The following is a 72,089-nucleotide window of genomic DNA, read 5'->3' on the forward strand; positions in this document are numbered from 1 at the left end:
CAGACAGACAGACAGACAGACAGACAGACAGACAGACAGACAGACAGACAGACAGACAGACAGACAGACAGACAGACAGACAGACAGACAGACAGACAGACAGACAGACAGACAGACAGACAGACAGACAGACAGACAGACAGACAGACAGACAGACAGACAGACAGACAGACAGACAGACAGACAGACAGACAGACAGACAGACAGACAGACAGACAGACAGACAGACAGACAGACAGACAGACAGACAGACAGACAGACAGACAGACAGACAGACAGACAGACAGACAGACAGACAGACAGACAGACAGACAGACAGACAGACAGACAGACAGACAGACAGACAGACAGACAGACAGACAGACAGACAGACAGACAGACAGACAGACAGACAGACAGACAGACAGACAGACAGACAGACAGACAGACAGACAGACAGACAGACAGACAGACAGACAGACAGACAGACAGACAGACAGACAGACAGACAGACAGACAGCGTCGTTTAGAGTGGCCAGGGCTGCATTGAAACGGGAGATAAAACAAAGTAAACGCAACTGCTTCAAGGAGCTGTGCCGAGAAGTAGAAGTTGTGTCCGAATGAGCTGAAGGTTATCGTGGAGGGACTTTTTCCGAGGCACGCCCCCACGATGTGGCCAACAATACCGTACGGTCCAGAAGAGAGGGCTAGCGCTGATGGTCTGCAAGTCTCAATCGATGAAATAGTAGCAGTGGCAAGACAGCTAAAAATGAAGAAGGCCCCTGGTCCTGATGGGATTCCTAAGGCAGCAATACAAGCGTTCCCGGATTTGTTTTGTTCAGGACCGTGCTGCAGAAATGCTTAGAAGATGGTAGCTCCCGGACCGATGGAAGATCCAGAAGCTAGTGCTGTTGCCGAAACCAGGGAAGCCTGCGGGGGATCCAGCGTCATACAGACCGATATGTCTACTGGATATATGCGGAAAACTGCTGGAGAGAATAATCCTGAATAGGCTTACGAGGTATATAGAAGGTGAACACGGTCTGTAAAACATGCAGTTTGGGTTCCGGAAAGGGAAGTCCACGGTGGATGCAATTCGTCCAAACAGAAGCGAAGAGGAGATCGTTTTTGTGCCGTTGTAACGATCGACGTAAAAAACGCCTTTAACAGCGCCAGTTGGGAGGGCATTGCCGAATCGTTGCATAGAATGCATGTCCCGGGATATCTAAGCAGAATACTGAGGAGTTACTTCAGGAATCGGACGCTTGTTTACGAGACCGCCGAGGGGCGCAAGACGATAAATATTACGTCTGGAGTCCCACAAGGCTCCATCCTAGGCCCAACGCTCTGGAACAGGATGTATAACGGTGTACTGTCTCTGAAGCTGCCTAGAGGCGCGGTGATTGTCGGCTTTGCAGATGACATCGTGCTATCGGTGACAGGCGAGTCACTGGAGGAGCTAGGAATGCTGGTGACAGAGGCGATTAGAACTATCGAGAACTGGATGCAGCTACAAATCGCCCACCATAAAACGGAGGTTCTGCTGGTTAGCAACTGTAAGGCTGTGCAACATGCAGTCGTCACCGTCGGAGAGCACATTATTACTTCAACGCGCGCGGTCAAGCATCTGAAAGTAATGATAGACGACCGGTTGAACTTCAACTGCCACGTCGACTATGCTTGCGAGAAGGCGGCGAAGGCTATCAATGCGATAGCCAGAATCATGCCAAATTGTTACGGGCCGAGTAAGCGGAGACTGCTGGCTAGTGTGCCATCATCGATACTGCGGTATGGAGGTCCAGCCTGGATCGCAGCACTACGATCGAAGCGGAATCGCGTGAAGCTGAATAGTACCTTCCGACTCATGGCTGTAAGAGTTGCCAGTGCATATAGAACAATATCGTCGGAGGCAGTATGTGTTATCGCTGGAATGATCCCCATCAGCATCATGCTCGTGGAAGATAACGACTGCTACGGACGAAGAAACATCAGAGGAGCGCGGAAGCTGGCGAGAGAAGAGTCGCTGAGCAAATGGCAGCAAGGGCCGATAATGGTAGATGGACGCACCGACTCATACCGATTCTGTCAACCTGGTTGAACAGGAAACATGGAGACGTCGGGTTCCACTTGACGCAGTTTCTCTCGGGTCACGGTTGCTTCAGGCAATACCTGCACCGGTTCGGGCACGCTGCGACACCATTCTGCCCGGAATGCAGAGAGACGGTAGAGACACCACAGTATGTGGTTTTTGAATGTCCTCGATTTGCCGCGATACGAAGGGAGATGCCGCCCCTGACGGTGGAGAACATAGTACGCCAAATGTGTCGGGAGGAGAGCGTGTGGAATGCCGACACCGGCGATGTAGCACAGATTATGTTGCAACTGCAACGACAGTGGAGAAACGACCAGCGAACTAGCGAAATCCCGATTAGCAGACAATCTTAACAGACGCATCGGTGGAGTGACGAGCGTGACGGAGCAAACCAGGCTTGGACAGAAACACTACGAGGGCGACCGTGAGAGGATAGATGCTATGTTGGTCGCTATCCCAGGATCGGTTCGCGTCTTGATAAATGAAGTGGTAGTGTGGTGGCGAAATCGACGGAGCAGTGCTGAGCCCAACAAGAAACCCTGCGAGTGTGGTCGTGAGGAGATGGAAGTCATGACGGTCGCCATCTTTGAATCGGTACACGTCTCGACAAGTGCAAGAAAAGTGGACGGTGAAGGAGAATGTAGTAGCAACAAGAATGGCAGAACCCTGCGAGGGTGAATGTGAAGGAGTGGACGTTATGACGGTCATCTCCGGATCGGGGTGTATAGGCACAGCCTCCCCCCGAAGTAATACTTAACGGTAGTTCCAGGGGGGTTAAGGCCAGACGCCCGTGAGGTTTTTAGTGGGTTAGAGTCCCACACTGTGCCACGTGATGTAGCAATATATCATTAGTGTGCCTGGCATTGAGCGTTTCCTCACGTAAAAAAAAAAAATAAAAAAAAAACAGACAGACAATTAAGACAATTAAGAGGCTAGTGCAACGATTCTACTATCTCTACCTAGGAGCACCGCTCAGCCGAGATACGAACATATGACGATTGGTTAGACCAGCATCGTACCTCATCAGTATTTGTGGCTCGAGCAGCATGTTCTTCACAATCGTGTCTTAAGGCTTCAGCATCGTACCTTAATGCTCGGTCAAATGGGAGAGCAAGTTTAGTTCTAATTTAAAGTAAAACTTAAAGTTCAATTTGTACTTCGATTTTAGGTCCAATATCATGTCCAATTCAAAGTTTCAACTCCGACTGGAAATCCAATTTCAAGTCTGTTTTAAAATGCAATTTCAAACCTAATTTTATGTTCAATTTTGTGTCCCATCCCATTTTAAGACCAGTTTCAAGTCAAATTTAATTCCAATTTTGCCTCTGATTTCAAGTTCAATTCCAAGTCCAATTTCAATCAATGTACCGTACTGATTCAAACTTAGAACAGTCTCAAACTTCGAACACTTTAGAATAAAATGCTCGTTAGTATCGATAATTTGATAAAATATTATGCTTGTTATACACCACCGTGTTCGTTTGAATGTCCTCTATCCGGTGAGGTATGACCAGCATGCTGGCACTGTTCATCATTCTCGCTCATGCCTTTGCCTCGATAAAATTTATTGTAAAAAAGTCTGCATGATGGAGTTCAGAAGTTCAGAGTTCTTAAATAACTTATTTGGTTGTAATTTTTGCGATAAGTAAATCAATTGCGTGAGAAATATCTGCCATCTTAAGATTACCCTTAATTTTTAGACCAAAACATGCTTTTGAAAGGTCGGTGCCCCACCTTCTATTTAAGACTTCAATGACGAAAACTGAATCGTCCAGAGCTGCGTGTTCTACTAGTATAAAATAGAAGTTTGAAGAATTCAATACAGACATGATATTACTTTTGTTGTTGAAATTTATAGATTTTCTAAAATTTGCCACCAGGGGCATGTCCAACGCGGATGTTTAGCACGATTCTTATAGCACAAATTGTTTAGTTCGATTCATTACAGTTTATCTTTGAAGCTGATTGTTCAATTGTTTCATAAGAACTGTTTAGTTAGCTAATTCTCATTAGAGGAAAGTACTGACTAACACCCCTGGAAGCGAATCAGCTTTTATTTCGAATAATTTATAACAATTGAGCTAAAGCAATAATTTCATTTTAGAGTCCAGTGCAGTCCATTAGTACCCTGATATACCTGTCATGTCACACTGCATGGTTATGTAGGTAGGGCCGGATTTTTCTTCTTCAAAACGTCGAGTAAATCACAGATTCGAAGTTCGGTTTCGGGCCTCACGCGGGAGAAAATCATGATCTTTCACCGCGCAACCGACTGCCACGGGGACGACGGACAGACCCTCGAGTGGTCTTCCAATATTGTGCCCGTATGCAAACGATTTGAATGCTAAAAGGTGACCAGTGCCCGTTCTCAATGCTGTTACTGTTGTTGTTGTCGTTGTTGCGGTTGATCTGACTTGGCTTGAGCCAAGACGACACGGGATCTCGCATGCCTCGGATATGGCCTGGCGCACCGGCCAGCAGAGCGTACGCCTCGAACGAAGCGAACAGCGCACAGAAAGATTAAGGTCGTGACCTGCGCGATGAGTGCGCTACCGGACGGGCATTATTTTACATGAAAATATTGTCAAACATGTCAACCGCTGTATTTATTTATTTACATAATTATGTACGTTATCGCGCTGCCAGTTTGGATACTTGAGCTGGAGTGGAAGCGAGCGTTCGTCCGGAAAGCGGGCAAGTGCAAGGCGACGCGACGCGACGACGGCTTGAGTTGAGCTTTACTTTGGACTTTCGGTTCCCCATGTGGTCAAACGGCAAGGTATGCCCCCAGCTTACTTTCCGCTCTAGTCCGATCCATAATAAAACGTTCGGCTTACAGTTTTCCTTCCAATAGTACTGTGCTTAAGTGACGCAGTAAATAATAATTATCTTCAGATGATATTTATTTTCAACAGAACAAACCTATTTTATTTGCACAGATGTCTGTGTTTACGAATCAATAACATTGTAATTACTATAATGTACTGCTAGTACTTCTATAAAAAGCTTATATTTTCCCAATTTTAGTATCAGTTGCATAAGTAAAGAAGTAGAAGCACGTCCCAAAATGTTGTTTTTGAAGTTTATTTTTTGTACTCTTTTGGTTTATTTGATTGCGGTAGGTTGCATCCCAGATAACACAAAATCGTAATAGAAAGTTCACATTAAATCGTTTTCATGTCAATTTCACAATGGAATTGTAAAATGATTAGAGTATGTCAAATCGAAGTGAACAATAAGTTGTTTTGCAGTCGTGCGTGTCTTCAGATACAATTTATGACTGTGAATTATAAATCAGTACAGACGATTGCAATATTTGTTTATATCTTAATCATATATTCAGGAGTATTTAGTTGCGAGTTATAAAAACTACGTAAAATAGAATTATTAATAATTGTCAAAATTTTCGCACGTATATCGCCTCCACTTTGGTACATATATGTTCTTATATGGCGTGAAATATAACTTTTTCGTTCAGATATGATTTCGTATATCTCAGTTGCAATCGAGATATATAAACCAAATGGTTTACTGGGATATGGTTATGAAATAATTGTTTTGATTCACGTTTTCGTTCTCGAATACTCGTTCATAGATAAACACAACAACGGCTCGGAGACAGAGACAATTAAGACCAGATATCCAAGCTTTAGTAGATGCTATTACACAGAAGAAGTTACAGGATATCGCTGCAAAATACAATGTCACTTTACCTTCTAGCACAAATAGCTCCGCGTCAGCATCAAATTCAACAGCAACCAATAGTACTGGGTCTGGTTAATCTTATTCAATTGTAAATTGAATACTGTTTCAGATACATAATAATACCTTGTATACCTTCTGTTTTACATACGTATAATTTGATCTAATCTAATAAAGTAGTATCACGGTTATCTTCTAATCCTTGTTTGCACTAATTTACTATAAATTCTCATACTCTCTTTGTGATTTGTGAAACTATGGAACATCCAAAATAAAGAAAGGTCGAATTGAGTATTCGGTTTCAGAATTCATCATAGTCCGAAAGTACTTCCGGAAAACCATTTTCACATACCCGAAAGAGACATCACTACTACTTAGAGTTACTTGAAGTGAAACTCCATCAAGACGGTGTTTAAAAATGGCATCCCAGGAGGTGATTATTTTTTTAATTTCACGCGCCAGCACGGTTTGTCTCTGACAAAGCCACAATCCTTTGAAGTGCCTATAGATGTCTGTGAAGCCTGGAAACAGGCTTTTGCCGTGCTCTGCAAAAAATCTCAATTCTCGGCTGGTAAAGCGCAGAAGGCAGAAGACGAATCGATTTGCTCTCTCTCAGTCGAATGTTACCTTCTCCGACGCGACAAGCTTTGTATTGCTTTTGTAGTGCTTTGCTGCTTTGCTCTCCCAGGGAGTGAGCGTCTGTATGGTTTCATCTTTCTTTTTCTGCCGGAACGCTACCACATGCATGCTCTCACGGTCACGGAGCAAATCGTTCTAGTCCATATAATTGCCTAACGCATAGGGCCCTATTCTGTAAGTCACGTCGAGTGTCACTTTGCTCGACTAGCCAACTTTTGGTATTAAGTAAGTCACACGCGACCCGGTTTTGTCGAGTAACTAGACTGAGTCCACCGCTAAAAAGCTAGTGACTAAAAGGTTAGCAAGTGACGCCTGAGCTAGCTTTATTTTGGTCGTGCAATGAACCGCTATGCTGCCCGTTCTTCTTGCACTCGACACTCGACAATGACTGAGTCGAGCCGAGTTGCTCGACGTGACTTACAGAATAGGGCCCATATTCTTTTTGGGACACGGAGCGAATAGTCTCGTGTCTCCAGTGTGCGAAGAACATAATTAGCTCTGCTTGTCGTTGTGTTCTTTCAGCGCAAGATGAGTGGTCGGAAGAGATAACAATATTCAGGCATCGTTCGAAGGAAGAAGAAACGGTTGAACAGAAAACGAAAGCACTTGATCAGGGATGAAAAATCAGGGATTTTGATCAAATCTGTGAGTTGTCGCTACACGCACAGATCACGATCCGTACAGATCATGACAAACAGTGAATCTTGAGCATTGATCGCAAAATTTTGTTCTCTAAACAGTCTCAGCAGTCGATCACAGTGTTACATCTCACCTAGCTGCAAGAAAAAAGGTCACTCATGTTGTTTGTATTGTGATTCATACGATGCACACAACCAATGTCTGTCAAATTTTCCACGCTATCATGCAACGAGCAAGATCTGATATGAGATTTATCATAATTTGTACGGATCGCGATTCGCGACAAACTATTTGTCGCTTACAAGTAGTATTGTCAATGCATCACTGCTTACACTATTGGTAATTTATGATGGCTGGCAGTGCTTTTGAAATAAGAATTGTGTTTGTATTTGAAATTCCATGTAATTTTTACAATTTCACAGTAAAAAAAATTGAAAAAATTACAAAAATATTAATGAACTTTTCTTTCAGTGTATCAAACATGGCGCCGCAGATTTTTTCATCAATAGATTACGAAATCGATTGTGAGAATTATATATTTTTCGATTTTTATTGTAAAATAAATAATAACTTGAAAGATTATATATTCTAAACTTTTAGCGAGCATGCGAGTACTATAGTATATCAGTGTCCATTTGCAAATTCGCAATGTTTCTTAATGCTCTAATAACCATTTGAATGTAGTGCGAGTTGATTTTTGGTGCAACAGTACCCGCCCAGTTAGTTTTCAGGTACGACACGGGTCTAACAAGCCAGTCGTCTTATGTTCGAATCTCGGTTGGGCGGTGCTGCTAGAGTCATTGGGATCGTTGTACTAGCCCCGTAATAGTCCTGTGCGCTAGTAACCGGCTTCGAAGTCTAAGTCACCGCAAGTATCTAAAATTTTAATAATCGATTTATTTAAAACAACTATTATTATTTATTATTTTTTATCGATAATCATTAGACTAAGCTAATAAATAACGCCAGCAGATTTGAAAATAATTATAATATAGTTGTATTATAGAGAACTTTGAAGACGAACTTTGGAAAAATCGTTTCATATAGCCCCGGTGTACGTTACTCAAGGTTGTTGTTGTCATTTTATCTTAGGGGAATGTTGTTGCCATTCTTCATCTGAAACGAATGAATGTTTTTAATATTTTGGTGATCATCAAAAATTTTGACTTTACCTATACCTTTACCTTACTAAAATACCTTTCAGTTCACAAAAATCATTAAAATTAGTTCAGTGGCTCAAGAGTTAAGAATTTTTGAAGAAAGATGGTTTATCAAAAGCGCGTGGCAGAATACAGCATACACCGGGCAACATTACAGTAGATCAATAATGTTGTGGTCAAAGTGATAAGCCCATACAAAAAAAATATCAAAATTATTACATATTCTGCCGTTAAAATCAACTAGAAATCATGTTTTGTTACCGAGCCCAAATGGCACTAATAATGTATCAGACCTTGCTTCCATTTTGTTTTCATTTTAATTGAAAGAAAATGTGTTGACATTTTCTATTTATGATGCAAATAAACCTACAAAATAACCTATTTTCATATAATTTTTTTTCTAGTAAAATGGTTAGTTCATATTATATGATGATAGCAATATGATATTGTACCATCCAAAGTGCGATATCGCTCATAAAAGTGCTATTTTGCATTAAATCGTTTTGGTATCTTCTGCGCACTTTTTCGTTATCTTCCAAGTAATAAGTGCGCCGAAGATACCGAAACGATTTAGCACTTTGGATGGTACAATTTTCCTTGCAATTGACAATAATATATGATAGTAAAATGAATTCAGCTTTCCCGTTAATATTGTATAACAGCAAGATTAATATTCCGTTTGATATTTTTGATAGCAAAAGTAGTACTCAATTTCATTTCGCGGCGTGGAATTTTTGCAATCAATTTTGATATTTTAACCACTAAGTGACCAAAATGAAATCACGCCGAGTAACCGAAATCAGTTACATCAAGGTATCAAATTTTGTTTTCAATTTGCTCTAAAACTTTGCTCGAGTACCCACCTAAAATTTCTTGAAAAGGACCAAAGCAAAGCGAAGCAAAGCCTGGGTGCTAATTCCGTTATCGAAATTTGACCTTCTGTTTTTATACGACAGGCTTCGCAACCAGCTGTTACAATACAGGACAGTGCGGGGTCAGTGCTACGATCCTATTGACTCTAACAACCTCTCCCAGCCGAGATTTGAACATACGACGCTTATTAGACCAGCGTCTTACCTCGAGGTCAACTGGGATCAAGTACACAAAATTTGAACAAATCCGGAGCAAATTTAAATGTCGATATGTCTTGTTGCTTGGACTTGCAGCACACTTAAAAAGTTCGGTAAAATTTTACCGAACTCTGGGTAGCCGAACATTCGGCAAACATTACGGTGGTGCCGATCGACGTTTACAGATGTTTATCCCCCAGCATACTTTCGGCCCTACTCCGATCCATTATAATAAACACGTATGGCTTACAGTTTTCATTCCAATAGTACTGTGCTTGATTTCGTATACGAGAAGCACTAATAATTAGTAATTTAGATTACATGATGATTTTATGCAAGTTTGCAGAATTCATATTCAGTATTAATGTCATTATTTATTTTCAACAGAACAGATCTGTTTTATAAGCACAGATGTTTCTGTTTACGAATCAATAAGATTATAATTACTATAATATACCACTAGTGATCCTATAAAAGGCCTATATTTTGCCAATTTCAGTATCAGTTGCATAAGTGAAGAAGTAGAAGCGCGTCCCAAAATGTTGTTTTTGAAGTTTATTTTCTGTACTCTTCTGGTTTGTTTAATTGCGGTAAGTTGTATACGGTTATGGAATAATTATGGTAATTCACGTTAATTCGTTCTCTAATACTCGTTCATAGATAAACACAACAACGGCTCGGAGACAGAGACAATTAAGACCAGATATTCAAGCTTTAGTAAATGCTATTACACAGAAGAAGTTGCAGGATATCGCCGCTAAAAATAGTGTCACTTTACCTCCTAGCACCACGGAGGCAACAAGTAGCACCGCGGCAGAATCAAGTTCAACTGCCACATCTAGTACTTCATCTGGTTAATCTTCTTCAATTGTAAATTGAATACTGTTTCAGATATATAACAATACCTTGTATACCTTCTGATTTACATATGCATGATTTGATCCAAATAAAGGTATTATCTTGGCAATCTTCTAATCATGGTTTGCACTAATTTACTGTTACTTTCTTATACTATCTTTGTGATTTGTAAAACTATGAATATCCAAAATCATAAAAGGATTCTGATTCATAACTTTAAAGATCTATACTTTTGGTAAATAACATACACGGTTTAAAAAATTAAGCAACGTACTAGTATTTTGATAAGGGGCCATTCATATACCACGTGAATCCAGCTAACATTTTCGTACGTATATCAAAATGAAAAGTGAGAAATATGTACTGATATATATCTTGAAAAATCGTATTGGATACACGAAACCAGCATATGCGCACTAGTTTGGAGGTAATATACGTACTACAGATTATTCGTAAACAACTCACATTCATAAGTATTTGTTAACTAGGGTGCGATTTAATAAGCTTTGTGTACGATTTCGAGTTTGTTATAGACATTTAAGATGATTTTTATATATTGATATACGATATGTGGTTTGCAGGGGGTGGGGATATAAAAATGTCCACGGTTGTCTACGGAAGGGGGTGTGGGAAATGGAAAATGTCCACGTGGACAAGTTTTTTTTTCACACAAAAAATGGAAATTAGAAAGAGAAATATTGAATTAATTTACATTGTACCATGAACCATTGATCATCAGTGTTTATTTTCAAGTTCGAATAAAGTTTCATCTTCTGAGGCATATGTTGACGTAAACACATGCACCGAGCATTACGAGAACGCATATCTGGCATAATTCTTGTTCAATTAAACCTTAGTGGGTATTCACCAGTCACGTGAATAATTTACCATTTACGTAAGTGGTGCTTGCATCGAATGTGGATTGCATTTTGCCTCAAAATGAAGCTCACCAATACATGGACAACGTAATGCCGAAACGATTTGCCCTCAAAAAATTTTACGAACCACGTCGAAAAGATCTTGTGCAGGTGTTAAAGTCAACGGCCAAAGTGAGGTGTTCTGGTTGGACAGGGGGACTCTTGACGGATATCCATCGTCAAGCGAAAGTCGAGCTGAAATAATATTTCGCAGTGAACAAGAGCACTGTTTGTCAGAAGGATTAGACTGGATGCCTAATACAGCATCCTTTTACATAAGCTCTGTCACTAATTTTTAAATTACTGAATAAATCAAGTTGAAAACAGAATTTAGGACCATGTTTTTATGTTTGTTGATTTTTTATAAAAAATAGTTCATGTGGACAAATAAAGGAGGGGGGTGGTGGTTGAGTTAATGTCCGCGGTTGTCCACGGAGGAGGACGGAGGGGTCGAAAATTGCTATTTTTCTATCCACGTGGTATCTGGATGGCCCCTAATATAAATTACTTTACTTTTCCAAAAAAGTATTGCTCAAGGTTTTTGTTGCCATTTCACCTTGGTCTTGGGCGAATGTTGCTCCCATTCTTAATCTGAAACGAATTAATGTTTTTAATATTTTGTTGATCGTTGAAAACGTGCGGTTAACATATTACCTATATCTCACTAAAATACATTTAAGTACGTCAAAATCATTAGAATCAGTTCAGTGGTTCAAGAGTTATGAATTTTTAAAGAAAGAAAGGTTGGAAGAAGTGCGTGATTTTTGGAATCGCAATTCCTGAGAAACTAAAAACTCTGTTGCATATATTGATGACGCCGTCGATTATTTTCAGCGAGCAATCTTGAACGTGATAACTGAATTTGTACCCGACGCCCACCCACCGTTAAAGCCTCCTTGGTCGAATAATCACCTACGCAGACTAAAATGGCTAAGGGCTAGAGCTCTACGAAGATACTTTCGGAATCGTTTTCATCTTACAAAAGAGGAATTCAACCATGCGAGGGCTCTGTAGCCGCAAGGTTACCAAGTCAGCTTTGACAAGCGAATGGTCATGGGTTCGAATCTTAGTAGAATCAGGCCATTCGATGTCAAAGTGACTTTTAGCATGGGTTTATTCTCAGGCCCCTCATCACCCTTCCTTCGTGCTGAGTTCTATATTATCCCGATATGGCCTATTGACAATGCAAAAATACACTGGTTTTGCCACGCCAGGGATGACTATAATTGGGGACTGCGCGCTGTCATGTGGAACGAGGTGGGTAAAGTAGAGTAAAGCATTGAAGGAAGGGTACCCAATTACACACAAGCACGCATAAAAAATTCAATAAGCATATCGCTCAATCAATAGAGATTATAGCAAAAATAAATGCAGTGCCGGTTATACAGCAAACGCCCGGGAGATATCACAATAGATCAAACGTTACTGGACGCAGTGATGAGTCCATACAGGAAAAAAAATGCGAGTAAGAAGAAAGAAGATGGTCTGCCAGTGTTTGTTCACCTTGGGGAACAAGTTGCCAACTCTGAACTTGAGAAGCACAATCTTTTCGTCCAACACTTTAACACAACAAACAACAAACGCTCAACAAACGCTCTGCCTCACCCGATCAAGTCAACGTTGCCATCAACGACTGTTCTAGTGATGCTTTTGTATTCCGTCCATTTCACATTAGAGAACAAAGCATCATGTCTACACTCTAAAAGTTGAAGTGGTCCCGATGGTATTCCAGTGTCAATTAAGAAGTTGTGCTCGGAGGTGTTACTTGCTTCACTTTCGAAACTATTTAACAGGTCACTGCAAGAGGGTAAATTTCCTGAACTGTGGAGATCCTCATTTATGGTCCCTGTTCACAAGAAAGGTCATAAGAGAATGTTCGGAATTACAGTGGTATTACCTCTTTTTGCTGCTGTCAAAAGTTTTTGAGATCATTATCATTAAGGTACTTTTCTGCTCATGCAAGAATTACATTTCAACTGCTTAGCATGGATTCTGTTCCATGCGGTCTGTTGCGACAAATTTGACCGAATTCGCATCCCTATGCATTCGCACAATGGACAACGGTGGACAAGTTGATGCTGTCTACACTGATCTCAAGGCAGCATTTGATCGAGTGGATCACGAAATTCTGTTAAACAAACTAGAAAAACTTGTAGTTTACAGATCCTTAATCACCTCGTTCAGATCCATTTTGATAAACCGATCGCTTTGCGTTAAAATCGTAGCTTCTTGCTCTGAACTGTTTACGAACTTTTGGGCGTCCCTCAGGGGAGTAATCTTGGATCTCTTTTGTTCTCACTTTTTATCAACGAACTTTCTCTCCTACTGCCAAGTGGATGCCATCTGTTTTACGCCGACGACTTCAAAATATGTAACGGTACTAATGATTACGACTACCTACAACTATGTGTAGATCATGTGTAGAGGTGGTGCTCCCGGCATTTTTTGACGCTTAGCATCAACAAATGCAATATGATCGCAGACCTTTCACGCAGACGGAAACCGATCATGTTGGCCTATTCAAATGCTGTACACAGGCTTGAGCGGATTTACCAAATTGGAGATTTAGGAGTTAAGAGAGTGCAAACAAGTTTGTTCGTTACGCACTTCTTTGGCTGCCATGGCGTGATGCTACTAACCTCCCTTCCTACACTGTCCTGATCGCTGCCGGTTACTTGGAATTGATACCCTATAGTGGAGAAGATTCATTGCTCAAGCTCTCTTTGCTGCTAAGGTCATCACTTCGGTCTTCGGAAGTCGATTCGCCTGAATTACTCCGGCAGCTTTGCTTTTATACTCCAGAGAGAGTTATACGTCAACGCAACTTTTTACACCTCGCTCAAGTAGCACACTTTTGTCATTTCTGGTCGCTGCAACCTATTTATGACTGAAATTTGTCATTATTCGGTTACCACAACTAGTTTATAACTACTGTGCTAGTAGGGCGCAGCTCACAGTGGACAATACGGACAAAATGAGCCAATCCGTGCCAACGCGAACTGTAGTATGAATCGGTGTTCCGTTATGTATGTTTTCGTTACAGTAATAGATGTACAAGTGACTGAGAAACAAATGGGCCCCGGGTACGATCGGGCAATCAACTAGTAAATAATGATAATAAAAGAAACATCAAGAAGGTAAAAAGGAGGCAAAAGGGAGACAAAAAGGAAGCAAAAACAAGACAGGAAGACGGAAATCAGGCGGTAAAAAGAAAGCAAAAAAGGTAAAATGCAAAAATAACGAATCGGAAATCGGATATTAGAAATACAAAATCATAAATTCAATATTCAAATATTTTAAATTTTCTAAAATAGGGTCAGTCCCGGAATAGTGGTTAGCATTCACGTCTCTCACGCCGAGGACCCGGGTTCAAATCCCAACTACTATACCCAATACTACTGGTGGTCGAATTCATACGATGTGTTTAGACTGTTCTAATTTATAGTGCCCCGGTCTGTTTGTAACTTATTTGGAAAACCGTCCAACATAAGTAAATACTGTAATTTTTTTTTCTCCTGTTGATCCCTGGTACTGTGGCAAGCAGAGCGGCCAGCATCGCACGGGTCTCCGTGCCTTTTCGAGGTGGTACATGAATATTTCTGCATTTGCAATTATTCGCGGATTGTGTGCAGCCCCGGCCTGCCGGCCGACCGACCGACCGGCAAGCAAAATACGGAGCATGGAAGAGCGATTGCTTTTAGCATAAAATTTATAGACTTTTACGTCGCGGGGCACATGAAATGCTGCACCCATCCGGCGATATGACTATCTGCCTGGGCGCTAACGGAGCAAGAACATGGCAGGGCTTGTGAAAATGATGTTTTATCACGATTTCAATTTCATGGAAACAAATTGATAATTGTACAACATTGACAAATTGAGCGATACAATCGATTCCGTAATGAGCGCAGAATAAACGGTGCAGTGCAATTCGTTGGACACCCTTTTTTGCTGCGAAGCTTTTTTGCCTAGAATCGTAGCTGTTGACTCTAGCCGTAATCGCCAATCGGATATTGACATATTTTTGTTTAGCCATTAAAAAATTTACAATTACGATTTGAGCTTTGTTAATTTATTAACGTCAGTTTTTAATATTTCACTGATCAACGGAATGACTCGTTATAAAAAAATGAAGTGGTTGAACTGCATCAGGTTGTCCGCTTCGTATCGATCCAGTTTTTGCCCCAGAGCGATCGAATTATTGACGTATGTGACATTTGACCTCTGAGGCATGCCCAGCTTTCTCATCGTTCATATATGTTGCGGTTGGGACATCATACGAGCTGGATGTTTGTTCTTGAAGGAGTGTTCCGAAGATATCATGTTCTCATCATAAAGGTCTAGTTTATCCAGCATCCAGTATGCCGGCTAATGCATGCCACGATTAGATATTGCATCCTTTCGATCCCCTCTTCGTCCGTTTTAAGCCGTGCACGGTCCGTAGGTAAAGCCATTGTCTCCGGTTCTCCGCTGCAGCACGGTGAGAATGATTTTTCATCATGTCCAGGGAGGTTGGTCGGTGTGGTCGGCACATTATTTTGCAACGGTAGGGATCAAATCTACGGTCGTGGCAAAAACAAACAACGGATGGTATATTCTGGAGGGATACAAACACGAGAGGTCTCACATGTGTAATTATATAACATTTATATTTCGCGCATTATCCGTACCATATTCACATCCCAATTCGCAGGAAGAAATGGCCTGAAGGTGAGTAGTCAGGAGGGACACTAAGCAGTTTTTGAAAACCCATGTGCGGTGATAATTTATGATGTACGTTTCTTTACTTTGAAACAATTTAGACCCTTATCCTGCCTAAAGCCCCTGCATACGACACCGTTGTGGCGGATGCGGGTGCAGCACTTCAGTTATTGCGCAGCTTAGGCTGAGCCGGGTCGCCATCCATCAAACCACGTGAGCTTTCTCGAGGTCGTACATACGGATGACGATGATGAGTCTCCTGGCGTTGCAGGTCTGACTCAAGGGGCGAGTTCCTGACCCCATTAGGCTGGACGGATGGCGGTCCGTCGAAGCTCATTTATAATTTAGCCATTTTCCAATTTTTTTGTTTGCGATACGGGGAGAGAGACAAAAAACAAAACGTACAAGGCGACAGTATAATCAAGTGGAGCCAAGTGTAAAATGTGTACGAAATTTGTTTGTTTTAGGCTCGCGAGCCGACAGCGATCTTGAAGATGCGCCTGAATGGTGCTAAACAAACAGTGCATTAGCCGGTGATAATGAGCTCGTGTCTTTCACAGAGCGAGAGGCATCGGACGGTAATTGTAATGATGATAGCAGCGAATTCGCGGCTCGAAGCGTGATGACTGATGAAAGGTTGTACGTCAGGGTATGCTTCGTGAAAGGCCTAAGGTTAAAACTGCAGACAAATTGCCGAATTGTTAACACAAAACACCAGCCAGTAACTGGCTTTTAGTGGTGTGAAACAGCATGAACCACAGGAATTATTCTTGAAAATGTGACCCATGTTTACTTTTATATCATGTCATGTCACTGCACTTAAGTTGTCAGCGTGGGTTAAACGATCCTTTGTGAACTCGGCACTATCGAAGTTAAAGACTGTACAGACTTTACAATCAGTATTTATGACTCAAGCGGCACATACCTCAGAATTGTGTGGAAGATTTGTGACTACCAGTTCATAAGGAAATAGCTCATGTAAGACTTCGCAGTCAAGCGCCAGTATTATTCGTCCCAGCTCCAAATCTTAACAACATACACAGACAAAAGTTTTTGAAATGCATCAAACTCAACATGTGATTGTAATGTCAGTAGGACAGGATAAAATATTTATGACCATTGAAGTTGATCTTTAACAAGTTATCCTAACTATATTTCGAAGGAAGATATTCAATGATTTGGATTGGTGCTTCGACGAAGTCGAAACTGGCATTTACGTCTTGCAAGATGAGATGCCCTTCAGATTGTTCTAAAGCTTTGAACGACATGTTGGTTTCGTTCAAAGCAAGAAAACCGCGACTACTAGCGTTGTTCACACTTGTTCGGGTACAAAACCCCGATACGATATCCCAAAAAAAGAAATCTGTAATGAACTTTGGTGACCATCCCGTGATTCGGATCCTAACTCAGTAGAGAACAGCTCGGGAATCATTGTTTGAAGATCGCTGGCAACAACACACATCATACCATTTTCTAGGTTATCGAGTCAATTTCAAGGCAACTTGCGATACAGTCGAATACGAAAAGCTATAGCAGACAATCCACGATAATAGACTCCCGGTCAAATGGAGGTGACTGATGAAAGCTACTCTGGAACGAGTAATGTGCTACGTGCACATCACCCTTTCGAATTGCAGATCGTGAACGGACAGAACCGATTTTCAACAAAAGTAACTAACTTTAAGGCTTCGCGAGTGACCACGAGATTATTACTAGAACCATTGGGATGGTAGAGGCAATCTACGCCAAACAAAGGTTAGGAAGATGATGAGCTATTGCACAACTGTGAAATACCCTTCATTATTCAATAATACTGGTCAGTCGCACGATCACTAACGTATGTGATAGTAATTTTCATCCGATTACCCTTCCACTTAGTGGTGAATACAACTAGTTGGTTGGAAGTTGGTCATCATGGGGCACTTCTTGTCCGCTGCATATAGCTGATCCGGCAGTAACAATAACCTGCTCTTCGTCGAACGGCGGAAGCCCAACAGTGCTGCGCAACCGTAGAGTTCAGCAGAAGCTGAAGGGGAAGACCGAAACCAAGTGACCTCATTGTTTCGCGCTTTGGGTCGGAAAGCCAGAGCAACCGACCAAACGGTGAAGAGCTACCGGGCCAAAATGGACATTTTTATGCGATAGTGTCAGTGTCAGTCGAGGTGAGTTTGCCATACGTTGCACGCTTAATAAGAGGGTTCTGGAGCCTCTCTTTTGTTCAGCACCTCTGTGGTTCAAAGGATCATTACTACCGGCGAACCACATGTCCCGGTCGGAGGAGTGGGTTCGAATCCGGCTGTAATGCTCCGATTAGAGCTTGATTCGATCCATGGAATCCCCCAGCTTGGATAAAAGATTGCAATACACAGCTTACTAAGCGTTGCTTCATATGACCCTCCCCTACTCTCTCATCTTTCGCTCTTTCCCCTTCAAGCCTGGTCTCAATCTGTTAGATTCTATCGACTCTTCCATCACTTTCTTCTACCGTTTCCTCCGTCAATTGTTAGATCTTATAATACGAAGTACCTGCCGGAAGTAGCTTCGTTCATCTAGAAATACCATAAGGGCGAAAACGTGGTGTTCTGTCTTAGCTTTTTCTATCACCATCCGAAAAAAAAGTCCATTTTTTTAATGCAAACGTTACAGCAAACACCCGTGCGATATCACAATAACGGGTGACAACTAAAATTTTGGATTTTTTTTCTCAAACTGTCAAAAAAAAAGACAAAGATACATGAAGAAGATATGATTTACCGAAATTAAAGGTACATTATCCATTGTTGAAAAAAAATTAGTGTACATTTGAAAACAGTCCGTAATCCGTCCGTTTGGTGTCCGAACAAGAGCGTTGTACGGCCGTCATGTCAACTTTGCGAATGCATTTCTTGATTCTACCAATCAAATGTTTGCAATTCGTGGCTCTCCAGTTTTTTTTTGTACACCAACAAACTCAAAATCCCGAAGAAATCTTCGATTGGGCACACTGAGACAGATTTGTCGGGTCGTGGTTTTTGGGTACAAATGAGATCGAATGGGTATTCAGTGTTTTTTGGCGTAATGCGATGATGCTCTATCGGCCCAAACCATGAATTGTCCATCTGCATGATGTTTTTGTAGAAACAGGATCAAAACTTTCTTCAAATATTCGTCTGACATATCTTAATTGATAGCCAAACCAGAGGGCTTGAAGGCACGAGAAAGAGAACGTTGTCCTTCTGCGTCCATAATTTTGGCTGGTCTTCCACTACCTTACTTGCGAATAGCTGTTGGGCATCTTAGAATATGGTAAACAGTCGAAGCAGTAACATATTCGCTTTTTAAATGCTGTACCGTATACTTTTTGCCGAGATTTCTGTGGCAGTTCGTAAAAGTGTACAACGCGCTCCCGAAATGCTTCTTGTTTCGACGTCATTTTAAGCAATACAAGGCAAGCATAAACAAAGCAAAAAATATTAACAAAAAGAGGATAGAGAGAGAGCTAACACATACATACTCTCATTTCTCTCTGAGCTCGTTTGTTGTGGAGTAGAGGGGTCTCAAAAAAATTTTAAAACTTTAGTTGTCACCCGTTAGATTAATAATACTGGTCGTAGTGATGAGTCCATACAGGAAATGCTAAAGCCGGTGATTTTTGTACGAATTTCATATATAGATGTCCAAGTTGCGCTTTAAATATTGTGTTCTTACATGTGAGAAATTCATAATTTCAACTCTTCAGCTAATTCAAATGGCGGACCTGATAAGGTGCGCTTGTTAATCTCGAATTCTCAAATTTCTGACTCGTGGTGTCCATTGTCCATCAGACAATGTCACTTTCGTCCATCAGATAGCTTATTGGTGTGTGGATTAATGGTGGGAATACTTTTTACCGGACAAACGCTACTGGTAGGATCTGTAATCAAGATGGACTTTTATGTTTATGATGTTATGTTATGATAATGTTATGTGTCGCAAGCTAGCTGCTTGCCGATGTGTCACCAACCAAAGCCGCTAACCGAATGACGATGCGCAGCGTAAGGCAAGCAATGTTTCAAATAAAACCTTTAAAATGATGCTACGGATGCGACTCGAAAGCTGCCTGCCCGATGTGTCGCCAACCCAAGCCGCTGACCGAATGACGATGCGCAGCAAAAGGCAAGCAGAAGCCATGTTTTAAATACAACCTTTCCTGCAAATGTGTCGCGACCGAATGACGATGCACAGCAAAAGGCATAGCAGCCAAAACCATATCGTTCGCTGGCGGATGAGTCGATGGATTCTTCGGTTTGTTGGCGTCTCGCTTGGTGAATTTGGATGTCTTCGTTGCCTTATCGGCGGAAGCAGCAACAGCTAGGGTGTAAATTAATTCCGATCATAAGGGAGCTAAAGAGTATTGGGCGATACCGTATCGATACCCACGATATCGATACTCGAAGGCCGATATTTCGATATATTACATCGATACTTACGGCGTCCATATTATGCTAAAACGATAATATCACCCCGATACTGTTTTGATAAAGCGGGATAGGCGGCTGAAAAAATATAGCCTAAAACTAAGCCATAAAATGCTCAGAAAGCAGAATTTTAAGGATTTTTCCTAGCGTTCTTTTCTTTTCAGATATTTACTGAGCTTAATTCTCAAATTTACTTTATTGGAATTGACACTTACGCAAAACCTTGAACAATGTCACTTACATGTTTAACGCTTATTGAACAGTAAGTGCATACGATATGCGATTTTTAGCAATTCAGAACTGACCAGAGAGCACAGAGACTAGTATTGGGCGTTGACGGCATTAACAAAGCTTTTCCAGCTTTTTACGCGCCAGAAAAGCGGTGAAAGTGGCAGTGGTGGGACAGAGATCGAGAAGAGCTAGAACCGGAAAGGAGCAACTCCCGGCGGAACTCTACAGGAATGGCCAAGAACCGCCAGCAACGACACATCACTGGATGGTTTCAGGGGTTTGGCAGAGGGCTGCCGAACGAGTGGACTGAGGGTGTGGTTTGTCCCATCTACAGAAAGGGCGATCGGATAGATTGCTGTAATTACCGCAGCATAAAGCTGGTCAAAGCCACCAACAGGGTGCTCGCCCAGATTTTGTTGCGTCGCCTATCCCCGGATCAAATTTTTACTTTTCGGCAGGTCATTCAGATGTATCGGAAGTACAACCCATCATATTTTTGTGCACTCCGGGGTAGCGTACGATTCCGTCGGGCGCGAACAGCTGTGGCAGGTGGTGCACGAGTGCGGTTTTCCGTACAAAGCGACGTATCCGAAATAGAGCTGCACTGGAGCGAGTGATGTATTGCGTGCGTGTTTTGGGGGCACTCTCTTTGCTCAATATGTTTTTCATTGATTAATTTTATGAATCCCTTTTTTTGTGTAGCATTTCCTAATCTCAGACTGCCGCCTTAAATAGTATCGACGGTATCGATAAAGCGGCAGATTTGATATTGATATTCAATTATCGATACTTTCGGCAATTTTGCCCAATGCTTAACCCTTAGTTCATCTCCTACATATTTCTGTCATCCGTGCTAGGGAAGCATTGACGTGGGAAGACGAAAAAATGAAAAAATGAAATGATGAATAGTCGTCAAATATTTTCTCAATTATTAAACGTCTGTTAGGGAAACATGTAATCTACTATATTGTAATGTAATATTTTTTTGAAAAATTTCCAATCGATTGATACCAACAGCTCTAAAATTTCGTTTTTCTAAAGTGCACCCACATATAGATAGAATAGAAATCAAAGACGTAGTCCTGCGCCAAAAAAGCCTAGGAGTTCGCTACCCTTGGTGAAAATCGTACCTCTCATTTCGATACCTGCTCGTTTGATAATGTTCTCAAGAGCGGTACTGGACAGCTTGTTCCAACACTCGCCAGGTTTCGAAGGAACTCGAGAATATCCCTGAGATGCCCACGAAACACATCACTCGATCCAGTGTAGCTCTGCTCAGTCGCATTAGGTAATCCGAAAAATCGTGTTCGTGCTTTATTTACCATAGCTGGTCTCGATCGACTGTATCGTATGCTGCTTTGAAATCAGTAAAAATGTGATGCGTGGGCCTGGGCACGTTGTAGTCTTGAAATTACTGCAAGGTCTATCGAACGTAAAAATAAGGTCCGTAGTGGTGCGAGCGCCTCATGAAACCACCTGATAATTCCCTACAAAACCTATACTACCTACCAGTGATAGCCGGTGTAACAGGATCTGCGACAATACCTTGAGGTGGCATTTGAACCAAATTCTCTCGGATTTGAACTAAATTTTGTCAGATTGTTCGTTTCAGGTCAGGCAAGAAACCCTAGGTTTGGTGCCGATTGGACGTCCCCTCGATTCTGCTTCCATTTTTATAGAAAAGACACGTTTTTATCAAATCCTCTTATTTTCTTTGGCTTATATCTCTGAAAATATTAGGTTTCGAAATACAATATTGTCATGTTTTGAAAGGAAATAGCCCAGGGAATCCGAAAAAAATATTAGTTTTTTTTTGTGCCTTCAGTCAGGCTTATAGACAGATGAGTATAATTTCGGAAGGCAATAATAAATGTCATCATCTGGTCACTCGAGTTGAATCGTATTGTATAAGAAATCATTATATCTTATCTTTTGTGATAATTATACCAATGTTCACTCTAGTTTGAGGGAGCAATAAAGCTTTCACCGCTACTGGGAAGGCAATGCGTAACGCATAACATGGAAAAGAATATAAAAATTGTAAAGCATGTGTTTACATCAGGAGTGCAACATATTTTAAAGATAAAATAAATAAAAAAAACAATAAACAATAATATCAAGCAAATTACCCATTGTCTCACCTTCATGTGTCACATTCTCCGGCCTTCGCTCAAATTTCCAAGATTTATACGCACATTTTCATCACCTAGCTTGCCATCGCAACAACGCAACGCGACGACACACGGGGCAATAATGTATCAGCCGGAAATCGCTGTCAAATCAAATTACAATATTTTATCCGCGTCGCTGATTTGCCTGCCACGACCCGTGTGAGTGAGTAAGTAAGTACCTAACCTACCTGTGCCTGTGCTGAACGAGTCCGGCTGGCTGGGGCTGTTGTCGTGAACCGAGTCGGTGTTTATGGGTTTCACAATTCGGTTCCCGCAGAAGTTACAATACATAGTGGAAGGCAAATCAAAATGGTACAAAAATAAAATAACAAAAAAAAAAAAAATAACAGATACAAGTGCCAAAGTGATAGGTTTTCTCGAATCTGAATGAGCGCTTCAATGGAAGGCTTCACTGTGTAGGCTTTTGAATGGATACTATTCTGTTCGGAATTGAATGCCGCGTGCGGAAGGAAGAATACATTCAGTCGGATGATGAATCATTGATTTTTAAGACGAACTGACGATGCTCATGGTTATTAGTCGTTTGAATTTGAAATCAACGTTGATATATGGGGTTTTGCATTGCGGATGTGCTCCGGAAATGATTTACTTTTCTGGGAAAAATTATTTCAGGCAGATTTATTACTGACAGCAACTAAGCAATAAAATTTGACTAAATGTGAAACTTTCTTTCATTTTACTGCGCAAATTCTAGAACATATGTAGTTTTCCTTTTTTATCCCCCTTCAATTACTAATGAGACAGTTCAGCTGATCAAACAGTCCGCGCTTAGTTAGATCTAATAATAAAACAGATAACGGAGTCATGTCGAAGTTGTCGGAATTGGTTCACTGTTTGAGTCCATTCTATTTATTATTTATGAAATGATTCGTTGTCCAAAAATAAAACCAGCGGTGCCGGGAACGTGATTAGTGTGAAAAGCTTATCATCCAAAGTAAGGAGATACAAGAGTTCATAACACTGCTGCTGACGTCATCCATCGGGAAAGGAAGCCACATGGTAAGTTTACGGAAATGGAGACTGCTATTATTGTTCTCCACGCTGCTGCAGATAGGGATTTTTCTCGCTTGTCTGGTTCCACGTGCGGAAAATGCTCGCAATTTTCCAGCTTTGATACCCCACAACGAGACAGCTTACTGCGGAGGAAAAGTGCCCCTTCCTTGCTGCTTCGTTGCCGTTCAATCTAGAATAGTTCGACTATCACATGGCAATCAACACAGTTACCCCGTACCCTCGATTCCGACCTAGCGTACTGGAATGGTGTCTGTGTATGTGTGATTATTTTTTTTGCTCGTTGTTATTTTTGCAACCATTTGCGAGCTGCAAACATGTTTGAGACGCAAGGTCGTGTGAAGAATGGGCCTCATCCGGTCTTTGATGACGTCAACCGGCGGAACGGGAATCGAAAGGGGGGAAAATCGATTTTCTCATCCCCTTCTATTTGAAACAGGATAACATGGGAGAAAGTCTGCTATCGTGCATTTATGGCATGGCATGATAACGTTGATATTTGACGCTTGGGGTTGGTGTAGAAGCCCGGTTCGTTCCGGCGACGAGGGCCAAGGACGTAACAACTTGTTGATAGCGCAGAGCGATACAGGCACACATGGATGTTTACAGTCAACCCGAGAGTGTTCATTCGAATAACCTTGAACATGCGTGCAACGGTGTGCTGCTCCGTGTTTGGTCGCAAATAAGCCCGGCGTAGGTGAAACCAAGCCGAGGTGATATTCCATTCATAAATTCTCATTTATACTATCGCCTTGCTTCCAGACGGTTTCTTATCGCGTTGTATTTGCGTAAACTTTGCGTAGCCAAAATAGGCACCGACGGCGTCATTTCCTGTACCTGCACGGAAGCGAGATTAGAATACAGGTGTCCATCGGTATTTTTAGCCATCCGAGGGAAAATAACGGTCGAGGCTAACGTTTACTGTTTGCTGGCGTTGACCGCATTCTATTAATCGCTTCCGACCGAGGCCGCCTATAATAGATATTTATTACTGATTTGCGATCTCTGTGGAAAAAGTTATAATTGGAACTGCGTATACGATAGAACGTATGGCATACGATTTGACACTGAGATATGCCCCAAATTTCCCAATGGCCAGCTCATGGCAATGAACCGCAACGCTAATTTGTAGGTTTTCTTGACGTGTTTCATCGCGCAGTTGGGTTTTCTAATATACTGTATGATATAGGCACCCCGCAAATTGTTGGTAATCTTTATCTCTTTCGAGGTTCTAATATCTCGGTCAGTCACTCCTGTACGCTAGGAACATACCAAGGTAATTTCTGCTATCCATGAATGGATCAATTAATATCTGAGAAAAGTTATGAAAATTAGGTTGATCCTAAAAGAAGGATACAGTATGAGAAAAAAGCGATTTGAGTTACAGGGTAATATTGTTCGAAATAATGTAACATATCTCGGCTTAGAAGTTTAAAACACATACAACAGACCAACCTCATATTTTTGTGTTGGCATAATAATTTTTCCATCTCATTACTGCGTTGTACGTTGAGTACGTTGTACGTACGTTGATCTCTTGTGCTTTTTTTAATTTTATGCATGCTTGATTGTGTAATGCACGTTCCTCACTGCCAGTAAAATCTCTAATTATAGCCGTGCCTGACGCGGACTCATTGCGTTCCTCTGACCAGCACACTTAACTATAAGCACAGACAAACAGACATAACACTCGTTTTCCATTCATCGTACCGCTAAAACCGTCATTTCAAATTTGGGCTTAGTTGGGAATGTCTCCGTTTTGGTCAAAGTGGCGCTTTTTGACGAAAGAATGGGAATTCCCCATAAAAAATACTTGCTACTTCGAGGGACAGCCATATTGCTATTTGATATTTGGGAATGTCGATCATAGATGGTGCTAGTGTTCAGGCTAAATGTGAGGTACGATAATTTTTGTTGATTTTTCTTCCAAGAGTTATGTCTGTTTGTCTGTGCTATAAGTGTGACTTTTGCACTGTCAAGAGGCTTCATCCGGTTAATATAAAATTCAACACCAAGAAAGGATAATGAGGGGCCTGAGAATAAACCCATGCTAAAGTAACTTGACATTGGCTGGCCTGGTTCTACTATGATTTAAACCTACGACCAGTCGCTTGTCAAAGCAGACTCGGTAACCTTCAGTAATGGTAACCTTGGTGTCATTCGAATTACCTTGAGGAGTTTTGTCAGATATCCACGTTCAAGTATCATCTACTGCATCTCATTTTGTTTGATTGGATCGTACACCGCCTTGAAATCCATAAACAGATGAATATTCTGCAAGCTGTGCTTCTGAACCTTGTCTAGAATATTCAACCGTAGAAAGTGGGTATTACATTGGCCATTCCTCTAGCCGCGATATACTTTTCTTACTCCTGATCAGGACATTTTCATATCTCCGACGACGGTTTACATACTGCGGCTTACTATATACCACAGGCAACAGACGATACATTTGCGTTAATTGCATCGTATATGCAAAACCCACACATTTTTCAGAAAAGTATGTTTCGTAATATGACCATTCCGCTGCGCTCGAGTGTTGCTTCGACTGTTCAGCATAAAACCATACAAAACTCTACAGTATAATACCATATACGCATAAGTTATTTCGCAACATGTATAACAGAGGGTGTTAGTGTGCTAAATGTGGGGAATGATAGTTTTTAAAGGATTCTCTTCTATGTATCATGTCAGTTCGTCAGTGCATATACGGTGGTATATAGGCTTTCACCGGATGACTCGTTTCGTTTAATTTTCCAGCACTTCGAAACCGCCACATAGTGGTCCAAAAGCGCGACAAGTGGAACTTTTTTTTACCGTTTTGCCTTTCTACTATATAAATATATAGTATAAAGGTATAGAAATCACTTGAAAAACCGGAAATGGAAAGAAGGTCCTGCGGGCCGAATGTCATATACCATTCGACTCAGTTTCGAAAACTGAGCATTTTCTGTGTGTGTGTGTGTGTGTGTGTGTGTGTGTGTGTGTGTGTGTGTGTGTGTGTGTGTGTGTGTGTGTGTGTGTGTGTGTGTGTGTGTGTGTGTGTGTGTGTGTGTGTGTGTGTGTGTGTGTGTGTGTGTGTGTGTGTGTGTGTGTGTGTGTGTGTGTGTGTGTGTGTGTGTGTGTATGTAACGCTTTCAATCTCACTCACTTTTCTCGGAGATGGCAGGACCGATTTTAATGTTCTTAGTGTCAAATGAAAGGTCTAGGTGTCCCATAGGTTGCTATTGAATTTCATACTGATCGGACTTTTAGTTCAAAAGTTATGAAAAATACGAAAAATATGGGACTTCATTATCTCACAGGTCCCTTAACCGATTTGAACAAAATTGATTGCATATGAAAGAGGGGTCTTGCAAACCCTTAACTTCCAAATTTCATGACGATTGGACTTGTAGTTTGAAAGTTACATAAAGAAATGTGAAAAAATAGTATTTAAAACATATTTTTGAAACATATAAACATTAATTCAATGAAAAACATCACACATTTTATTATTATTTGAAAATTACTGCTGAGATCTATCAAACGAAACCGCGTTATTTAAAATCGGACGGTTCATTCAAAAGTTATTCAAACTTTAACACTTAAGCACCATATATTAAACCGTTAAAACGTGTGAAATCAAAACATATCAATCAAATGTTGATTGTATTCAATGTGTGTGATGTATGTATGTATGTATGTATGTATGTATGTATGTATGTATGTATGTATGTATGTATGTATGTATGTATGTATGTATGTATGTATGTATGTATGTATGTATGTATGTATGTATGTATGTATGTATGTATGTATGTATGTATGTATGTATGTATGTATGTATGTATGTACGTGTGTATGTGATGACAATTTGCAATTTTTAAATTTGCATTGAAATTCAAGAAAAGTGAGAAACATGTCAATTGTCTGAAGTTTTTGAAGCCTCTTAGTGGAATACGAACTCTGAAATTAAAGAAAAGAAAAAACTTTTACCGACTAAATTCCACTATTTAATATTCATTCGCGACAGATACGTATACGCTTTGAAATAAGACACTGATGAAGCCTGCACGTCGTAGGTGAACTACGTATCTGTTGCAAATAAATATTAAATAGTGGGATTCAATCGAAAAGTTTTTTCTTTCTTTGCAAAGCAAAGCAGTTAATTTAAGCATGTAGGTATAGTGGTGTATAGGATTAAAGTGTGTTGATTTTACCAAATATATTTATACAAATTTCAAACAAATTTTGCGCATCAATAGATGCTCTTTTCAATCATTAGATATTAGAGCTTAGAAATGTTATATGAAAAATAGGAAGTAAACGGTGCACGGTAGTAATTTTGTTAGTTTTGTTTTCGTTAGTGACATTTTAAAGGACAGATGTCTTATGTCATGTATCATGTTTTAATAAATAAATCCAAAATGACAAGCGCTGGAAATCATGTCGATCATACTTTTCATTCTCAAGCATGTTTATGGCGCAGCTTTTGCACTATTTTTCGACCTCATCTAGTTTTCCTAACCCTCTAACATAGTAAAAACGATGCGATCAAGCTAATGACTATCTATTCATGAAATCAAAACTTGAGCTTCTTTTGAATGTACAAAAGAAGCTCAAGTTTTGATTTTTATGCAAAAATAATTATCTGAAGGAGCACCAGCTAAGAAATTTCTCTTTTTCATATCTAATGCTCTATTCAGTTATTTTTTCTAATTCAGATATGTTGCAAAATTGAAGCCAAGCTAACTAATAGTAAAATTTTCAGATTAATCATTTTGTTGTAGATATCCTTTTTCTTCAAAAGCGAGGTATAATAATAATTTTTCTGAACTTTTTCAAAGATGCTAACTTTTGAACGCATGGTATTAATATCAAAATATCAAAACATCTGCTATGAACACATATTTCATATTGTCAATTCAAAACAAAACAGTCTAAGTTAGTTAGATACTGATGAAGGTCACACGTCCAGACCGAAATACGTATTTATCAATAAAACACAGTAGTAGAAATAAAGGATATAAATAACTTTTTATTTTACTTCTTTTTTATCAATTCAAAACAAGTTTCGTATGTGGCTCTGAAGCCCGAAAGTTAAGGCCGTCTGTAGACCTGTTAGAGGGTTAATTTCTAATTTTCTATATATATTCATTCAAGTTTGCAAAAATTATCTTTTGTGTTAACATTATTTTTCTATAAATCACGTAAATATTATAAAACTAAATAAGGTGTTCATCAAATAACATAAATGACGCTTACAAGTATTTACGCACCGAAGGAAAGAAAATATAATTATTCTACGCAATCCGTTGTGAATTTTACTGGCAAATAAGGATTTCGAGGAATACGGAACGGATATTTAAGAAAATAGTCAAGTTAATTATAGATGTTTCTGAGAAATTAAATAATGATTATTGTGGCAGTAGAAAGGCTAGGTCACGCCGCTAGGTGGATTAATTCGGGTTTTTTGCTTTCATTTTAGCAATATAGTGCTTTCGATGCTTTTGTTTGTAAGAATACCTTCCATAATTTAAAAATTTCAAATATAAATACCATACGCAAAATACCTAGAAAAATGTATCCTTGTAAAATGCAATTAACAAACGCTAAGTATGAAAAACTGTTTTTTAACCGTTATGTGTGCGACAAAAAAAATACCTTTAGCAGGGCGACATGGGTACCCGGGTACCCAAAATTGATATTATTATAACATCAATAATTTTAAACCGATTTTGATGAAATAGGTGTCATTTGATTCGTTAATTTATCTAGTTCTGAATTCCTTGGCTATTTGGCCATTAAAAGACATGCGTGGCCCGAAAATTCGGAATTCCGATAGACTGTCCGCTGTGAGGTAGAGAACTGATTGTATTGCAGGAAAATCACCGAAAATATTTCGAAAATGGTTTCTACGGGATCACAGATGATACCGCAGGATTCGAGAACAGTTTAAAATGTAGAACCATCCGTTATACATTTGGAACCAGTTCCGAAATTATTAATCAGTACTAAACTGGCCATATCAGTTCAAAACATCTAAAAGATCCGCCAAACCAATCATAATATTGGATTAGGCACCCAAACGGCCATCTGTAACCCTACAGGAACCAATTTATATAATAAGATGAAAAAAGGGTCCACAATGTCAAGTTCAAAACTAATAGCTTTACTGAAGGCTGATATTCTTTCAAAACAAGCGGCTTCCCTCGTTTTACCGGACGTTGCTCCGGAATTACCGATTCCCGGGAACTACATGTCATTTGATGGCCAAATGCTTTATCTAATCAAAACTAGATAAATGTACGAATCAAATGCCACTGGTTTCGTCCAAATCGGTTCAAGATAGCCAAAGTTATGAACATAGTAAATCATGGGTACCCGGGTACCCTTGTCGCCCTCCTACGTAATAAAAAAATTCAAGGGCCTCTCATTGCTAATCCCCTTTATGGATATGCACCAAAAAAAACCTCAATTACTTAAGATCAACGAGTTTTACGATGTCGCAAAATTTCAAAAACGTATGTTTTAAATTGAATGAATTATAACTATTTTAAAACTGAAAAGGTACCCGGGCAACAGGGTACACACATAATGGTTAAAGTACTTTCAAAGAAAATGCTCTATAGTTCTGCACTCGGTAGAGAGAGAAATTTTATTTCTTCACCAAAGTTGCTTGCTTTTACATTTTTTACAACTTTGTCGAAGAAACTATGTCTATATTTCCTAACACAAAAAAGTTATTTTTTTATTTTTATTATAGTAAACGATGACTAACTTTTGATACTTTTGGATTATGGGAGATATTCATACGAACAAAAGTGCCGAAGACTTTTAATGGTAAAATAAAATCAAAATACGCAAGGAAAATAGTTCCACTTTTTGCCCTTTTGGAGCACCGTGCGCCACCAATTTTTTCGAAAAAATGTTCTTAATAACTATATCTGCAAATATTTTTTATGTCAAAAGAATACTTCAATACTTCTTCATACTCCGAAAATAGTAAGGTAAATCATGCCTTTCATTTCGCCAAAACTGCTGGAAACAGAAGTGTTGTCGAAAAAACATAATCAAGTAATATCTGCCACATCTTTTTCGCTTGGCTGAATCGTACACTGCCTTGAAATCCATAAATATATGAAGACTCTGCAAGCTGTTGCAAGGTAAATATGTTCATAACTGCAACCGCCTTACTATAGGAAGTTATAGCTGCAACAACTGCGGTGTTGTCAATAGGCACGTTGTAGTCCTTATCATTCAGTGGCGTGGAAAAATTTTTGTTTCTGACCCTGTTGATTATCTTGCCTTTTTCTTCCGCTGTACTCTTCTAAAGACTTTATTTATTTCGACTATTTTTCTCGGTGAGTACTCCTGATGTGGTTCCTCCCATCTGTCATTTTCTTGCAATCGGCTTCAAATCAGTTGTTCTGCTGCTTATCACGTTTCGTACTCATCATCTCATTCACAGTTGTTTCAATGGCGTCATGAATGCTCTTCCACATTTTTTCCATTTTAAATCTACTGATACTGATTCTACTGACAAAATATTTACGTGATGAGGAATTCGTATTTAAATTGTTCACTATAAAATAGTTCGTAAAATTAAATTATTCACTTGCATTTAAATACCGCAGATATGTATTTCAATTGTTATTCATAATCTCTTTCAGTGCTTGGGTGATTTCTCAACTAGTAAAGAATACTAAGCGAACACCTTGCCTTGGAGGTTTTGGTTTCTGGAAGATTTAACGGAAAACAAGGTACAATCCCCAAAAATATATTGAAATTCACAAAAAATATGTTTTCATTGTCAGTTTTAACGAACTGAGCAACAATAACAGGACGATGTAATGAAAAACGATCAAAGTTGGCATTATGCACATTGTATAATCCAGCTTAGACATCGAAAGCATAGTTTTGTTTTATTTGTCTTGTTCTTGTATAAAAAGAGATACAAGTGAAATCTCCTAAATTTTATAGTTTTTATCATCTAGTTTATAAACAATTTAGGCTAATTTACCGCCGTCCGCCGAGAGTCAAGTAATTTGAGGTCCAAAATAAAAATAAAAATAAAAATTTTTGTTAAAAAGTCTTGCAGTTTTCAAACCAGTAAAAAAAGTAAAACCAGTAAAAGGATAAAATAATACTGTGTTCAGCAAAGTTGTGTATTTTCAGTATTTGTACAGCTTTCTAGAACATGATAAAATTGTATAACAACCACAAAACGAGTTATGAAAAAATGCATTTTAAAAGTTTATATTTTCAAAATAGGGATTTCTCGTCTTCATTGAAGATATTGAGGACCTTTGACTTTAGGCAAATTAATAATATGCTCTTAAAGTTTGTAGAACACACCAATGTATTATATTGAGATTTAAGAAACTTAAGTTTTTTATTTCACTAGAGGCAATAACAGGATTCACACAAGGGAATGAATCAAAAAAGAAGATCACCGAAAGAAAGATCTTTTAATTTCACGGAACAGTTATAAAGGCACGACAAAGCTAAAATCATAGTTCTCTACTCAGACGAGCACGTATTTTTTGATTTTGGACCACTGCACGGTGAAAAGCTTATTTATTTATTTATAAGTAGACGAGAGGAGCATCCATCTCCTTTTCGGTGTTGACTTTTCATGGGTATTTTATTTGCTTTTTTGACGTAGGACTACGTTTGTTTACTATACTGGGACTGGGTAGCACTTTGTGAAAACGAAAATAGAAGTGTAACGTTTGAATGAAAGATTTCAAATGCAAATAACTACTAAACTACTGCATGAAACTGAACAATTTATGTGTCGTTGGATAGATAAAAGGACTAGCAATTTTAGGGAGGTAAGAGAGCAATTTTAGGGAAGGCGTAAGAGGAGGGGGCGCGTATAGAAATGAAACACAAATTTCCTCAAAACTCGAGGAGAACTAATCAATCAAATCAATCAAACAAATTTGATGGTGGGTGTAGGTCATCAGAGTGTACCAGAAAAGTCAACGTCGCTTTATTACTACGATTTGAGCTGTAATTAGTTGACCTAAATAATATTCCGCGTTTGAAACCAGTTGTACTCACAAAGTATGGTTTGTTGTTAATTTGTTGATTTTTCAAATAGGGTAAAGAACTAGTTTTAAGCAGTCTAAGCGGGTCACTGATTGTTTTACCTTATTACAAGCGATGGGTTGACTAAGTGGGGGATATCAGCATACCAATCTTCTTGCTATCTTTAGTTCTTCAAGCTGTTACCATTGGAAGACACTATTGTTGAGCTAAACTTTTGATTTTTCGCTTTAAAAGTTGGAGCGGTGGAACTAATTTTGAACACACCGAACCCATTTTCACTCGCAAGGTGCTGTTTTCAGCAATCCTGAAATCTGAATTTTTTTACGTCCCGTTAAAAAATCCCTCGAACTTTTCCCCCTATTCAGTAAGTTCGCGTTCCTATCCGCGACCTACTAATCGGCGTCTGATGCGTAATCGGCATAGCGTATCGGCATATGCGTAAAATGCCATCTGTCTAAATTGTTTATCGGGGCATACACTCACCGCACCGTTCGGCAAACGGTATTCGTCGTCTCTTTTATTCTCTGGTGTTCTTATGGGAAACTGCGAGTTTGACGTCTCACTCGCTGTTCATAAGGATGGTGGGAGAACAAAAGAGGCAAACATAGAAGTGCACACGATCTAACTTTAGAACAGTGTTGTCAAAGCAAATAACATTGAAACACATCGTTGCTTCATTAAATCACTGAGAAAATCTTCGAAAATTATTGAAAAAGCTGTCTTTTGTGTTGTTTTTAATAAAGAAAAATTAATTATGAACATACATTTCTCTTAAAAGTATTGAACCACGTTTTCACCATAGGAGGTTTCAGTTAATTTCAAACTTAAAATTCTTATTTCCAGAACCGAAACAGTATCTTGGCAACACGATAGTTCATCAGTTGTGCTGCAGCTGCTGCTACTGGTGAACAGGTTCCATCAACTCAGAATTTGTTTTCAGTTTTGTTAGAAAATAATAAAACTTTCGGCTAGTGACAAAGCCTTAGATAATAGAAAAAAAGATAGTGAATAATATGGTATGTGACAATTGAGTGCTTGACTTTCAGAGTGGTTGTAATCAGTGCTGAAAATTTGATGAATTCGTTAGTAGCGAGGTGGCGATTGCTGAAGAGCAGCTGAAAAATGTACATTTTTGGACAACAATTTTTAATTCATCATATTTCTTGTCGGAAACCCAGTAAATTGTGTTTTTGTGAATCAAATGTATGGTTAAGTGATTTGTGAAGATGATCCTATCAAAAGATTTTGAAAATATGAATAAAAAAGTGCATTTTCGGATCATTTATGTTCAACTGGTTAAAATAGGTAACACTGCTTAACTCGTTCCTTACCCTAGGTTGGCTCCAGTTACGATTATAAATGTCAATCCGACTGGTAACAAGTAATTTCTCAAACCTCGGATACTACTATTCGATACCATAGAAGATCGCAGTCTTTTCTCAGTGAACCTGTCAGCTGTGAATGCACCAGTTTATGTGGCCGTACAACTTTTGGAAACTTTGTTGTCGGTGGGGAAATCTATCAAACTGTCAATATTTCTAATGAGCTCTTTCCAATTTGATGCACGCTCGTTAGCTCGAGTTGCAGTCGGTGGAAAAAGTGATCTAATCGCATTCTGGTTCCGGTGGAATTATAGTGGCCTGCAGGGGGACTACCGCTTCGAAGTTTAGTTTCACTTGTTCCAGTATCGCCAATGATTGATCGTTTCCACTGGATTAGTGCGAACGAACAGTTTATCATGTGTTTGGTGTTAACGTAAATTTTGTAACACAAAATTCATCCTACGGATGGACACACCAAATTACGGTGACAATTCGAAGACTTTAATAGTTTCTTTAAAACATATGGTATAACTGAAACCTTCGACAGTTCGGATATCAAATATCTTTGAAATAAGAAATAAAAGATTGGGTTTCTCTGACGCAATTGCGTCGTTTCTGGGCGAAAGCTCGACATCTTTATTCAACATCTGATAACGTTAAAACTCCGCTGCATTGCCGAACGTTACTGTGATCGTAGCGACAAAAAAAGCGAGATCAGTTTTATGCCTACCTTAAACAAATCTCCATGATCAGATATTTCACATAAAGTTCGATAATCAATGATTACCATCGATAAACAAGAGAACAACACAACAATAATCGTGAAGTCGAGAGTGTTCATTAACATTTCGTCATCTAATTATGAAGCCGATTTATATGCAAATCCCGTGTGTGTTGCCCTCGAACGCGGACCTGCTCCTTATTCCGACGGCTTCGGGCTGGAGGGATCTCGGCAGATACTTTGCATAGCGTACCGAGTAACAGTGATAGTGCGGAGGGATTGCAGGGTGGAGGATGCCGTTCGATGGTAAAAAAAATACCATGATGGTCCGAAGCGACAAGCAATAAATTATGACATAATTAGGTGGACGCTCTGCGGTGAAAAGTTGTCGTTATAACCAAATTGGTACCAATAGGGGCTTCGCACCTCTAAGAAGAAGACCTATGTGGCGATGGAAAGGAAGAACTGGCTGATGGCGCTGCTGGTGGACTCGTTTAGCAGCCTTATTCAAGTGGCGGCTAAAGTTAAATCTTTTTCCCATTTAGGTAGGTCATTTTGAAAACAGATGCGTCACAAGGCGGATGAAAAATTAAAAATACGTTTTGACATCGATGCATGTACTGTGCGTAAACGATGAAAGCGTTTTCAACCGTACTTTAGATAATTGTACATATCAGTTAATAAATATGGGTAGCAACCCTTGGGTGGGTATGGTTCAGTATGTTTTACCATTACTATGATTCGACTTACAATATACTAATCGACTGTCTCGTTTTGTTTTAACTATCACTAAGTCTACGATACTTGTGATATCAAAACCCTTTCAAAGACTGTCATTGGGTTGAAGTAATTACGCACTCGCAAGTTGTGGCACGGTCAAAAGCAGATTGCTTGTGTCATCTCGATTCGTTAGCGGGAGGAGTCCCCAAATTTTCACTCTCTCGTTTTTTAAATCACCACCCATTTAATCAAACATCAATCCATCACTTACTTATCCATTTACTCTGCTGCCTATTTATTCCTTTACTTTCCCTTTCTGCTGCTTGTGCTTGTGCTTGGGCTGTCCTGCACCGATTTTGTTTACTTGACTGTACCACCTCAGCTAAACAAAATTCGAAAACATTATGTATGGAGCTATTATAGAGATAATTATTGCCCATCAGATTGCTGAACTAAGTAATAGTCTATCTTAAGAATTTACGGCGCACTACCAGTTCACATCGGGTGGTGCACAAAAAGCGCTCTTGGAGATCTAGTCCATAAGAAGTGTGCTTCTGTTTGGGCAAAAAAACTGGGAACATAGAAGAGTAACGATGACCGTGCCGAGTCAAGGAAAGTTTTAAAGACACTGCAAGAAGCAGAAGAAGCCAAACGAAGTTCTGCAGGACTCTTCTGGGTGATCAATTCTGTCCATGATGTCGACATCACGGTGATCAATTCTAGAAGTGACGATGTCGATAAGTTACTTTTACAGAAAAGTTGGGTAATACGGCTGATAAGGCAAGCGATATGTAAGCACAGAATACTTTCAAAGCCATTCGTGATAACTGACGATGTGAAAGTTGGAATGCTTGAAGCGGTACCAGTTGCCTATGATCCGGAAACATGATATCCCAATACTGTTTTGGCGAAAGATATGCTAGCCTGGTACAAAGCCAATGGAGTCTAATTTGTATCAAACACGACATATCCTGTTTTACAACGACTTTTTGCAGCTTCCTTAAAACTTGACAAAAGTTTTGTCAAAGATATGTGACATTCTTCGGCAATTCGGAGTTATTTCCCGTCAGCAAGTCCCGCAGAAAGTAACACTAGAATCAAATGGATTTTACTATTACTTTTAACTCATTTGGTAAGTTCTTACCAAAAAAGCCATATTATTGGACAAGAGATAAAATAAATAAAAGATATTGAGAATCAAATTTGAAGGACTTTATACCTTCCGGAGTCACTTACCTCGGCACCGCATTCCCTAGCTTAACTACTCATTTTCGAATATTATCGGGTATGGCCTCCCAGTTGGCTTCGAGGTATGACGCTGGCCTAATAAGCCAGTCGTACTATGTTCGAATACCGGCTGGGAGAGGCTGTCAGAGTCAATAGGATCGTAGCAACTGGCCCTGCAATTGTCCTGCACTCTAACAGCTGGCTGTGAAGTCTGTCGTTTAAAAACAGAAGGTCAAGTTTCGATAACGGAATGTAGCACCTAGGCTTTGCTTTGCTTTATGGCATAATGGACGATAGGCATTACGAACTTAATGGATAATTTACAAAACTTCGTTTTCCTATGCATACACACTCCAGCCAATCATCACTCCGTCAGAATACAATAAGGTAGACATAATACCGTCCATGATGCCAATCGTCTATTATGACTATCATCGATTTATGCCTATCGTCCATTATGTCTAATATCCGTACGCCTAAAGACCGTATGACTAACGTCCGTATGCCTATTGCCATTAGAAAAGGTTTCTTACCACAATTCGTTTAAAATTTGGTATTTATCAGCTCTTTCATGAACTTATTGAATTTTTGACGTAGGACTACGTCTTACGGCAAGTTTTGAGATAGCGTGTCATTCCAAAAAATCGAAAAACGCGAGCGTCTCGAAAAATGATAGGTTTTGAGCGCCAATAGCTCAGCGGTTTTCCGATCGATGTTCAATATTCTTACACCAATCGATCGGAAAATCTTCTAAGAATTGACCCAAATGAAGAAAAGTATGGATTCTTGATGTTGAACTATTGAAAAATCAGACGAGTTGTGCACAAGGCACGACCGCATAGGTGACGTAGGACCACGTAAGTCTCTTTGTAGCGATAGTAGGATGTATCCATGTATGTAATAATACGATTCTTCATGTATACAACCTACATACGTAACGTTTATCAAAGTAACGCACTTAACGTAATTCTCTGTTCGGTAAATTGGAGTATCGATAACCGCTAACCAGGCACGGCTAATTGCAACGGACTAACCGAAAAGCTCGTTTCGTTGTCGCGAGCAGCATATTTGCTGCCAATTCCAGAACTTCAGCAGCCAGATATTCCATCACGGCAGCGAAATGAGTGCTCCAGCTCCATCACACGCTCAGTAGCCGACCGGGAACTGCAAACGTGCACGAGTTGACTTTCGTTTGCCCTGGCATCTCCGTTAAATAAAATAGAGTCAAAAAAGTCATCTAAGTTAAATGAAATAGAGCATTTCAATTTCAGTCTGAACAAAAGAGCAAAGTTACCAGTGAGCCGTTTACCTTTTGCTGCCAAAGAAAAATTACGCTACATATTATTACTGTAGCATTGGTGATGGAGATGGAGCAACACAAATTTGTTGCTAAAGAAAACCGAGTGAAAAGCCCTAACTTCCAAGTTTTATCAATTACCGAAAACCGTTCTTTGAAGAACGAACAAATTCTTATATGTAAATGCAAAAGATGTTACTAAAATTCTTTCATTTTATTAAACCCATGGGTTTTATGAATTTTGACGCTTGACCGAATACATTGAGCTGATATATTTGTTGGCTGCTTCTTACCTTCCGAGACGGCCAGTTCAACCAGCAGCAACAAGCGAACAGAAGCGCGAGAGGTGATCGGTTAAAATTATTTGATAAGAAGCGAACAATTAGAATCAGTCTAAATTAAATAGAATTAAAATCAGTGGGCGAAAATTCCTCAAATCTTCATGAACATTATGTTTTGTCCTTAAAAGAACATTTTGTCGACGTGATATGTTGGAAATTGAAGCCTTCTTTTCCATCTTCTTGGGCAGCAACAGAACAGCTTGGATGTTCGGAAAGACACTTCTCTGAGCAGTGGTAACACGGGACAGCAAACTCTCCGTTGTTGCGGATGGCCAGCTGCAAGTGACGATAATTTCTGATCGTTTCGTTGTCGCGAGCAGCATATTTCCTGCCAATTCCAGAACTTCAGCAGCCAGATATTCCATCACGGTAGCGAAATGAGTGCTCAAGCTCTAACACACGCCCAGCATCTGCTCAACAATTTTCGATCGGATTCCATAGGGCGTGAATTAAAAACAATCTTAAGGAAGCTTAACCCACAGCTTATAACGTATATATTTCTGTCATCCGTGCTAGGGAAGCACTGACGAAGGAAGGCAAAAATATGAAAATAATTCAATTTTTCAATGACGCGCGTTGAAAATCAATAGTTTTCTGTATTTTCAATATTTTCCAAATCGATTTTGCGATCAATTGGTGTAAATATCTTGGAAATCTATTGAAAATTGACTGAATTATAAGCCGAAGCGTGAAAACGCGTTTCTACTTTGATGTCGTCATTTCCAACAACTAATCACGAAGCAAGAATTCTGGTAAAACATAGGTTCATTATTTTCAATTTTTCAATAGTTCAGCATCAAGAATCCATACTTTTCTTCATTTGGGTCAATTTTTAGAAGATTTTCCGATCGATTGGTGTAAGAATATTGAAAATCGATCGGAAAACCGCTGAGCTATTAGCGCTCAAAACCTATTATTTTTCGTGACGCTCGCATTTTTCGATTTTTTGGATTGACACCCTATCTCAAAACTTGCCGTAAGACGTAGTCCTACTTCAAAATTGAAAATAATGAACCTGTTTTACCAGAATTCTCGCTTCGTGATTGGTTGGAAGATTCTTTACGATTTCAACAAGATTTCTTAACACTGCGATTAAACCTAGACCATTTTGATGTCCTTGCTTGGGAAGTACACCAGAAAGAATGACAAAGCCCCCTCGTGCCAACAGATTTTTTTACGAACTCGATTAAACCTAGTCCAATTTGATGTCTGTATTAGGGAAGTGTGCTAGAAAAAATGACATAAGTTCGTTATCCCAACAGAGCGCAAATTCTTTATTGCGAGACGACGAAACCTAGGCGAATTCGATATCTGCGTTGCAAAAATGTGTTACAGCTGTAGTGTACGATTATAATATGACTCTGTATGAATACGCATGCTTGCCGTTTCATTAGAAGTGTAGTGAAAAGATGTGCTGTTGATAAAATAGGATTGAATTGGTAAAATCCCTTCAACGTGGGGAACCATGGGTAATAAAAACAATCTTTAATTTCTGCTTACAGAATGCAGACAAGCAATAGTTTGTGTTCTTGATTTTGTTAAATCGTTTCCAAATGCACATAGAAATAGCTTTGAAATCTTTTGAGAATTGACCTTATGCAATGTTACTACTTTGATAAATGTTACATACAACGTATGTAGCATGTATATATGTTGCATATAGCATGTATACTTGACGAATCGAATGATTACAAGCATGCATACATGCTACTATCATTGCAAACATTTTTGAGTTGAAACTCACTCATTTCTGAGTTAATCTTATTCATTTGTGAGTTGAATTTTTTATGCGTGTGTACCAGCATTGGAAAATTAACTGTCAACCGGTTTATTTACGCTTGCGACATTCGCCCTTTTGTTAATTCTATCTTCAACCCTTCATATAAATGCCGAAAACAAGAATAAGGAGAGAAACTACGTGCTCTTAGCTGTGTTTATTTTGTTTTTAAACTGTTGAAATAGTGTTTTACGTGTATCCTATTTTATATGTATACAAGATGTGCTTGAGGACATAAACGCGACCTTAGCAAAGTCAAAGTTGAAAATAAGAAGTTGAAGTCTAAGGTCAAAAGATTGAAGAAGCTGGTATCTGACGCAAAACAGCGCACTCTTGCTTTAAGGGGAAACCGAAAGTGGCTCAAAGATGGCTGGATAAATGGCTACCATTCGAAGCATGTATTGTTTTGCGCCTTAAAAATGCATCTGTATTGGCAGAGCACGCTTTCGCCACGTAATCAGTGCTTTCAGCGCTGTTATAATGTCCTAAAACTTGTAATTCAATTTATCGATCTGCTGTGTATCAATAAACGCTCAGCAAAACATAATTGCTAATGGAAAATAAATTTAACTGAACATATCGATCATTACGTGTTCATAAAAGCGACCAATATATAATTTGGAATTAGTTAATAGATATTTGGTTACGCACATATTTCGTTGAACTAGCGATTTCGGAAAAAGCAGCAACACAGTATCAAACTTTTGTCACATCAATGAGCTTTTAAAGAGCTTTCAACTTTCGCCGCATCGATGAGCTTAGAGTGAAATAAACAAACAAAACGCAAACGCAGGAATCAAAAACGCAATCCGATGCAAGCGTATTAATTAAACATCCTAGTGATCCTACGCATTATTCAGTTGCTGCTGTTAATTTTGATTGAATCGGAATGCCTTGATAAAGAAAACAAACCCTTTTTCGGGATGTTTGTAGTCAGTGCGGTTGGCTGCGGATCAGCTGTTTATGTTTGCAAGCTCCGCTATTTGACATATATTACCAATACTAATGCAATATTCAAATAAACGTTTAGGTTTTTAACGAACACATGAGATGTACAGTGCAGTGTTTGTCGCACTAACACAATAACGTTAGCCACTTTCGGTTCCGCCTTAACAGACTCGCTAAACGCAAAAGTTCTTAGGTCGTCCGCAAGCGACAGTTTTGACAGAAATGGCAGGTTATCCCGATGGGAAACAGTTAAAGGCAATCTCGGAAACCGCTCAAGAGAGCGACTACGTATTTGCTGGGTTGCTAATGCGAGAAATATGACGCGATGGATTATTCAACAGGTCGGTCACTGGTCGACCATCGAACCCTTCGGTAAAGAAGAGCAAGGAAACCCAAACGTCCAGCGCTGTGCCTCAGCGCGTACCATTAGAAGAAGAAAAGCGAGTATATGTAGAGAGTAAGTTAACGTTTTTCAGTTCATCTACATTTATTAACCATAATTTATTTCTTAGATCGACTTTTGGAGCATTGCCCTAATATTGGAGACATGTCGACAATCGCTAAAATACATGTTGACCGGTGCACCGTACTGATGACTCGCGTATTTACCTATTACGGCAGAAAAACGATTTATTTGAACGATTGAAATTGGAAAAAATGAAGCATTGACCAACTAGAAAACCTCGCATCCTGATCGGATTGAAAAGACGTTATCAAAGTTCAACCGAGTTTATCTTTAAACATTGCATCTAGTCCAAATTGATGTCCTGAAAGTGAAACATCATAGAAAAGTGAGCGGTAATCCTTTCCTTTTTCCAGATTGTATCCATATAGGCACTGCAAGAATTTGTTCGAAACTGTTGGGTATGAAATGGGGAAGGCAAACAAGAGAGCGACCAACGTAGCTCTTGTCATACCCCGTAATGTTCTATTGAGTAGCTAAGCTAGCAGGTGCGATGCTGGATGGTTTCCGGCTGCCTGATTTCAAAACTGCGATTTTGGGCAGACGGCTGAGCCACACGGCCAGGTAAGCCTAACATGTTATTCTAGTGATTTGTCTCGTTTTAGCTCATCAAGCACCTCCTACTGTATAGTGAAAACTTTGGCCGTGACAAGTTTAAATAATGCACAATGAAAAATTAAATTAATTATTGCATATTAGATGCACTGATGGTAACTCAAATGACGCAATTATATTTCATTCCACGGATTGTTGGTGAGATTGTTCTATTTTGACGTAGGACTACGTCTTTGTTTACTATACTGGGACTGGATAGCACTTTGTGAAAACGAAAATAGAAGTGTAACGTTTGAATGAAAGATTTCAAATGGTAATAACTACTAAACTACTGAACGAAACCGAACAATTTATATATCGTTGGATAGATAATATGACCAGCAATTTTATGGAGGGGGTAAGAGAGCAATTTTAAGGGAGGCGTATGAGGCGGGGCTCCTATACTTATGAAACACAAATTTCCTCAAAACTCGAGTACCAATCAAGGAAATGGAACCAAATTTGGCATTTGGGGGTTTTAGAAGGCAGGAATTTTTTCTATGGCGTACATAGACCCCTTCCCCTTTTAAGAGGTTAGGCTCCCATATAAATGAAATACAAATTGCCTCATAACTCGAGAACTAATCAAGCAAATGGAACCGAATTTGGCATGTGGAGGTTTCAGAAGGTAAGAGTTTTTCTATGTTGAATTGAGACCCCTGTCCTCTTTAGGAGGGGGGGCTCCCATTCAAATGAAATACAAATTTCCTCATAACTCGTGAACTAGTCAAGCAAAAGAAACCAAATTTGGCATGTAGGGGTTTCAGAAGGTAAGAATTTTTTCTATGTTGAATTGAGACCCCTGCCTTCTTTAGGAGGAGGGGCTCCCATACAAATGAAATACAAATTTCTTCATAACTCGATAACTGATCAAGCAAATGGAACCAAATTTGGCATCTGGGGGGTTTGGGAGGCATGAACTTACTTTATGATGGTTTGAGACCCCTGACCCGTGTGGTGGGAGGATAATGACTGTCATCAAATGAAACAGAAATTTTTGCGTTTGCGCGATATTTTCTGCTATGCAACAAGCGGTAAGCTGTAAAAGTAAACTAGTAAAACCTTCTCGAAACAAGGGACAGTGAGTCGACGCCACTAACTTACGTGCATGTTGCCATTCATGTCAAAAGAGAAGGACATTCGAATGGCACGTCATATTTGCGATGAATGTGCTTTGGTTTCAATGTTATTTGTAACCAATGCACAGTAGTTTGATTGCTCGGATTCGTGAACTTTTTTAATAACTCTTTTCATAGTGTTTTTTTTTCAATATGGCGTCTTCGGAAGAATTTCTGTATATCAATAGATGCAACAACTGGTGGTTAGTATTAGTTCGGAACTCAAACACAGGTGGCGCTGCAAAATTTAACTTTCTAATTTGATGATATAGTATGTTCTAGAAAGTTTTAGATAATCTTATTATGAAGCTTTTTGCTGAAAACATTATTCCTCTAAGTTTCACAGTTTTCGAGATATTAAGCGTCTAAAAAACGGTAAAAAATAACAGGATGAGTTAAATTTTTGTAATGCTCTCCTGAACGGGTACACCTCTAAAGGAACGATACTATTATCACTAGATCATCACTTTTTCACCAGTTACTTTTTGTAGTAAATATTCGAATTTTCTGATCCATTCACCCGCATATTATTCTGCTTAACTTTTCCCTGGATTTTTGAGTCCTTCGTTTCTCATACTTTGCAACGCTACTGAACGATACTGCCCCCGAAGAGCGAACCTTACCGTTTCGCTAAATTAAGCGCCCCGAGTGTAACCTTTGAAAGAGATCCGATCGCAGCTGCGGCACCGCAGGCCTTGTTACGGTTCAGGTGATTGGCCACTTTCCGCAGTTTCGTAGCAGTAGGATATCGCCGTATTAAAATCCCACCAAATGCGGTCGAATGCGCGATCGCAGCGTTTGCAGCCAGAACTAATAACACAATTTGACTGTTTTAATTGGCTCTGAATGAGTCGAAATTTTTCATAAACCTGTTGTGTTTGGCACTCGATTGTCGCGCACCATCTGACCCCAGGATCCGCGGATCCGCTGATGACCGAAAGGGGTCCAACGTTTTTGCGTACAAATGAGCGGCCCCGCCTGATTGGGCCATATTTGTTTTGTTTGTGCCCCATCGATACCTACAAACGGATCGTCCGTCGGTGGAAGTTGTTCGTCGCTAAGTTTTCTGTAATATTAATTAACGTTGAGAAATCCCACATACAGTGTTTTAAGGATCATGAGTTAAATAAAATGGTATTGGAAAAGCAATGAATTAATCATCAAAATTCTACAGTCACAATTGTATAGTAATGCAGAAGTTTCGAGTCATTTCGAGAAGTTTTTCAGTCAATTGCAATGCTTTTCTACAATGCAAGCCAACACGAATAACGTGTCCCACAGGTAATAAAACGTACAACAAACAACATCGAACGATTTCAGGCATATGCTAAATGATTTTTAATGAGCTTCGAACAAATATTTTTCTCCTTAGCATCATTTGGATGCACATTTTCCCCCGGTGTTTGATTATTTGCGGGCACCGTTGTTTTCGCTGTCGTTGTCGTCGCCGTCAGCGCAGCATCCTCCTCATCGAAGTGAACTGCAGCAGCACATAGCAGGAGGTTTGCTCAGTACACATTTCGGATGATCACAGGATTGTAAGCTGTTAGACATTGAAATAGAATTGCAAAAATTTATTTTGCAGTGCATTTGTGAATATAGTCGAGTTCTATATGTTATTTATGTGAATTAACAAAGTTAAGACGACTTAATATTGTCAATTTATTCAACTTACGTTTATTCGATGTCACTTTATCCTAACTTATTCCTAACTTATTCGTTGTTCTGAGTCAATTTGAAATGTATGAACGAAGTTTAATGACAGAGAACAAAAAAATGTCAAAATTCTCATGCCATTGAACTACAACATGTGAAGTTCAAACTTCTAAGACAAGATACATTTTTTCCTCGTTTCGAACATGTTAAGCCGAAACCCAGCGACATCCATTTTTGCCACTCCGACGTCGGAATCGAGCTAATATCAGCTTAAGTGCTGTCACTTTCCTAATTGCATCATCCAAAATCCGCTTGCAATACCGTGCAGGTACAAGACAACGACAACCACGTGCCAACGCGAAAGCGAGACTCGGCGAGCGCTCAAATCGTTGTTAAATTATGCTTCGAAAACTCGATATCTAAATAACTCGGCTAAGCTGCCGTTGCGGGTGTTGACTCCGGCGGCTCCGGATTGACCGTTTCTTCTCCATTGACTGACATCCGTCACTAATCTCCTCTTATGGATATACAATTTCTTGGTCTTTTTCCCGGGGACACGCGAAACGAAATAAAAAACATCTCAATCGAAAACATTCAGCATGATTGCGAGAGATTAACCTGAAAAGCTTCCACTTCTCTGCTTCTCTGCACTGCATCTTCATGGTAACTATTCGGGCAGCCTTGACAAGGTGATCAAAATGGGTTTATAGTGGCACTGGCGCAAAAATAAGTCACTAAAATGGTTAACATAAAAATTAATTAACATAAAATCTCACCAATCTAATTAGGCGTAGACAATCTAGGACGGCAGAAAAACTTCCTCGTGGAGGGCTTGGACGACACGACGGTCAGCTTATGCCAAGCAGGAATTGGATTACCACTTCACCTCCGGCTGAACAGTCGAAAGCTTTCAAGGAGCGTTTGGTCGTCGTCGTTTTTGTTTTGTTTCCTACCGGGTCGATCGGCGAAGACTTACCCGATCCCAATCACTCAACCGAAAGTCTTGTCGGGAATATCAGCATGACGCTTTTACAACTCAGAATATTTTCCCTCCTCCACCGTCCACCATACCGTTCCGTCCGTCCGCGCTTGTTCGCAGCTCGTTTATGATTTATGCGTGTTCCTTCTGTTGTTGAATTATTTGTTCTATTATTTGTTTCACCTTGGAACGAGCAAATCTCAGGCATCAGCATCAGTGTTATGTCTTCCTGGTGCAGTCCTACTCTATGGCAGCGGAAGAACACAGGCGGGAGTGAAAATGGCCCCAAAACGAGAACAATTTTCGTTACCCATTTTACGATTATTTATTATTTGCATATACGATGTTGATTTCTGTGTTTAAAATGTATATAAATAAAAACAACAATCATAAATAATATTCATTAAAATTCACTTCAGTATATTTTATTGCCGGTGTGTCTTTTTTCCACTTCATTCATATTATTTAGGTTGGAGTATGATACGCGCATTCGCAGATCTTTAGGTGCGCGAAGAATGCTCTTAATTTCTGTAACCACGGTTCTGCGTTCTAAAAAGGTGGATGCTCAATGTGATGGGTATTTTGCCTTTTTTACGCTTTTATCGTGCTCCATTCCACTCACTGCCCGTGTGACAAGAGGGGCTTCAGACGCAGATTTTATTTCTTCATTGCTCTTGTTTTCCACTTCTGTCTTTCATATTTTTATTGCGTTATGATGATACCCGCCGAATGAGTCAACATGATGCGAACGGCTCTACTAGCATAGCCCGGGGGGATGTTTTCGAAATTCTTGGAATTATTGGAGAATTTTCTCGATATAGTTTAAAAATAGATTAACATTTTGTCTTACACAAAGTGTCGTTTGAAACTTTCGTTGGACATTATTAACACATTCCATAACTTTAGCTCATTATTTATGTGCAGTATTTTTTCCATTTTTACTGGGAAGTGCTAAGAGGGATAATATTTTGTGCTGTTAATTTTTTCTAAATTCAAATTCGTGAACCTTACTTACATGCTTAGTTGGATTGCCGTCCTAAAACATAGCCCTCAAATAAAGGCTCAATTAAAGAGATTCGACATCATTACTAGAAACCTTGTTACGGCGGAGGTAATCTACTTACTAACTTTAGTGGCAACGGTCCGTTACCGACCCTGCGCCGAACGAATTATGGTCCTCCAGTACCGTCGGTCCTGGGCTGCGGTTCTCCAATCCCCACGAACACCAGCTGAACGTGCATCGTCTTCGACAGCACACACCCACCGGGTGCGGGTCTGCCTCGGAGTCTATGGCCTCTTCCTGGTTCTCTGCTGAAAATAGTTTTGGCTACTCTTACATCGGGCATTCTGGCCACGTGTCCAGCCCACCGCAGCCTGCCACATTGCACTACCTTCACTATATCAGCATATTTGTATACTTGGTACAGCTCGTGATTCATGCGTCTGCGCCACAATACATTTTCCATTTTGCCACCAAGTATAGATCGCAGAATTTCACGCTCAAAAACCCCAAGCACTCACCGATCAGCTTCCTTTAGCGTCCATGATTCGTGTCCGTAAAGGGCCACCGGGAGGATTAGTGTCCTGTAGAGCGCCGTAGCCAGCTGGCTACGTAATCCGTAGAAAGCCCGATTCGCGGCTGCAACTCGTCGTTTCACTTCGCGGCTTACACCGTTGTCACATGTCACGAGTGTACCAAGGTATATAAATTACTTCATTACTTCATATCGTTCCCCATCTAACTCCACCTCGGCACCAACACCACTTGGGCTCCCACGTTCCCTACTAGCAACCATGTACTTCGCTTTGGCAGTATTAATGGTAAGTCCCAATCTCGCAGCTTCCCTTTTAAAGGGCCTGAAGGCCTCTTCCACTGCTCTACGGTTGATTCCGATGATATCGACGTCATCCGCAAAACCAAGAAGCATGTGAGATTTCGTGATGATAGTTCCATTCCTTTCCACGTTTGCCCTTCGTGATGCACCTTCCAAGGCAATGTTGAATAGCAGGTTAGAGAGTGCATCCCCTTGCTTCAGTCCATCCAACGTTACGAAAGCAGCTGAGGTCTCACCCGCTATTCTAACGCATGATTTAGATCCGTTCAGCGTCGCACGAATCAGCGTAACTAATTTCGTCGGAAAACCATGTTCTAACATTATCTGCCACAGCTCATTTCGTTTAACTGAATCGTACGCCGCTTTAAAATCCACAAACAGATGGTGTGTCTGCAAGTTGTACTCCCGGAACTTGTCTAGCAACTGACGCAGGGTAAACATCTGATCCGTCGTGGAGCGACCCTCACGAAAACCAGCTTGGTACTCGCCGACGAAGGACTCCGCTAATGGTCTCAGTCTGCAGAACAGGATACGGGAAAGCACCTTGTAGGCAGAATTGAGTAATGTAATTCCTCGATAGTTTTTACACTCCATTCGATGTCCCTTTTTGAAAATTGGGCAAATGAGGCCATCCAACCACTCCTCCGGCATCTGTTCTTCCTCCCAGATCCTGACAATGATCCGGTGGATTGCTTCGTACAGCCGCTCGCTCCCCGCTTCTAGAAGTTCAGCCGGGATACCGTCCTTCCCAGCAGCCTTACCGTTTTTCAGCTCACTGATTGCTTTCTTAACCTCCTCCTGTGTTGGTGGCTCCACAGCTTGACCATCGCTTACAATTTCTATCCTGTCCCTGCTGATCTCCGCATTTACCTCTCCATTCAATAGTGTCTGAAAGTGCTCCTTCTACCTGGCTGCTACCGCCGTTTTGTCGGTAAGCAGGTTGTCAGCACTATCATTGCACATCACAGGCATGGCAAAATTCCTGCATCTCGCCGTTTTATAGAAACTCCGTGTGTCGTTGCTGGCGTATCGCTCCTCTGCGCTGGAGAGCACGTGCTCCTCGTACTCGCGTTTCTTTAGACGATGGATTCTTTTTTCCGCAGCTCTAGTCTCTCTGTATCTCTCTCTGTTTTGACGCGTTGCCGCAGTGAGCATGCGACTCCTGGTCTGGTTCTTTTCGTCTGTCACTCTATCTGTCTGGCATTCGGCATCAAACCAGCTGTTACGCTGTCTTCCGCACGTCGTGCCTACCATCTCTCTCGCTGCTGTTTGGATGGCCCCATGGATGTTCCTCCACAGCCCATTTATATCTTCTTCTTCTACCTGTTGTTCTGCGATTCGCTGGTCAAGCTTCCTGGCGTACTCCACTGCTACGCCGTCTGCCGTTAACCGCTGGATGTTGAAACACAGCGTCCCCTCAGTGCGAGCTTTCGCCGTGTTCGACAGCCTTGCACGAATCTTACTCACTACGAGATAGTGGTCAGAGTCGATATTGGGTCCACTAAAAGACCGTACATCGATAACATCCGAAAAGTGTCGACCGTCAATCAAGACATGATCGATCTGAGAGCTAGAGTCTCCATTTGGATGCCTCCAGGTGTGTTTCCGATTTTTCAAACGTGGAAAGTAGGTGCTTCAGATGGCCATCCCTCTGGCCGCGGCAAAATTTATGAGCCTCAGACCGTTATCATTGGTCGACAGATGCATGCTATATCTTCCAATAACTGGACGGAAGAATTCCTCCCTCCCGATCTGCGCGTTTGCATCTCCGATGATGATTTTCACGTCGTGGTTTAGGCACTCTCCATAGGTCCTCTCAAGCCTGTCGTAAAACTCGTCTTTAGCATCATCGGATTTATCATTTGTCGGTGCGTATAAGTTGATTAGGCTATAGTTGAAGAATTTACCCTTAATCCTCAACACGCATATACGGTCATCTACGGGCCTCCACCGGATAACTCGTTGCTTTTGTTTTCCCAACACTACGAAACCGACTCCATGTTCTGCTTTCTTACCGCCACTGTAGTAGATGTGGTACTTGAAAGAAGTGCCTGCAATAGGGTCCACTGCACGGAACTCCCTTTCTCCGGAATTTGGCCACCGAACTTCCTGAACAGCAGCGATCTCCACTCCGAGTTAATGCAGCTCTCGAGCAAGCAAGCCAGCCCGTGCCGGTTCATGGAGAGTTCGGACATTCCAGGTACCAAGTTTCCAATCGTTATCCCTTAATCCCGTTATCCTCTTGTGCCTTGCCGTGTCCTATACCGATTGTTCCGTCCTGAATTTCTTTGTTCGTTGTTCGTGGTAATTGAGTTTTCGGTATACTACCTCACCGGGGTCGCGATACCTACATCCCGCTGATGGGTCTGCCATCTTAGGTATAGCTTGCGGGATACAGCATTTCATATTCAGCCGCCCGTTACGAGACAGACGCTGTGTGAGCCGCCCCTCACCTGGAGAACAGGCGCTCTAGTTCGCACCTCCTAGCTTAGCTGCTTCAGTAAGTACATGAGGCATTTCCGGGTAAGGCCATCAACCGTCATCATTTGACTTAGATCTGCGTGGAGGCGCCAGGAGGGAGCTTGAGAGAGCCAGAGCTATGTTTGACACTCCTGACGGCGGAGGCAATCTACGTCAGACTAAAAATGGAGGCTAGGAGAATTGGGTTAAAAATCAATGCGTCGAAAACTAAATATATAGTAGGAAGAGGCTCCAGAGAAAATAACGTCCACCTCCCACGAACAGTGATTATTGACGGCGATGAACTGGAAGTGGTTGATGAGTTCGTTTGGGATGTCTGGTCACCCCCGACAATAATACGAGTAAGGAGATCCAACGACGCATTCAAGTTGAAGATCGAGCCTACTTTTCCCTCCGTAAGACGCTTCGATTAAGGAGCATACGCCGCTTTGTAACGCTGACGATGTACAAAACGCTAATTAGACCGGTAGTCCTCTTTGTTTACGGAAGACATGTGTGACTTGCCGTTTTGAACTAAAGGTGTTGCGGGCTATGTTGGTGGAATTCAAACGGATAGCGGAAAGTGGCGTAGGCATATGAACAACGAGTTGCAGGCACTACTTGGAGAAAACACCTTGCGAAAGGTGAAAGGCTGTGATGGGCCGGCCACGTCGCAAGGATGCTTGACGACTATATTAAGAGGTGAACTGCTTTAAGCTCTTTATTCCCATCCACAAGTCGCTTTCTAAGTCGAGTTTTCGGCAAATCTTCTACAGTATAAGTTGAGTAATTCTCGCTGAAGCGGGGCCACTATTAACACGAGGTTTTCAAATATTGAAACTTTTGCACTTAATTGGTTGAACATGATTAAAAAATAAGAAATACAATTTCGATACCTCGAAATAGTGGAGCCCTCGTTCGCTAAGGGGCCTAACGGGTACAAAAAAGTTGAATTTTGAGCAAGCCTTATATCATGCCTCTATATCATGTGATATTTCATAAATTTCATAAATTTGCCATAAAACAACTAACAAATAACCCGGTTCTGTACAGAAGAAGAAAAGGGCTTTCAAATGGAGTAAAAAAAATTTTGGCGGCCATCTTGGATTTGGTCGCCATAATGAATGTTATAAAAAATGGATGTTTCTTATAGCACTTTTTCTCAGCTTTCCGATGGTGATCTTGAAATTGAAATCGGTTGGGAGGATCATGGCGCAAATGGAAATTTTTTTGATAAAATCCGACATGACGGCCAAATCCAAGATGGCCATCATTTTTTTTCACTTTGTTTATAAGCCCTATCTCTCCTCTTTGCATAACCGTGTCGTTTGTAGTTTGTTTCATAGCAAATTTTGGAAATACCACAATAATTATTATATGAAAATTGTGAACCTGGCTGCAAACAACTGGTTGTTTTATTCAGTTAATGCCATTGCGCACCTAATTTTATGAATGCTTCTTGTAGCATTTTTTCTCAGCTTTCCCAAGGTGGTCTTAAACTGAAAATCAGTTGGGGGGCTCATGGTGAAAACGGCGATGTTTTGATATGGCGACCAAATCCAAGATGGCCGCAAAAAAATTTGCTTCATTTGAAAGCCCTGTTTTTCTTCTGTACAGAACCGGGCCATTTGTTAGTTGTTTCATGGCAAATTTATGAAATATCACATGATATAGACACAGATAAACAGACTTAACACTCGTTTTGCATTCTTCGTACCAATTAAACCGTCATTTCAAATTTAGGCTTAGTTGGGAATGTCTCCGTTTTGGTCAAAGCTGCGCTTATTGCCGAAAAAAGAGGAATTGCCCATAAAAAATACTTGCTACTTCGAGGGATACTCCTGTTGCTATTTGATATTTGGGAATGTCTATCATGGAGGGTGCTGGTGTTCAGGCTAGATGTGAGGTACGATAATTTTTGTTGATTTTTCTTCCAAGAGTTATGTCTGTTTGTCTGTGATACAGATCTCAAGGTTTGCTCAAAATTCAACTTTTTTTTAAACTGTTAGGCCGCTTGGTGAACGAGGGCACCTTCTAGCGCGATGTTAAACAGGAGACAGGAAATACCATAACCTTGTCGAAGTCCTCTATGTGTTTCAAGCGGGTTTGATAACGCGCCCCAAACCCTCACACAGCACCGAACGCCATCCATCGTGGTTTTAATCAGTCTTGTCAGCTTTCAGGGAAAGCCATTTTCGTCCATAATTTTCCATAGCTCTTCACGATCGGTAGTATCGTAGGCGGCCTTGAAATCTATGAAAAGGTGGTGCGTGGGTTCTTGGCATTCGCGACACTTTTGGAGGAACTGTGCTCCCACAAGCTCCACTGCGTTGCCATCTTTGTCAGCTACCTTGGAGTTCTTGAGCTGTTGGATGGCTTCAATTACTTCACCTATTGTGTGGGTCGGCACATCACCGTCATCCGCCACTCTGATTTAGTCATTCTTCCTGCTCTCTTGGTATTCCGTCTCCGCGCCATTCAGGTGTTCATTATATTGCTGCCTCCACCTTCCGATCACTTCACATTATCCGACAAGATCCGTCTATCTTTATTCCGACATAGTTCGGCTCGCGGCACAAAGCCTTTGCGAAATACATTTACGCGTTTCCTGAGAACGATACAGCTGTTCCATGTCCTCGCACTCCATTTCTTCCTGGCGGCGCTTCTTACCCCGGAAAAAGTGATTTTCCAATCTTCGTTTCAGTCTATGTCGTTCCGCGTTCTGATGGGTCCCCAGCTGCAGCATCGACGCCCGCATTCTTCTCATCTAACATCCAATCCTCGTCGAAGCAGTCGTTAAGTCGACTCCCAATGACACCTTCCGCTGTGCCATTGATGGCTGCTTTAACGCTATCCCAGCAGTCCTCGAGATGGGCTTCGTTTAGCTCTCCTTCGCCCGACAGCGCAGCCTCAAGGCGCAGCGCGTACTCAGTAGCAACCTCAGGTAAGTTGAGTCGTTCCAGATTGTAATATGGCGGGCGACGCTACCAAATGTGAATAAACAGCAACGTGCAGTATAAAATACCAGATATGGTAATAAGCGATTGATTTGCTAGTCAAATTTGATGTCCTGGAAGTGAAAAGTCATTGAAAAGTGAACGGTCATTTTTTCCATTTGCCAGACTGCACAGTGGTCCAAACAGCGAAATACGTGACCTGGCTTATTCTGGTCAACTTTTATGTGTTCATAGTGTTCTAGAAAGTTGTTTATCTTGCTAAAATCAACGTTTTTGTAGAACATTATTACACGCGATTTTCTGCAGTTTCGGAGATATTGAGCATTTTTGATGAAAAATAGTACTAATTTGAGCCTCAATATTTCCCAAGGTGGCAAATGGTGGCAGACCAAACAACTCCTACTTAAAAGTACAACAAAAAACCTTTAAAAGCAAGTGTCAATTGTCTGTATCCGTTTGTATCCTCATAAGTTGTAGTTGTTTTAAAAATCCATCTCAGTCATGTTTATAGAACAATTAAAATGTATTTCGGATGTAATAAACGCCATTTTGTTTACGTTGACAATCTCTTTCTAACAAGTTGAGTTACCAGCAATTTTTTCGCCTATTTTCGAGTCGAAAATGAATGAAGACTTAAAATTATTTGCCGCAATTAATAAGAGCAAGACTCCCAAATAACTAACTTAAGTCTATTTTGTTCAATACCTTCGATTGGTGTCTTTTCAAAAGATCACACTCATAATGGGCTGGTACCGAATGGCCGAAACACAAATGGTCAAATCACGAATGGCTGAAAACCAAATGGCCGAATTTCAACAACAGTCACAGAAGGTCGAATTTTCTCGGAATGACTAAATAACTATTTAATTAGAAAACACGAATTAACAAGCAGTTAACAATTAACTTTACTCAAACCAAAACTAAAATAAGCAACATATCTTTTTGTTGTACTTTTAAGTACGAGTTGTTTGATCTGTTACCATTTGCCACCTTGGGAAATATTTAAGCTCAAAAAAGTACTATTTTTCATCAAAAAAGCTCAAAATCTCCGAAAATTCAGAAAATCACGTATAACAATGTTCTACAAAAACATTGATTTTAGCAAGATAAACAACTTTCTAGAACACTATGATAACGTAAAATTTGACCAGAATAAGTCAGGGTTTAGAAACTGTTTTAAAGGGTTTGTCCACGAATAACGCTTCATAGATAATTTCGATGAAGAGATACAAGTATGGTGTCTTTGACAAAGTTGTTTGCATTAATATTTACTACAACTTTGCCGAAAGCACCAAATCTGTATCTTGAATGTACGAGAAAATAAATTTCGTATCTCACTTTTAAGGGAATTAATCACCCAAAGATTTTTCTCACAAGAAGGGGCTTATAATACCAAGTAATGTTCCTAAAGAAACTATATGCGAAAAACTTCACGTTTTGGCGCTATATCACACGATCACGTATTTCGCTGTTTGGACCACTGTGGACTGTATCCATATTTAAATAAAATGTTGCATATTGCCACCGATCTGTTCGTACGAGACTTCAGTTTTAACTGCATTTCAGGTACAGAACGATAAAATTGGTCGAAGAAAAGAGGTGATCGTGTACTTTTTCGGTAAAGTGATTTTAAATGATTTCAGAACTTTAACTCAACTTCATGTGGAGTTGTGAGTTTCTCCGAAAAAAATAATGAACGTCGAGGACCACATGAACGTTGTACAGCACTTGGATGATTGAATCCTGTTTACCGTGGCTCAGATTTAGTAACCAAATTACAACCTAATAAATTACCCGTTGCAATATTCATCCTTGTGCTATCGAATGTGATTGCTGTAACCGAATCACCTGCATCAATTTATAGTTTGATTAGTTTGAACAAGTTTATTAAGATGTTTTCTGTTGATTTTGTCGATGAAAAATTAGATAACTTCCTTCTTCAGTTCTCGTCGTTACAATGAATATTAACTTTTTCTTGTTTTGTGCCACCGTAAGAACACAACAATACGAAAATTGATGGACAAGACACAAACACGTATCACTCTTACAACATTTAAGAATAAAAACAATATTAACAAAAATTATTTTTACCTACGCGTCGACCGGTTTCAGGCATTCTAAGCCTATCATCAGGACGATGCCGATGTCTAACATTTCTTTGTGATTACTTTACTTCACAGGCAGGGATGACAGTTGAACACACCATCTGTTTAGTGTGGTTTCCTTTTATAAAAAAAAGTATCAGAACACCCCCGTCCCAACAGGTCGAAGATGCTTTACCACGTTTAAACCTATACCAATTTGATATCTGTGCTTGGGAAGTACGCCAAAATGCTAAACCACCCATTTTCTTCATCCGATTTTGTCTTTAAACATTGAATCTAGTCCAATTTGATGTCCTAAAAGAGAAACGTCATACGAAAGTGAGCGGTAATCTTTTCTTTTTGCCAGATTGCATCCACTGCAAGAATTATTTTGGAACTGTAGTTTCTTGCACGCAAACAAGACTGAATGGATATTTATGCATGGGACGTGACGCAGCAATTCTCAAAGTGAGGGAAATCAGCGACTGTCTTATCCGAGAATAATTTTTGTGCGTTTCATTTGCTTCCTTGCGTCAGTTAGATGCTTGCAGTTCTTTACATAGCTTCAATTGTATTTCTATCAAGTATGCAAATAGCTGTAAAGTGTCGAAAGCAACTAGTGCGTTGCAGAGGACGTTAGCTAATTGATATCTTAACTGGCTGTCCACATGTTAGTTGAAAGACAATTATACTTCAAATCAATCTGTCGCAAGGAATTTTGCCATCAACAATTTCGTGGAAATTGACAAATACGAATCAGTGTTGTAAATGATAATAGCTGCACAATTTTATGAAGTTTTGCTCTCAGTCCAGCATTCTGAGTTCTGAAGCATCCATTTCGTTGCGATTTCTGTAGTCGAGAGTTTTTAAATCTTTTCTCCGCAGACTTCGTCTCCATTTAACAGACAGGCATTCCGATGACCAAAGGTCTTGCCAAAAGGTTTTACCTTCTCTTACGCGATCGCATTATCATTGTTTTTGAGGGTATAAAAGCGAAGGTTGTCTACGACGGCCTTACAGGTTACAGGATTAAGTAAAACTTCACTTTTTTATTATCGTGATCCTATTCTTTTTGTAGCAAATAAAGAGATTCAAAACCACAACAACTGAACATTGCATGTTATTTGACCACACATTACCGACTGAATTGCTTGTGAAGGGCGTTTCTAGCATTCGCTTTGACTGCACCAATTACTGCAGCTTCTTGCAGTGACCGCTCGCTGGCTAGCTGGCTGTAAAACACAGTGCAAGGCAAAACTTTCATCATACCTACATGAAATATAGCATCCGTGCGTCGCACTGTCAAATATGTTATTTCATCTAATAAATCATGGCACTTCGTCGGAAAGATTCGATCGAAATTTCGCTGCTTCCTGCTGCAGTACAGACCGCCAGCCGACCACAAACTGGAAACCAACCAGCCAGCCAGCCAGCAATTCGATGAGCTTGCGTGTCGAAACCGATCGAATCGTTCGCACCTGCAGGTGCAAATTCCCGCCTTGGCAAATTTGGTTGGTAGCTCTCTCCCTTCTTGGCAATACGAAAGGAATGTGTTGAATGCGATTCGATTGCGCGCCCGTTCGGGACACCTTCTGGAATTGCTGCAGCCCAACCGTGGCCCAACGGTTGCGCCCGCGGTCAATTTAAGTGTTATCGTGCCTACCGGCGGCTAACGCTAGCCGCGAATTTAAAAGCTTTTAGGCTTATTTCGATTCATTAGGATTTTATGAAGCGAAAAGCGGATCTAGTGGCTTTGATCTTAATTAAGACGTAAGCACGCTTAGGCAGAATCGTTCGACGCACATATGGGAAACAATGTATCGGACTCTCGAATGGCTCGAAACCGGAATTAATGGGCTATTTGATAAGATTCTGTATGGGCTTTCAGTGATTCATACGGTGTTTGTCGCCAACGGTCGGCCGGGTGGGAGCGTACGGTAGCTTTGTCGGGCGGATTGGAGAAAATTTTATTGCAACCATTTGTCCAGCTGTGGCGCTCCGTTTGGAATTTTGTTACCTAATTAATAATCACACCAAAATGGATTAATAATTAATGACTTAATTTCAATAGAAGGCATTTTTCGCTTGTGAATATGTAAAACATTTCCATTCTTAATAACTTCACGCTGTCTAAACTAACATTGTCCTAATGATACAAATATTTTAAGTTAAATCATTAAATTTTCCTATAGTAGGGTACAGTTACTGGGAACAAAATGATAAAATTCCCGACCAATAACGTCTAGATCAGCAAGTTGTACTCCGTTGTGAATCCGAATCACTTTCTTGCATTCCACAAACAAAACAAAAATTCGATGACATCCAAGCTCTGGACAGTTACCTTTTTAATACCTGATGCATGGTGGTGTGTGGTCCCACCGAGCCGAAAATCGGTCTGGTTTAGATTCTCAGACCCATAAGACCCGTATGGGTGATGTGTGCTGCGCTGCGGCGCGCGCAGAGAATGGAATTTGAGAGAATGAAACAGGGAATCATCACTCGGTGTATATTTCCATTTGGGCACACACAATCGAAGCCGAATCACACCTTCGTTTCATAGCGGGGATGCACTGAAAAGAGTGTGCTTTGTTGTATGCAGAACAAGGTTAAATTTATTACCTCTTCGGGGAGGGTTTCTTATTCTGGAGTGGGTCTGAAGTGCGGGTTAAAAATTAATTATGATTTGTAGAGGACTTACATTTGCAGCGGTCTTCGATACAAAGGAAATTGAATTCTATTTAGGAGTTTGGATCAATTTATTAGTTTTGATAGGTATAAAATGTGGAACAGGTTTGATTGCGTTCGATTAGCATTAAGTCTTATGAATGGGTGTACTAGATTATTGCTTGTGTTTGTCTAGAAGAACGGGGGAGAAAAAGGCATCCTATCTAAACATAAGTCATATAAGACAGGTTAAAAAATTTATTCTGTGGTGACATTTATCATCTCTTATTGGCTCAAATGTTACATATATTTACGATTATACGCTCTTTAAGTAAAAAATTGTAATCAATTAAGGAGTTATACACAGTAAGAATTTTCGAAAAATCGATTGTTTGTTTATAACATGATCGTGGTGTACATATATTGAAGTATGCACACAGAAATTTTAATGCCAATCCAGCAACGAATATTAACGAAGTTAAACGAATATTTTTAACGACGTGTCAGAGCGCTTGCAGTAGGAACGCGAAATTTTGAACGCGTGTTTCTCAAAACCGTGTTTTCAAAATCGGTGAGCAAGATTTCTCGAAAACGGCTGAACCGAATCAGTTCAAATTTTGACACAAGTATTCTAAGGATATATTCTACAGATTAATCGTAGGTTTTTACTCACCGATTAATATTTCTTATTTTATGGACAATTTAGGAGCAAAAATTACCCCAAAAATTGATTTTTTATGTTTAACAAGCCACCATTTCGTCAAAAATGGCTATATTGCAAAATCCTTCGATCAATCTATAGATAATATATTTTATCACCGATTCCTTTTTGGTTTTTTGAAGTTCGATTATTCAGTCCAAAGATATCGTGCTCATCGCAAGACGCCTTATTTTAGAAGAGTTCCAGGAGATTAACTAAAGCAGCTATTTAAATAACTTTTTTCAAAAACAAAATATGTTAAAGTACAGCCAAAAACTTCTGCAAGATGTACATAAATTTTCACTTTAATCAGCTGAAGGGTTTTCTTTAGAAATGTCTTAGAAAAATCCACTTTTTCAAGCCTCCTAACTGTGTATAACCCCTTAAATAGAATAGAAGCCAGATAAAGGAACAATTTTTGCAAGATTTTTTACAGCCTGTCTGAGTAAATACAAATCGCGGAAGCGAACTTGAAGTTGCCGTAAATGGTTTAAGCTTATTAAAAGCTCTGTGCTAACATAACAGAATCTCAAAATGTGCGTAATTTTGTTGTCCAATAATATTAGTCCTCTTAAAATTTTATCTAATCCTATCTAGCTGATCACTTCCATTACAAGCGATTTTATGTAGGGTAATTTGCCAATTAGGTAAATGGTTGGATAACGCTTAAAACAGACCCCATTGCGGTCCCTAGCCTCTTATCTAGCAACTCCTACCCCTACCTCCACATGGTACCAACTGGAATACGAACAACCTTAGCGGAGATCAGGTAAGCAACCCCGGTGGAAACTAAAGTCGTATACCAACAGGGGAGGAGGCACAGTGTGTCTCGACACTGCAAGATGGCATCCCCATCACGAGACTCGGTAGCGTAAGCCCTAGTACGGCTACCTATCTAAACCAAAAGAAACTAACAAGAGTCAAGAAATATCTTCTCGGAATATTCGGCATGGACCAAGGCGACGAAATAAGGACATGGAATGGAGACTTGGTACCTGGAACTGCAGATCGCTAAATTTCGTTGGTGGCGACAGGGTGCTGCTCGATCAGCTAGAATCCCGAAAGTTTGGCATCGTGGCACTGCAGGAGATCTGTCGCAAAGGCCGAGAGGGTGTGAAGGGTCCGTGGCGGCAGAGCCCGATTTTTGCAGAGTGGTGGAGCGACCAACGAGCTGGGAACGGGCTTCGTAGTGTTGGGCAAAATGCAGGATCGCGTAATGGACTGGAAAGCGATCAACGAGAGGATGTGCGTGTTGAGGATAAAAGGCCGTCTCTTCAACTACACCATCATAAACGTGCATTGCCCACACGAAGGTAGACCTGACGACGAGAAGGAAGGGTTCTATGCGCAGCTGGAGGCAACGTACGACAACTGCTCGCCACGGGACATCAAGATCGTCATCGGGGATATGAACGTCCAGGTCGGCAGGAAAGCAATGTATAGACCGGTGATCGGACCCCATAGCCTGCACACCGACACGAACAATAACGGTCAGTGATGCATCAATTTTGCGGCTTCCCGAGGCTTGGTGATCCAAAGCACCTTCTTTCCTCACAAAAATATCCACAAGGTCACCTGGAGATCACCTGACCAACGAACCTCGAACTAAATCGACCATATTCTCATCGAGGGCCGGTTTTTCTCGAACATCACCAACGTACGCTCCCTACGGAGTGCGGATATTGTCTCGGACCACTACCTAGTAGCAGTACATGTGCGCTCAAAACTATCGATGGTTTATACCTCGCGTCAAAGTCGCCCTGCTCGGCTGAACATTCGGCAACTAGACAACCCGCGAACTGCCGAAAACTACGCGCGCGTACTGGATGAAGCTCTGCCTTCCTCTGTAGAGCTAGATGCTTCGACCCTCGAAAACGGATGGAGTAGCTTGGGAAAACTATCTGAGCATATCCATGAGAGAGAATTTGGTCAAGTATCGACGAGCGAGGAATGAGTTGACAACGATCCTGAGGAGGAAAAAGCGCCAGAAGGAGGACAGAGATCGTGAGGAGCGTGAACAACTATTCCGGGCTAATGATACCCGCAAGTTTTACGATAAGGTAAACCAAACTCGCAAGGCCCACACACCAAATCCTGACATGTGTAGGGACGAGGGAGGGGATCTAATCACAAACGAGCGCGAGGTGGCCGACAGGTGGAAGCAGTTCTTTGATGAACACCTCAACGGCGATATAACAGCAGAAGACGCAATGGAAGTTAACCTCGGAGTACCTACAAACGACAACAACTTACTGGCTCCCGATCTCGAAGAGATCCAACGAGAAATCTTTCTGCTGAAGAATAATAGAGCCGCCGGAAAGGACCGACTCCCGGCAGAACTCTACAAAAATGGCCAAGAACCACTAGTAACGGCACTTCACTGGTTGATTTCAAGGATTTGGGAAGAAGAGAAACTACCGGAGGAGTGGACGGAAGGCCTAGTCTGTCCCATCTACAAAAAGGGCGCCCGGCTAGACTGCTGTAACTACAGCGGCATTACGCTGGTCAACGCCGCCTACAAGGTGCGCTCCCAGATTTTGTTGCGTCGTCTATCCCCAATAGCAAGAGAATTCGTAGGGCAGTATCAGGCGGGCGTTATGGCGGCCCGTGCTACTACGGATCACATTTTTACTCTCCGACAAATCCTTCAGAAATGTCGAGAGTACAACGTGCCCACGCATCATATTTTCGTAGTCTTCAGAGCAGCATACGATAGAGTTGAACGCGAACAGCTATGGCAGATAATGCACGAGTCCGGTTTTCCGCACAACCTGACGCGGCTGATCAAAGCTACCCTGGAACGAGTGATGTGCTACGTGCTCGTTTCGAGGACACTCTCAAGCCCTTTCGAATCGCGTAGAGGGTTATGGACTGTCCTGTATGTTATTCAATATCGCTATTGAAGGTGTGATCCGGCGAGCGGGCATCGAAACGAGGGCAACGATCTTCAGCAAGAGTAGCCAACTCCTAGCCTTTGCAGACGACCTCGATATCATTACTAGAAACCGTGGGACGGCAGAGGTAATCTACGCCAGACTAAAAACGGAGGCTAGGAGGATAGGGTTACAAATTAATGCGTTGAAAACCAAATATATGGTAGGAAGAAGCTCCTGAGATAGTAACGTTTGCCTCCCACGGACAGTGACTATTGACGGCGATGAACTGGAAGTGATTGATGAGTGCGTATATTTGGTATCTCTGGTCACCGCTGACAATAATACGAGTAAGGAGATCCAACGACGCATTCAAGCTGGAAATCGTGCCTACTTTTCCCTTCGCAAGACGTTTTGATCCAGGAGCATACGCCGCCGCACAAAGCTGACGATGTACAAAACGCTATTAAGACCGGTAGTCCTCTACGGACTTGAAACGGTAACTTTGCTTACGGAAGACATACGTGCACTTACCGTTTTTGAACGAAAGGGGTTGGGGACTATTTTTGGCGGAGTGCAAACGGATAGCGGAGAGTGGCGGAGACGTATGAATCACGAGCTACAGGCACTGCTTGGAGAGTTTCCCATCGTGCACCTGGCGAAAGTTGGGAGACAGCGGTGGGCCGGCAACGTCGCAAGATGCCGGACGACTGTGTAGTGAAATCCGTTCTCTTCAAGAACCCCACCGGCACCAGGAATACAGGGGCGCCATCTAGCACGTGGCTCGATCAGGTTGAAGTCGACTTGCGTGTGTCGAGACGCGCAACGAATTGGCGACGGGTAGCCCAGGACCGAGTACAATGGAGAGCAATTCTTGATACGGCAAGAGCCACCCCGGCTATTCTTGGCTGAATAAATAAGTAGGTAAGTAAGTAATTTGCCAATTATTTCATATTTCGTATAATTTGTACCTTTTCTCGACGGTTTGTTATGCTAATTGTAATTTGACATCGGCTACGGCTATTCAATTTCATTATCCATCGATTATTACGATTTTTTCGGTACATCGATGTGATTTTTAAGCGTAATGGTGAACTTTCTTTCATGAGTCCCAATTTCGCCTTCACCAGCTTATTTTGTGAATCAACTTTCTTGTCAAAATTAATAAGAAAGTTGATTCACAAAATAAGCTTTCACTAAACATTAGCTGCAAATGGTTCTATGGAAGCCAAAACCAGGTCTCTGACAGGGCGTTATGAGAGGCTTATAGGTAATTAAAAACAGGCCCCTGACAGGACGTCATGCTTTCGTAGCAATGGGTTCTATTCTCAGTCAGCTCACTGGTCGACTGCTGGACTACTCAATTGCTCAACTGGTCGACTAAACTGCTCGACTGGACTGTTTGATTCGACTGCTCGACTCAACTGCTCTATTGGACAACCGACTTGACTGCTTGACTGAACAGCTCGACTAAACTGCTCAACTGGACTACTCAACTCAACTGCTCAATTCGACTGCTTGACTGGTCTGTTCGATTCGACTGCTTGACTTGAGAGCTCGGCTAAACTGCTCGACTGGACTGCTTGATTTAACAGCTTGGTTCAACGGTTCGATTTCAATGCTCGACTTAACTGCTCAATATAACCACTCCACTGTACTGCTTGACAACTGCTCGACTAGACTGCTTAACAAAATTGTTCGATTCGGCTGCCAGACTCAACTGCTCGACTTAATTGCTCGACTGGACTGTTCGATTCGACTGCTTGACTCGACTGCACGACTCAACTGCTTAACTGAACTGGGCGAATGAACTGCTTGACTAGACTGCTCGATTTGACTGTTTGACTCGACTGATCGAATCAACTGCTTGATTTGACTGCTCGAATCAACTGCTTGATTCGACTGCTCGACTCGCTTGCCCGACTCGAATGCTCGTCGCGATGCGCCGCTCATTTGAATCGGTTCGCGGCAGAAAATTGAGTGTTCAGAGCATTAAGAGCATGAAAGCTATTTTGCCCACCTATAGAATAATCACAGTGGAGATGTTTTTAACCCAATGCAAGCATAAAAACTATTTGTTTCAGTTTCAGGGTATGACTCTTTTATGTACAACTTCTTAGAGCTAGATCTTGCCGAAAGATCGTAGGGCCCTCTTGTTACTTCGACAGAGGAAGCGGACGCTTCTGTAGACACTCCTTGAGTAGATCTGTCCGTTTACAATCCTGGTAGTCATAGTCACGAACGGCGTACTTTGTTTGCCACATGCATGAGCAGATCGTTTGCCAAATGATGTATTTGTTGGCAAACTTTGTCCTTGGCTCTGTGAACATAGAACATCCATTCTAACCGCATTTCTCCTTCCGTTCGAGGCTCAGAGTTATGTTGTAACGTTTAATCACACGACTCACCGTTCCCTGCACGATTCCAGGTTGTTTTCCGATGTCCCGACGAAAAAGTTGAGGATTTTCCAAGTGCTTGCGTCAAATCAATTCGCGACGTTGCTTTTCAGGTGACGCCACTTTTTTTAAATTTTCCAAAAATTGGCTGCGATTAAAATACAATGTAAACAATACACTCTAAACTACTTCTACCTACATTTTTGAAAGAAAATACCCAATGGGATGGTGAATGACCAACTGGTTAAAACCACATTAAATAACAACAACAACCCAATGGGTAATTTTCTACAGTGTTTTCCCTGATGCAATTTGATGTGGGACACCCTTTATATGATGGTTTTTTGACCTATTAGTCGCCAATATATGGTAACACGACTAAAATACTTAAATTTTTCGATGATCAAATTAAAAGCTTTTTTCCCAATATTTGTACAAATCTACTCCTTCCACGATCGGAAAGTTAGCCGAGCAATGTCGAACGAAACTCCCATTAATAATGAAATAAAAATTATTTTCGATGCATGTCGATAAGAAATTTGTTTTGCTTTGTGTTGTCGCACAATTTTCAAGCTTTATTTCGAGTTTACATTATTTGCAACACTTTGTCTGGCTGCAATTGCCCCCCTTCTGACCGTGATAGGTAGTGCAGCCGAATTCGTTCGCTGCCGTTTGGCATCGCGTTGTTGTTGTTGTTGGCCGCTATCGGTGGAAGAGCTGAACTCGGCAGGACACGCGGGCCGCATGTTTTTACATATTTGCATTTTCCTGTGCGCTTTTCATAATAAAATCGTACAGCCCGCAAAGTGTAGCACTTTTCCCACTTTAATCTTCTTCCTGACCGCGTTACTTGTTTTACATCAAAATACAGTGTGAATATAAATACTACTCAGAGGCCAAAATTGTGTGTATGGTATAGTAAAATTTTTGAGAACAATTGTTTGGGCTGTTTTGTCCGCTCATTTTGGCGCACTGTGATCAGTTCAAATGAAGATTCCGCAATGGTTCCGTTCGTGCTACAACATACATGTTTTCACAGCATTCTACTTTAGTAACCGGGTAACAACCGCAACAAACTAACTATGTAAGAAAGATACTTCGCACCTCGACGCAGGCTCCCGGTCTGCGGCCATTCGGTCGGTACCAATATGAGGTAACGCCGTCACACCGACCGCTTCGATAGACGGCCAAGCAGCAGCCAGCAGCGGTCGAGCGAACGGACGCGACGCATTTGCTGAATCGGACAGATCAACGGCGCGAGCTCGTTCATGCAATAAATTTAGCATATTTTTTAATTTGCGACTTCTGTTTCATTTCATTTTCAGGCCTTCCATTCCGAAGCAACACGGCAGATGAAGCTGAGCAGAAGGGAATGCTACATTGCCCGTCGTTCTGCGTCTCCGGGCTGTCGCCGTCTGTCCTGGCCAGCAACGCGCAGATTTATGTTCATATTTTATTTTTATAATGCAAAGATGGTGTTAGATTGAAGCGGAACGAACCCAGGGCAGGTTGGGTTGAGCGATGCATCCAGCCGCTCCCGAGTCATCGAGACGGAAGACGATTTGTAGCGTTTGGCGTGCTCGGTGACATCGCGGTCAAGTAGTTCGAACTTTGCGACTCTTTGCTACTGAAGTAGTTCCGGTTTTCTCGGGCTCCTGGCTTTCAAACTACCAGCGAAAGTTGTGCTGATCGCGGTGCAGCAATTGTTTTGGGCTGGCTTTTAAAATCATAAAATTGTTTGATGAGGATTGGTTAAAATTAAACCTCTCAGAGTTTGGACTCGGGGTAAACATGATTGAGCAGAGGGGCGCTTGTTAAAATTTTGACGGATCCAAGAGTTTTGAGATTTTCCAGCTACCATTTTGTACAAAATTTAAAAAAAAAATCACATTTGAAGACATGTTTTAAAAACCAAACGAAAAAACAGATTGTTGGAATTATTTCTCTTGTAGTCAATTCGTTTTCTTTTCAGAAATATTTATACCCGAGCAGGAGCGAAGAGCAAAATAATGCAAAAACAATATCAAACTGTGTTATAATGGTATATTTTGTTATTGAATAGATATGGAGATACATTGATAACACATTTTGTTATTGAGTAGATATTTAAAACAGTGGTTGTAAGATGAGTATAATAAAACTGATTTTGTTATCATATGTTATTTTGGCCTTAAAATGACATTTGATATATATTTTGATTTATATTTTTTTTAATGATTAAAGATATTTTAGATTACAAATATTTTATAAAAGGATTTTTTAATAACTCATATACTGCTGCATTTGTTATTCAATACCTTAATAATACTAAAATAAGTTATTCTAAACTCTGAGTACAGTCATGTTATTGCTTTGTTATTCAAATAACACAAGTAGTTATTCTTTTAGCCTTAAAGGAGTAAAATTTTGATATTTTTTTTTGTTATTTTGCCAACTATGTCAGCCAAAACAAGACCAAATTTTGATATGAGTTATTCGATTTCCAATAACACATTTTGATATTATTTTGCTATTCGCTCCTGCTCGGGTAGTGCAAAAGTCATAAAAGCATGACTAAAATTTAAAATATGTACTAGCATTGGTTATGATGTCTTTTCGTCTTGACAATGATTTCAAATATATCTTCATTTGAGTACAAAACTTTCGACGAATTGAGCAATGTCTCTCTCTCTCTCTCTGTGTGTGTGTGTGTGTGTGTGTGTGTGTGTGTGTGTGTGTGTGTGTGTGTGTGTGTGTGTGTGTGTGTGTGTGTGTGTGTGTGTGTGTGTGTGTGTGTGTGTGTGTGTGTGTGTGTGTGTGTGTGTGTGTGTGTGTGTGTGTGTGTGTGTGTGTGTGTGTGTGTGTGTGTGTGTGTGTGTGTGTGTGTGTGTGTGTGTGTGTGTGTGTGTGTGTGTGTGTGTGTGTGTGTGTGTGTGTGTGTGTGTGTGTGTGTGTGTGTGTGTGTGTGTGTGTGTGTGTGTGTGTGTGTGTGTGTGTGTGTGTGTGTGTGTGTGTGTGTGTGTGTGTGTGTGTGTGTGTGTGTGTGTGTGTGTGTGTGTGTGTGTGTGTGTGTGTGTGTGTGTGTGTGTGTGTGTGTGTGTGTGTGTGTGTGTGTGTGTGTGTGTGTGTGTGTGTGTGTGTGTGTGTGTGTGTGTGTGTGTGTGTGTGTGTGTGTGTGTGTGTGTGTGTGTGTGTGTGTGTGTGTGTGTGTGTGTGTGTGTGTGTGTGTGTGTGTGTGTGTGTGTGTGTGTGTGTGTGTGTGACACTTGACTTTAATCGTCTGTTTTCGGAGATGGCTGAACCGATTCGTTTGCTATTACGCTTATTTGAAAGGTGTTATCACCTTGTACATTACTATTGAATTGTTTTGCGGTCCGACATTTTGTTTAAAAGTTATAAGCAAAAATGTAAAAATTACGTGACATGATTTTCTCCGGAACCGCTCAACCTATTTCAACAATTTTAGTATCAAATGAAAGCTCTTGCTACTGGAATTTTTTTGGGAGAATTTTACGAAAACAATCAAGCGGTTCAAAAGTTATGCTTAAAAATGTGCTTTTTCAAGATGTCAATTAGTCGAACGTTTCTCAGAGATGGCCAAGCCGATTTATGCGCTATTAGTCTCATTTGCTAGGTAATATAGCCTCATAGATCACTATTGATTTGTTTTTTGATTGGATGTTTAATTTAAAAGTTATGAGCAGTCGTGTATAGCATAATAAAATTTACAACGATTTTAACCAGATAATTAAGCAGATTTCAATAATCTGTTTTTTTGTATGCCAGAAGGGCATTGGGTTAAAAGGCCACTGCGACAGTCTTAATGATCGTCTTTTGTGACAGGCTCCGATTGCTGTACACAGTTTACGGATCGCTCATACCCATTGATGGAGTTGAGCGAAATAGTTGTAATCCTGTGCCCCAATTCGGTACTACATGGTTTATAAAGCCAATGGCCGTTTTGGGATTTAGGCTCCATACCTGATATGGAGTAAGAAGGAAACTTCCGAAGAGGTTGTGCCTTGATATTGCAAGAGCTCCGCAATAGCAGAGCAGATGCGCTGAACTTTCAGGTTCAGAGTTACAAAAGCGGCAGGTGTCGGATGATACCTTGCCGATTTTCTTTAAATGATAAAGAGTGGGGCTGTGTCCTGTTAGGAGTCCCGTGATCGTGCGTAGTTCGCTACGAGTTAAATGGAGTAGTTTTTTAGCTACTGCAGGGTTTGGGTAGATAAACTGTTTGGCTTGTCTACAACCCTGTGTTTGATTCCAACGGGATACTATTTCTAGCTTATCCCTTGTCATCAATTCCCTTTTCCCTCCCTTTCAATTCCCTCCCCAGAAACGGTTCAGGACCAATAAATTGCTGAGCTGATCCTTGTCTTGCTAGGTTGTCTTTACCAGTCAAAAGTTATTTGATAAAACATTAATGAAATTATTTAAGCAAACTTTACTGATATGAACCAAATAGAAAAAAATGCGTTCATGTGCTCTAGCGTGAAAATGCTTAATTTTCCAGGTGGCGTGTCTTTCGAAAAGTTTATTAACCCTTTGTCTGTACACTGGGGTCAATTTGACCCCAAGCCACTTTGAGAAGCTATAACTTTTTTATTTTTCAATGAATTTTTCTACTTTTTTCGCGACTAGGTGTGTCTAGCGGAGGTCTTTTAGTATGGAAGTTATTTGATCAAAAAATTTCTAAAACTTAAGTTTTGTGACAGTTTTATTGAAAAACTTACGTTGTCTGTACATTGGGGTCAATTTGACCCCAAAATTCAAACTAGTATATCTCAGCAAAAAAGACGGATTTTCGAATTTTTAGATGTCTCAGAAAAGTAATTTAATGAACTAACTGATAAAATTATAAATGGCTACTTGGCGGAAGAAACCTTTAACAAGGAGGGGTATTTGTAAAGAAAAGTAGGAGAAATCGGATTTTTTCAGATTTGTGACGTTTATATCACGAAATCCTTACCACTTAGATCGATGGTTCCTTCTACAAAAATATGCGCGTACACGAGATCTTCAAAGTTATATGTGGCATTTTATAGGATTTTCTCGCTAGATGGCGTCAATGCGAGGATAATTAACTTTTTTTGACTTAAATTTATGAACTCTACCCGTGTAAATTGTTCTTGTTCGCGGAAAAATTGGGCAGATTTGCAGTAAGTGTGGGCCAGAATTTGATCGCTAGGTGGCATTGGTGCTCTATTTGTTTTTATTTTTTTATCGCACCTTAGAATACTGACTAGATGTAAGATCATTTGTCTACAGCATAATTATTCAAATAGTCGAAACCACTCTATTCTGGTGTAATATTTTGGTACAAAATTCAGTCATCAGGTGACGCTAGTGATGTATTCATCTTCTGCCGGTACTATGTTCAATTTTTGTGGATAGTTTTATCATACATCCTGGCTGACTTGGCTATATAGTATTGCGAATAATTGTTACTATTTTTATTTTGCGAATTAAGAATGGCCTCTATCATAGAATGGCCTGACCAATCTTGCCGAAGACAAGAAACTTGCATGTATACTTGTTTAACTGCGACTAATGTTCATAAAATGGTACACGTACACCACCTGGGGGATGAATTCTGAACCGTTCTCCAAGGTTTTATCTACGTTGTTAATCTACGTTTACTTCATATCTTGTCTATATAATCAACTTTAGCGAGAACAAGAACAATTTACATTAAAAATAAAACGATTTACACTAGTAGAACCCAAAAAACTTTCGACCAAAAAAGATCTATTTTTCCAGATAAACACCACCTAGCGAGCAAATCCTGTAAAATGCCACAAGTAATTTTGAAGATCTCGTGCTCGTACATGCGCGTACATTTTTGTAGAAGACGGCATCGTTCTAGGTGGTAAGGGTTTCGTGATATAAACGTCAGAAATCTAAAAAAAACTAATTTTTCCGACTTTTCTTTACTAAAACCCCTCATTGAAAAAGGTCCCCCCCGCCAAGTCGCCATTCATAATTTCATCATTTAGTGCGTTAAATTATCTTTCTAAAACACCTGAAAATTCGGAAATCCGTCAAGTTTTCGCTGAGATATATCAGTTTGAATTTTAGGGTCAAATTGATCCCAATGTACAGAAAATGTAAGTATTTTTTTATACAGACAAAAGGTTAAACAAATAGGTTAGAACGAGAGGGGTTTATCAATCTTTCTGGCATACTTCCCAAGCACAGATATCAAATTAGTATAAGTCTAAACGTTGTAAAGAATCTTCGACCTATTGGGACGAGGGGGTTTTGTTGCTTTTTTTCTAAACATAAAGTAATAGAAAACACAGTAAACAGATGGTGTATTTAACTGTCGTCCCTGCCTGTGGAGTAAGGCGATCACAAAGAAAATGTATGAGATAATTTGACCTTGAAACTGTTCGGTAATTTTTACTAATTAGTGATTGAAAACGAATGTTACAATAGAAATCACATAATTGCTACACAGACAAACAGACGAGACACTCGAGTTTATTTCATCGTCCAATCAAAAACCACTAATTTTTCAAAAAAGCATGTTTCTCAACATGGCCACACCGCGGCGCGCGGCTGTTGCTTCGAGTTTTCAGTATGAAACCATTCAAATGTATAAACCCTACAGCATAAAACCCTGCAAATGCAAGCTACTCCGCAACATGCATAACAGAGGGTGCTATTGTGCAAGCAAAATGTGTAGGACGATGATTTTTAAAGCATTTTCTTCTATGTGTCTTGTCAGTTCGTCAGTGATTGCTACATCTTTTATGAGTCGATCGGTATCTAAACCATGAAAATCCATTCATAATTGGCAGAGCTATTAGCGTTCAAAATCTTTCGTTCTTTCGTGACGCTGGGTTGAATCCAAATTTTGAATTGACACCCTGCGGTAAGACGTAGTTCTACGTCAAAATCTCTTTGTTTTCTTTATCCCCCTCACTTCGTTGTCTAGCATTGAAAAGTTAAAAATTTTAAAAAATATTTGCAATGGCCTAATTTTGCGATGCAAATATCACAGTAAAGGGTGTCCCACAGCAAATTGCATCACAGAAAAATTTCCCAAATTGCTGTAGAAAATTACCCATTGGGAATTTTCTCCTGAAAGTTTGGATAGATGTAGTTTAGAGTGTATTGTGTAAAGCAAAGGAAAGCAAAGCCTAGGTGCTACATTCCGTTATCGAAACTTGACCTTCTGTTTTTATACGACAGACTTCGCAGCCAGCTGTTAGAGTGCAGGACAATCGCAGGGCCAGTTGGTACGATCCTATTAACTTCTAACAGCCTCTCCCAGTCGAGACTCGAACATATGACGACTGGCTTATTAGACCAGCGTCATACATCGAAGCCAACTGGGAGGTCTGAGTTTATTGTGTACACTGCATTTCTATTGCTGTCAGTTTTTCGAAACATGGCGTTACCCGAAAAGGAACGTCGCGAATTGATTTTGCCCAAGCACCTGGAAAATCCACAACTCTCTCATCGGGACATCGGAAAATAATTCGGAATTGCGCACTAAACTGTGAGTCGTATGGTCAAACGGTCAGAATTGATGTTCTATTAGTGATTAGGATCACAAACGTGTCGTGGAAGCGTTTAAGGAGGATTTCAATGTTTCGATCAGGAATGTGGCCAAATAGCTGAATCTATCCAAATCTTTCGTTCAGAGAGCCAAAGAAAGCAAGGGACTGCATAAGTACAAAGTGCAGATGGTTCCAAATCGTGACGAAGGGGAAAATACGGTGGGAAAGTCACGGGCCCGGAAACTGTACACCCACATGCTGACGAAGCCTCATTGTCTCATTACGGATGATGAGACTTACGTCAAGGTGGATTTCCGGCAACTTCCGGGGCTACTGTTCTTCACCGCCCAGCACAAGTTTGATGTTTCGGAGGAAATAAGGAAGCAGGAACTTTCAAAGTTTGCCAAGAAATACATGATTTGGCAAGCGATTTGCTCGTGTGGTAAACGGAGTGCGCCATTTGTGACTACGGGGACTGTAAACGGACAGATTTACCTCAAGGAGTGTCTACAGAAACGTATGCTTCCTCTGTTGAAACAATACGAGGGCCCTACGATCTTCTGGCCGGATCGAGCTTTGTGCCACTATTCAAAGGATGTCCTGAAGTGGTACGAAGTCAACGGGGTTGCTTTCGTACCCAAAGACATGAAAGCACCGGAACTAAGGCCTATCGAAAAATACTGGACTGTTATGAAGCAGGCACTACGGAAGCATCCCAAGGAGGTCAAATCTGAGGAAGACATGAAGAAAAACTGGATTTCCGTACAGAAGATACTGCAGCCCGATGCTGCGCAGAAC

The 72,089-nt window shown here is 40.6% G+C and overlaps 4 long non-coding RNA genes across 6 annotated transcripts; 1 reads left to right on the forward strand and 3 right to left on the reverse strand.

Moving 5' to 3' along the window:
- Nucleotides 1–7,627: 7,627 nt before the first annotated feature.
- LOC128744077 (uncharacterized) lies at nucleotides 7,628–9,483 on the reverse strand. The gene is made up of 3 exons (XR_008412353.1): nucleotides 9,075–9,483; nucleotides 8,076–8,577; nucleotides 7,628–7,927 (listed from the first exon to the last, which is right to left on the reverse strand). It is a non-coding gene; the product is annotated as an uncharacterized LOC128744077 (long non-coding RNA).
- Nucleotides 9,484–9,619: 136 nt separating this feature from the next.
- LOC128742545 (uncharacterized) lies at nucleotides 9,620–10,122 on the forward strand. Its single transcript, XR_008412262.1, has 2 exons — nucleotides 9,620–9,871; nucleotides 9,942–10,122. It is a non-coding gene; the product is annotated as an uncharacterized LOC128742545 (long non-coding RNA).
- A 12,189-nt stretch (nucleotides 10,123–22,311) lies between these two features.
- On the reverse strand, nucleotides 22,312–23,797 carry LOC128743889 (uncharacterized). 2 transcript variants are annotated; one of them, XR_008412333.1, is made up of 3 exons: nucleotides 22,784–23,797; nucleotides 22,566–22,696; nucleotides 22,312–22,413 (listed from the first exon to the last, which is right to left on the reverse strand). It is a non-coding gene; the product is annotated as an uncharacterized LOC128743889 (long non-coding RNA). The 2 variants fall into 2 exon arrangements; XR_008412334.1 differs by having other exon boundaries at nucleotides 22,361–22,416.
- Nucleotides 23,798–44,698: 20,901 nt separating this feature from the next.
- LOC128743888 (uncharacterized) lies at nucleotides 44,699–46,941 on the reverse strand. Of its 2 annotated transcripts, XR_008412332.1 has the most exons (4): nucleotides 46,845–46,941; nucleotides 46,244–46,780; nucleotides 45,627–46,182; nucleotides 44,699–45,565 (listed from the first exon to the last, which is right to left on the reverse strand). It is a non-coding gene; the product is annotated as an uncharacterized LOC128743888 (long non-coding RNA). The 2 variants fall into 2 exon arrangements; XR_008412331.1 differs by having other exon boundaries at nucleotides 44,699–46,182.
- Nucleotides 46,942–72,089: the final 25,148 nt, after the last annotated feature.

Source organism: Sabethes cyaneus, chromosome 3 (assembly GCF_943734655.1).
Source record: "Sabethes cyaneus chromosome 3, idSabCyanKW18_F2, whole genome shotgun sequence".
NCBI classification, from domain to species: domain Eukaryota; kingdom Metazoa; phylum Arthropoda; class Insecta; order Diptera; family Culicidae; genus Sabethes; species Sabethes cyaneus.